Below are 72,089 nucleotides of genomic sequence, written 5' to 3' on the forward strand. Positions count from 1 at the left end.
TTAGTTTTATTGATCTTTCATATTGCTTCCTTCTTTTCTTTTTCATTTATTACTGATCTTTATGATTTCTTTCCCTCTGCTAACCTTGGGGTTTTTTTGTTCTTCTTTCTCTAATTGCTTTAGATATAAGTTTATGTTGTTTATTTGTGATGTTTCTTGAAGAAGGATTGTAATGCTATAAACTTTCCTCTTAGAACTGCTTTTGCTGCATCCCATAGGTGTTGGGTCATCGTGTTTTCATTCATTTGTTTCTAGGTATTTTTTGACTTCCTTTTTGATTTCTTCAGTGATCTCTTGGTTATTTAGTAATGTATTGCTTAGCCTCCATGTATTTGTATTTTTTACAGATTTTTCCCTGTAATTGATATCTAGTCTCATAGCGTTGCGGTCAGAAAAGATACTTGATATGATTTCAATTTTCTTAAATTTACCAAGGCTTGATTTGTGACCCAAGATATGATCTATCCTGAAGAATGTTCCATGGGCACTTGACAAGAAAGTGTATTCTGTTGTTTTTGGATGGAATGTCCTATAAATATCAATGAAGTCCATTTTGTTTAATGTATCATTTAAAGCTTGTGTTTCCTTATCTATCTTCATTTTGGATGATCTGTCCACTGGTGAAAGTGGAGTGTTAAAGTCCCCTACAATGATTGTGTTACTGTCCATTTCCCCTTTTACGGCTGTTAGCATTTGCCTTATGTATTGAGGTGCTCTTATGTTGGGTGGATAAATATTTACAATTGTTCTATCTTCTTCTTGGATTGATCCCTTGATCATTATGTAGTGGCCTTCTTTGTCTCTTGTAACAGTCTTTGTTTTAAAGTCTATTTCATCTGATATGAGAATTGCTACTCCAGCTTTCTTTTGATTTCCATTTGCATGGAATATCTTTTTCCATGCCCTCACTTTCAGTCTGTAAGTGTCCCTAGGTCTGAGGTGGGTCTCTTGTAGACAGCATATATACAGGTCTTGTTTTTGTATCCATTCAGCCAGTCTATGTCTTTTGGTTGGAGCATTTAATCCATTTACATGTAAAGTAGTTATCGATATGTATGTTCCTATTACCATTTTCTTAATTGTCTTGGTTTTGTTATTGTAGGTCTTTTCCTTCTCTTGTGTTTGATGCCTAGAGAAGTTCCTTTAGCATTTGTTGTAAAGCCGGTTTGGTGGTGCTGAATTCTCTTAGCTTTTGCTTGTCTGTAAAGGTTGTAATTTCTCCATAAAATCTGAATGAAATCCTTGCTGGGTAGAGTAATTTTGTTTGTAGTTTTTTCCCCTTCATTGCTTTAAATATGTCCTGCCACTCCCTTCTCGCTTGCAGAATTTCTGCTGAAAGATCAGTTGTTAACCTTATGGGAATTCCATTGTATGTTATTTGTTGTTTTTCCCTTGCTGTTTTTAATATTTTTTCTTTGTATTTAATTTCTGATAGTTTGATTAATATGTGTCTTAATGTGTCCCTGTATGGGACCCTCTGCACTTCCTGGACTTATTTCCTTTCCCATATTAGGGAAGTTTTCAACTATAATATCTTCAAATATTTTCTCAGTCCGTTTCTTTTTCTCTTCTTCTTCTGGGACCCCTATTATTCGAAGGTTGGTGTGTTTAATGTTGTCCCAGAGGTCTCTGAGACTGTCCTCAATTCTTTTCATTCTTTTTTCTTTATTCTGCTCTGCAGTAGTTATTTCCACTGTTTTATCTTCCAGGTCACTTATCCGTTCTTCTGCCTCAGTTATTCTACTATTGGTTCCTTCTAGAGAATAGTTAATTTCATTTATTGTGTTGTTCATCATTGTTTGTTTGCTCTGTAGTTCTTCTTATCCCTGTTAAATGTTTCTTGTATTTTCTCCATTCTATTTCCAAGGTTTTGGATATCTTTACTATCATTATTCTGATTTCTTTTTCAGGTAAACTGCCTATTTCTTCTTCATTTGTTTGGTCTGGTGTGTTTTTACTTTGCTCCTTCATCTGCTGTGTGTTTTTCTGTCTTTGCATTTTGCTTATCTTACTGTGTTTGGGGTCTCCTTTTTGCAGGCTGCAGGTTCGTAGTTCCCGTTGTTTTTGGTGTGTGCCCCCAGTGGCTAAGGTTGGTTCAGTGGGTTGTGTAGGCTTTCTGGTGGAGGGGAATAGTGCCTATGTTCTGGTGGATGAGGTTGGATCTTGTCTTTCTGGTGGGCAGGACTACATCCCGTGGTGTGTTTTGGGGTCTCTGTGACCAATTATGATTTTAGGCAGTCTCTCTGCTAATGGGTGGGGTTGTGTTCCTGTGTTGCTAGTTGTTTGGCATGGAGTGTCCAGCACTGTAACTTGCTGGTCGTTGAGTGGAGCTGGGTCTTAGAGTAGAGATGGAGATCTCTGGGAGTGCTTTCGCTGTTTGATATTACGTGGAGCCAGGAGGTCTCTGTTGGACCAATGTCCTGAACTCGGCTCTCCCACCTCATAGGCACAGGCCTGACACATGGCCATAGCACCAAGGCCCTGTCAGCCACACAGCTGGCATGGTGAACCCGAGGGCGGACTGGGGTTGGCCAGCAGGATCCAACCAGAGTGCAGTGAAGTTGTGGCTATGGGCACGGCTGCGGCAAGCCTAGGGGGTCATGCTGCCCTCTGCTCGGGCTCTGGGGCAGCTCAGCGACTGTGGAGGTAAGAGATGCCAAATGGGTAGTTAGGGCTCTGCTGGGATCTTGGCTCCATGCCATGTGGCGGGGGTGGGGTGCTAGGCTCTCAGTCACTCGGGGAGAGAGGTGGGGGTGCTGGAGAGAGGGGCGGATTGGGAGGGAGGAAGCAGGGCGTGACCAGGCAGCCCGGGACTGCAGCTTCGCCGAGAGCTTCCACCTTCTCAATCAGTAACATTTCTTTTTGCTTCTTTCTTAAAATCTCCAACTCTCTGCTTACATTACCCATCCATTCTTACATGCTGTCTACTTTATCCATTAGAGCTCTTAGCATGTTAATCATAGTTGTTTTAAATTCCCAGTCTGATAATTCCAACATTCCTCCTGTGTCTGGTTCTGATACTGGCTCTGTCTCTTCAAGTTGTTTCATTCCACTGGTGTGCCTTGTGATTTTTTTCTTGATAGGTAGATAGTTTCTTGATAGATAGTTTATGCCATTGGTATGTCTTGTGAATTTTTTCTTGATAGTACCTAGGTGATGTACTAGGTAAAAGCAACTGCTGTAAATCAGCTTTTAGCAATGTGGTGGTGAGGTCTGTGGGGAGAGGAAGCATTCTATAGTCCTATGATTAGGTCTCAGTCTTTTGATGAGTCTATGCTTCTAGACTGTGCACTTCACAACAGTGTCTCAGGTTTTTCTCCTCCCTTTGATGGAACAAAATATCTAGTGTGGCCTGGAATTTGGTATTTCCCTTTTTCCAGGTCAGTTAGCCTCTGATAATACTCCAACAAGTTAGGCTCTTGGTTAACTAGATTCCTCTAAGGGAAAGCCTTGTTAAGAACAGGGTTCTCTGGTGTATTTCAAAATGGTCCCTTTTTCCTTCCCCCAACCAGAAGCCACAGGAGATTTTTCTTTGATATTTACTGTGAGAATCTGGTCAAATTCCTGAAGGTAAACCTCACTGTATTGTGGAGATCTCCCTAAGACTGAGTCCACCTGGAGATTTTAACTCTTGGTTTTGTCCACACTGAACCTCTGCAACTCGTCAATTACTGTTGAGGTTCCTGTGGTGGTTCTTCCTCAAGAGCGTCTGCTCTGTTAAGCTATGACTCCCTGTATTCCTTCGTTTGACTCTCCAGTCTTCAGGGCAGGCATTTGTCCTGTGTCTTACCCTAGTTAAGGGATCCAAGAAGAATTGTTAATTTTTCAGTCGGTTTAGCTTTTTACTTATTGTTAGAATGTAGTGGTGACTTCTTACATGCCAGACCAGATACTAGAAATTCCTATCTCACAGTTTTTGTAGGTAGTATTTTTAGGGTCTCTCACAGACTGCAACCAAGATGTCAGCTACGACTGTAATCATTACAAGACAAGATTGTGGAAGGTTTTACTTCCAAGTTCCCTCATGAGGTTGTTAGTAAGATTTTAAGTTCTTGTGGTATTGAAAATTCACATAGAAATGAAAAAATATCTAGAACAGATGAAACAAATTAGGAAAGGCAAGTTGGGTTAACACTACCCGATTTCAAAACTTTTTATAAAGCTATATAGCAATAAAAGAAGTGCAGTATTGAAATTAAGATAAACACATACATCAGTGGAACAGAATATTGAGTCCAGAGGTAAACCCACACTTATATGGACAGCTCATTTTTGAGAACGGTGCAAACACAATTTAGTGGAAAAATAATCTTTTCAACAAATAATATTGGAACAATTAGAAAAACACATTCAAAAAATATGAAACATTAAATTAGATTCAGGGATCATGCTAGGGACCTGAGGAAGGTATCTGCAAACTCTTTCATGTTTTACTTTTATGAACCTCTTTAGTTTGACCCTTGAATTAAATTAACAGCTCTGTGTTTGGGGTTCATGTTCTGGTTTTCATCGATTCTAATTCTTATGCCCTCAGTGTTCCTACTGTACTTTTGCCTCAGAGGTCTTTTTACTGTTTCTGAAAGTCTAACTCTAGCAATCACTATATTAATACTTTATAACTGAATCTGTATCCACAGCTATATATTTGTTTTGTCATATTGAATTTCAACATATTTAGAGCAAAAATAGTGACAAAATATTGAAGAATTCCGTAACTTCGGATCATCTCCTTGTGATAATGCTCATTATTGTTAAAAATCACAAAAAATAAAACTCTTAGGACATCATAGGACACTAAGTAATTTAATGTGAGTTACTTTTTAATCTAGATTAAGCATTTAATTGGGAATTTCTATAACTGAAAATAAGAACATAATTTTAATTAATTTCTAACATTAGGTATATACCTCTTGGCAATTTTCATGAGTTCTTGAGCCTTCTGCCTTTCATGATATTGTAAGGAAACATCTTTTTGTTAAAAATATGTTGAATTTATAAAATACCTGTGGTTTAGATATGATAGTTGTCATCATTTTGCTCTAGAAGAAAAACTGCAAATAAAATTTTGGCCTATGGAAATCTAAGCCCTTTATTCTAAAAGATTTTAAGTTTAAATGCCAAGTAGGTCATTATAACAAAAAATGTTCTGGTCCTATTACTTGGATGTAAACATCTGCTTTGGCTTTAATGTCATAAAATCCTGAGCTTAGAATCAATATATTCTTTTAAGATAAGAGAAACAGTTTATTGTTGAGAATAAAGAACGGAAATGGAAAGAAAATTTAGTCATTTCAAATGCAAATTTACATGCATGTAATTCTCATTTGTATGCGTGCAGTTTCAAAATGACTATGTGTTTGATGTGGAAAGACTAAAAATCATTTGCTACAGAAAAGCATTTGCTACACATACATAGGAATATTATTCAACTTGAAGAAAAATTTACCACATGCATTAAATTGACACTATAGAGGTTGTAAAACAACAACTAATGAATTATTATCGTATGAATTGTATTTGTTTAAGGATGTTTACAATGATAAATGTGTCCACGTAAAAAACATTTCACTCATATGTTTTTATCTAAACTTGCATACATCCCATATATTTTACTTTCATTTTGGTATTCCATGATATAAAAATTAGAAATTGCAAGAAAATCAGACTTGTGTGTTGTTTTTTACAACACTGTATTCTGCATTCTTGATAAGAATCTTTTATTTCTTAACTCCTCAGTCTCTAACTCTAAATATCTAACTGTCTGCAACCAGATGCTCTGTAAAATGTCCTATTTGTTAACTGTAAAATTGCTGTGTCAACTTGTTCAAATCCAAAATACAGTGTGACACATAAGAAAAAATAGAAATGAAGCTAAGGAAACAAGCACATAAACAGAAAAGCCAATTATTATTTCTAAGGAGCAGACTTCCTATTTTAAAAAATATATTTTAAAGTTATTTCTCAAATTATTCAGAATCAACATATCTTATTTTCAACACATCACAGAGAAACAAACATATGTCTGCTTTAAAATTTTTCTTCTGCCTGGGTTACTTTATAAAATAAAATAATATAGTTTAGCATGGATGATTTGTATAGACACTATAATAGGCAATCTGTATTAAACAGTTAAACATTAGGAGTAGGAAACACACACAATCGGAAAAGAAAAACACACTTATGCACCTTGCAAATTGAGCGATAGGAACCCTTTTTACCAAAAAACACTTACAGAGGAAAGGTATCACTGAGAGCAGTATTGGTTTAAGAAAAAAAGTCACACAAAAAAATTATAACCATCTTTTAACTAGTTCCCAATTGTAGGCAAAAATACTGCTCTATTTCTCTACCTGGAACACCATGGTGAAGGAGAATATTAGACTGAAAGTTAGAAATGAGTACCCTATTTTTAATTCTATCTCATATTATATATACAGGTATAGGTGTGGTGCACCACCCAGATTACTCTTTAAAGAAGGACTTGTCACCCCTCTTGGAATCTGAATTAGGGTTTGACACAGCAGCAGAGAACGACCTCACCCAAGGCCATGCTTTTCCTATGTGGCGCATATCCAACAATGAATCCACAAGGTCAATCGCAATGTTGGAAAATGCTGACAGGTTACATTGACTCCAAACGTCCTCATGAGGATGGTCAAATTTGTCAGGTGTGAATCGGTTTCACCTCTTCCTCTTAGTGCTGCTGCCGTCCTCATCCTCACAGTGTTGATCCTTAATTAATACTTCATATTATAAACTCTTTCTCAGTTTCTGCTTCCTCAGAAACAAACTAGTGACAGTAATTCTCAGGAGTGGTGCAAGAAAGAATGCAACAATATTTGTAACTGGATGTCTTGCCAGCCTCTCTGCCATCATGAGATGATAAGTGGGGCACAGAGAACCCCTGACTCAAGGTGGTGATCCACTTGTTAAAAGTCTCACAAGTAGTGAACTGGCATGGTTTAACAGTGAAAGGGAATGCTTAAGCTGTAGCCATTTATCAGACATTTGAGAGGCATTAAGGGAAATAGTAAATATAAAGACAATGGGACAGGATACCTATTTATTGCTAAGTATCATTGATACCTTGAAAAAAGTAATGAAAAGCTGCAGGGGATTAATAGGTAATTAAAGCTAGTGTGAAAGCCAAAGTGTCCCTTTGGCAGTGTGTAAAGTGACTCTTATCCTGCAGCTGGAGGACAGGTAAAGCTGAGGCCAGGCCAAGGACTTAATAGTATGAATGGCTGAGGTCCAGAAAAGGTTAAAAACCCAACTAAATCAGGTTCGCTACGCCAAATTCAGGGCCGGTGTTGGGGAAATATAGGACCCTAATTTGACAGGTGTGCCCAAATGCTGAATCCTTAGATATAACTGCAATCCCTGAGCCTGCAGAAGTTGCCCAGCCCTCCCTATTGAAAGCTAACACTCCCTTTCTATTTAAATGCAGAGGCTCCTTCCTTGTAGGACTGCTGCCCGCAAACAGTTTGGCAGGTTATCAAAATGTTAAATGTAGAATTACCATAGGATTTAGCAATCCTAGCCCTAGATATAATCCCAAGAGAATCCAAAATATATATCCACACACAAGCTTGTATGCTACCTTCACAGTAGCATTATTCATGATAGCCAAAAAGTAGAAATGATACAAATTTCCAGCTGATGAAGGGATTAAAAATTGTGGTTTTGTTATCCATTTGCACAACAGAATAGTCATGCAATGGAATAAAAATTAATGAAGTGCTAATATATGCTACAACATGAAAGGATTTTGAAGACATTAGGCTAAGTGAAAGAAGCCAATCATAAAAGATAGATTGAATGATTCCATTTATTTGAAATGTCTACAAAAGGCAAACTTGGAGACAGAAAGTATATTAGTGGTCTAGATTGGGACGGGATGATGGTGGAAAGAAATGAGGACTGATAGCTAACAGATATGGGGTTTCTTTTGGGGGGGTGATGCAAGGTTCTAAAATTAGATTTTCATGATAGCTGCATAATTCTGTAAATACACTAAAAGTTATTGAATTGTGCATGGGTGAATTTATGATTTACAAATTATATCTCAAAGTTGTTTAAGAAATGGTACGGAAAGTTCTCATATAACTTTCACTCATCTTCTCCTAATGTTAATTCCTTGAATAATCAATACCAGTAAAGTCACAGACTTTATTTACTAAAGTACTTCTTCAATTCCAGGATCCAATTCTGGATCCCAAACTGCATTTTGTTGTCATGTCTACTCAAGTCTCCTCCAAAGAGCTTGTTTTTCGTTTTCATAATCTATCATTAGAATCTAGTTACTAAGCCCAGCTTACAATGAAAAGGAAGGCAATTGAACTCCCATCTCCTTGATAGAGAGGTAACTGAGAATTCATAATATTTTTTTGAAACTATCAAAGTAGTTAAAAAGTTGGGGGGAAGGTATATTGGAGTATGCAAATAGCTAGTTTCTTTTTAAAGTTTGTCCACTAATTTTGTCATTCATCAATGAATCTTGCCTGCAACAGTTATTACTATGGTGTTCTTATGGTGATTTTTCTATTTCCTCATTTGTCTACATTGTAGGGGAGGGGAAAAATAGCTTTTCCTTCTACCCTTCTTGGTTTTTGGGTGGGGCTCTGTAACAAAACAAAACAGATTAGCAAGAGAAAAGCCTAAATTTATTTAATATCAGTTTTACATGGCACAGAAGCTTTCATAAGAAAATGAAGATCAAAAGCATGTTTATACTAGGTTTGATGAAGAGTAGAAAGTCATGGGAAAATGTGATAGGACAAAAGGGTATAAGCTAAGTGTAGCGACCTGGGAAAAACTTATCAAGGCCTGTTTGTTAAGATTCTTCTTGGCATCCCTTTGTCTTCCGAGATAAGGGTGCTCCTTTTCTCCAGATATAGGAAGGGCATCTCTCACATGAGGCTTTTATGACCCATTTCAGGGAAGAAGGGTGAGGTGGGGGGGAGGGAGTCACAGTGGTATTCCTGTTTCTGTGGTTTTCTCACACTCTTTTAGCTTAAAATATTCAATGTACTAAGGTGCCGTATTTTGGGGTAGTGTGTCTTGCACCCTATCACAGTATTCAACCAAGTCACTCCTTGCGATGTTACAGTTCAATGGGTTTTGACAAATGCATAGAGTCATGTATCCCACACCCCGATAGCAAAGAGTAAATTTCCATCACTCTAAATTTCTCATATGAAGCTCCTTTGCAGTCAGCCCCTTTCCTCCTCCAACCCCTGGCAAACACTTATCTGTTTTATATCCATATAGTTTGACCTATTGGATTGAGTATTACATTGGATATGAGCATATACACATATGCCTGCACCCCTCTCCTTCTCTCCATACACAAGAATGTAGCTTTTGTTCCATAGAAGAGATAACAAGGAGCAGAATCTGAGTTGAGTTTCTTGCCCCTCTTGAAAGGCTGCCATTCCTCTCTCCTATGTCTGTAGCACAAAAGACACCTCTCAGAGCTGTTTCTGTAAAGATTCAGGAAAAAGAGCTTGTATATACTGACCACTCCTTCCAGGGATTTCACACTATCCTGCCAATCTGCACTTGACCTTTAATATTTTGTCAGCAATTCTAGCTAAACTCTAATGTGTTCAGTAGCATCTATTCCAGTAAGTGTGAATTTGCATCTGTTTTCTCTCTTCAAGCATTGTATTTTCTTAGATTTTGGGCCAGTTATTTGATCTGCTACCAGTTATGATTTTGAAGTTAGTCCACCTCTTTTTCTGTTGCAAGAGAGGAAGTGTCCCACTATTTAGCTCTGCATCTTGGGGTAGAATCCAGAAGTTCTCAGTTCTATAGTTTTTGGTTTGCTACTACCAGTTTACACTTATTATGCAAAGCAGGACTCTATACCCTTAAGATTTGTGCTTAGAGTGAAAATAGATATGTCTAATGCAGCCCCACTGGTATAAATTATACAAACTCTGTCTTTCCGAGTAGAATTTTTCTCACTTCTGTCTGTGCATACATCTGGAAAGTAACATAGCCAAACTAAGTAAGCATTTCTCTATTTTGATTCTTTAAGTCTTTCAAAATACATTTTACTTATCATTCTCTTGCTGTTATTGACCAGTTTTCCATTTTATTTTAATATGAAAAATAAGCGAATGTTTGTGCTTTTCCATTGTAGTATCTGTGGGTTATATAAACTGCAGGAATGTAGCCAGTCCTTCTTTGGGAACTTTTACATAAGATAACGTCGCTGCCTGTGGATATCTTTAGGGATGCCCTCTTTGTCATGTGTGATATAGTTAATTTTGTTTATTTATTCTTGATTAGCATGGCTAGGATTTTAACTGTTTTATTTTCTTTATTTTTATCTATTTTTGAAATGTCATTCATTTCACATTTTGTATTTACTATTTCTCTTCAATTATTAACCTATGTTTTATTTGCTCTTTAAAATGTGCCTTAACTTTGTATCATACAAATTTTGACATTTGGGGGTTTATTATTATTTAGTTTGAAATATTTGTGACTACTTTTTGGAGCCACAAATATAGAACATCTACCAAGTGTAGGTTGATGCTTTAGATTTTTTATTTTTATTGATGTCTAATTACCTTCAGTATGTACGAGGGTATAATTTATATTACTTAAATACTTTAAATATACTGAGACTTTTTAATGTTTCTGCATAGGGTTAATACAGTCAGTAAATGTTTCCTGTGCACCTTGAAAAAATGTTCTCATTCAGTATTAACTTGTGAATTAGGTCAGGTTTGGTGGATAGTGTTCTAATTTTGTATTACTTAACTGACTTTTTATCTTTTTTAAAAATTATTTAAGAGTGATTTTTAAAATACAGACTGGGAGAAAATATTTGCAAGTGATGCAACTGACAAGGGCTTAATTTCCAAAATATATCAACAGCTCATACAACTCAATAACAATAACAACAAAAAATCTAATTCAAAACTGGGCAGAAGACCTAAATAGACATTTCTCCAGGAAGAACATGTAGATGGTCAACGGGCACATGAAAAGATGCTCAACCATTTTTTAAAGGTTTTGACATTGAATATGTTAGCAAAACCCTATATGACATGAGTTTTCTGCTTGGATCTAATTGATTAAAGCAAGCATATTTAAAAGTAACATTTCTTGAATAAAATTTTAGGGTTTTTTCCTGTATTTTCTAAAATTGATAGACTGTTTATCATTATCATTTTTCCTTTTGGAGAGTCTTCAGCTGTCATCCTAATATCTCAAGAGATTATTTATAGACCAAGCATATTCTTTAGGTGGTATAAATTTCCTGAACTTGACATTTATGTGTCATATCTATAAGAGTTTTATATACATACGAATAGATATACATAATTATATATCTATCTATAGTTTTAGTAATATATACATATACTTTCCTAAGTATGTATTTGTGTGTTTATATATTATAAGCTATTGCCTCTCTCAGCTTCAAATCTACCCTTCTATATGCAACTTCATGATGTTGGGATTGGGACTCTCCAAATCAGTTTCTGTTTTGCCAGCTATTCTTGGTTAATTTCCACTAATAGAAGGAGATTGGTAAACTTGAGAAAGGAGAATGGATTTGCTCCTTCTAGTTTTCTTCCTGTTCCTGTTTTGCTTTTTGTTTGTATAGGCATCACCTTGGCAATGATTCTTCATCCTGGAGGTGGCAGTCTGTTCCCATAACCGCATAGCAGCAGCTGAATCCATTTTGCAATTTTTCTATACCCTTAGAACCAGTCTTATTTTGTTACTTGTAGATCTCAATACCAGTGGGCCAGTGTTCACTTCTTAGAAATCTGGAACTCAGCTCCATGGGGACCCTCTTTGATTTCAGAGATGCCAGCAACAGCATAGCAGCACCACCCCCTTCCTGAGCCTAAGTTTAAGCTCTGCAGAGCCTTCCTGCAGGCTTCTCAGGGTTAGTCACTCCAGACTCTTCCCTTTGCTTTGGTAGCCATATCCTACAATCCCTACATTTGTGTTATTTTGTTAGTGTCTTCTGTTTTTATTATTTGGTGCTTCCACACTTGGTAAACAATTTTTATTTAATATTATTCTGTTAAAAGAGCTGGTATAATTTCTCTGGGCAGGTATTTGAGTGATACACAAATAATTCTTTTGCTGATATCTTTGATACAGAGTGATATGATACAGCATTTTTCAAATAAGCTGTACAGTGATTAAAATCATTAGTCCATTTAAAATTGCTTAGTAGTTGATTTCAAACTACTATAAGTCCAATGATAATTATATTAGTATATATTTTATCTAACCATTTTAAATTTGGAGTTAATTATATCAGTCTAATAAGGCAGAAGTGGCAAGTATTTTGATGCAGGCAATAGTATTATACAACGCTTAGCTCTGTATGACGTATATTCCTCCCCCTTTGTCAATCACTTAACAGTTTTTGTGAAATTCTAAGTAAAATGAGTCATCTCCATATAATGAATAATTTACATCTTCTTACTGGACTGACAAGAGTACAGTGAAAAATCATCTTTAATTTTGGAAAAATTTTGCAAATTATGAGCCATTTGCTGAGTTTTTATTCCTCATTAAATGATTCTTGTCATGTGTAAAATTCTCATTGAATGCAAATGACAGTATTCACATATTTTCAGATTTGTGAAATAACTTTACATGGAGAGAAAAATTTTATTCCAATGACAATAGGTAATTTGTCTTTCATATAGGTAATCTCGCCTACGGAGGGAAAATTATTGCTAATGTCTGAGTGCAAGCGTTTTCACATTGTTTAAAGGAGTCAAATTTGTATGTCAGACTAATGCACTTTCCCCCCAAATTTTACAAAAGTAACTTCAGCTATCTGACAGGAAATTATTAATTCTGTGATATACTTAGTGATTCAATAGTTTTCTGTACCAGATGACATTGATTGACTTTGAAATGTAATCAGTAAAATACAGTGTATATATTAACATCTAAGTAACCACGTTTATTATAATAGGAGTTTATTCCACTTGTGTATTTATGTGACGCTGTCAACTTAAGAATGAAATTTCATTTTTCATGATTGTTGTTTAAGTGTGTGAACAAGGGGTTCTAGCTTCCTGGATTATAAATAATAACAAAATAAAACACAGGTCTTTAACTCAAAATAGACTGGCCTAGAAAATGCAAAGTTATCAAATACATGGAAAATTTAGTATTTTTTCACTGTTGTTTTCGAGGATATCTGTTATTTCCTTGATGACCTTTAAAAAACTGCCAGGTGTGCATTCAGTCTCAGTACTACCCATGGATGGTTATAAGAATACCAAGATTTGAGTCACTGTGGTAATCAGAGCATCAGATATGTGTCTGAGCTTCTATTTTATCTTTTGGGATTCTACATTAACAGGCAGATGTTCTGGGTTCCACTCTTGGCTGTAATATGATATTGGATAAGTCATTCTACTTTCAGGCTCAGATTTCTAATATAAACCTGAATTCCTATGACTTTAAGAATTTTTCAAGATTTATATGAAAATCAAATGTGATTATGCATGTGGAAACTCCTAAGAAAAAATATAATTATTTGTAAAATTTCAAGTTGTAGAGTTGTGGGAGAAATGACTCTAGGACTTGGTATCAGGTAGCCATTAAGCAGAATCTCTTTTACTTTTCCTTCAGTGGAGATATAACACTATAAATCTCAATTAGTTGATCCCAGGAAGAGTATCAGATACCTCTTGTAGAACCTGTCAAAGTGTCTCAGGTATAATGCAAAAACAAGGACCAGGAAAACAGCATGCCTCTAAATAGACTGCCATGCTGCACAGAGCTGGTCTACACATGGTTTGATAAAAGCTTGGAAAAGGTGATCTTGAACATTTTCTATTCATTTAGACCCATAATTGAGAAAAGCTGACTGAAATAAGTTAAGAAGACTAGCAGCACAGGATGAATACAGGCAGGAACAGGGTAGTTGACTTCAAACCTGATCCAGTAGTTTGCACATAAATTTTCCCAATTATTTCAAAATCAAAGTATCTCTTAAGAATCCAGGGAAACTATTCACTACTACTTAGATCATGCCAGATATCTGTATATACCTGAGGCCTATCACCTATTACAAATAAAATAAAAATTATTGATGGTATGTGCAGAGAACTCTGAATATCTGTTATTCAGAATTACAGTATCACTTCATTATAATGGATAGAACATTTTATGTTTTCATATCCTTAAAATCAAACCTCTGTATAATAAAGAGCAGGGCTTGAGAGAACTATACTCCTAGAAGCCAAAAGAATAAAGTTCTTTATGATGAATATTTGTCACCTTATGTAAAATAAAGCTATATATTTTTGTATTTAAAACAAAGGTAGTCAAGTTTAGAGGGTGTCGTCTTTGAGAAAGACGACCTAGGTTAATTCCTAGATTTGCCAGTGAGAAGCTATGTGACCTCAGGCACCCTATTTAACTTGTCTGAACTTCAGTTTCCTCATCTACAATATGGAGGCAGAAAAGTCCTGTAATAAAGAGTTGTGAGGATTCAATTAGTTAGCACAGGTCCCAGGTTAAGCAGTAGTAAACGCTCAGTACATGTTAGGTATTAATACTGAACAATATATATATTAGAAAGCACTTTAGAAAAATTAATGCAAATGATTTTCTTAAAAAATTCAATTCTCTTAATGTTTTTGTTTATAAAATTACACTTTAATGTCTGTTTACATTGTGAATTTTTCAGTCTCACCATTCATTTATTTACTTATTTCTTCCCCACCTATTTTTGCAGCATATATAAAATGTGTGATAAGTACTTGCTGAATGTTGAACATGTCACAGTAAGAAGTTCACAGACCTTACCCTAAGGGAGATCAAGAAGCTCACAGTATAGTAGGGAAGATAAACAGATTAACACACATCCAATGCAGATGGTGAAGTCTTTGACAGCTCTATTCACAAGATGTTCTGCGACGTATATTAGCACCTCAGCCTCGTGGAGACTTTAAAGTCCTATTAGAGGAAGTGTCTCTTAGTAACACCAATCTCAAAAAAAAGGAACACTGTATTTCAAAAAATAAACAGTATGTGAGAGGAGTACATTAAGAAATGAAATTAAAATTCTGGGGAAATAGAAACTGAAACAAACAGGAAAAGAATAGTGAAAGATGAAGCTAAAATAGAGATAGAGGCAGTTACAAAGTGCCTTTTCTATGTCACTTAAAATTTTTTCAACTTTTTAACGAGAGTCATTGGCATGTTTTAAGCATAGTTTGTACATATTTTTAAGAGGTCACTCCAGGTCTAAGATAGAGAATGGTTTCGAATGAGAACAATCCAGAACTTATTCTACATAATTAGAATAACAGTAGTCTAATTCTGAGGTACTGACAATGGAGAGATGGATTGAAGAATTAAACATCTATTGAGGGACAATCTAGAATTGGTGACTGAAGGAATGTGGAGGAGAAATCACATTATATCTGGTATGACCTGTGTTAAAAATCATATTTCAGGTTCTTTTTGCTAGAGAACACATTATCTCAAAATACAGTGGCATAAAACAAAAATTTATGATTATTTCTCAGGGTTCTTGAGCTAGACTGGGCTCAGCTGAGCAGTTCACACTTAAGATCTTGGTGACAGACAGATGGCAGCTATGGCTGAAATCATCTGGTTGTTTATGCTTATATCTGACACAAAGGCTGTGATGACTGAACTAACTAGGAACTTTTAAGGCACCCCTCTTTCTCTCTCTCTCCCCGTAAGTCCTCTCCACATGCTATCTTAGCTTCCTCATAACATGGTAGCTAGACTTCTTCCCTGGAAGTTGGATTCCCTCAGAGAGACTGTTCTGACAGATAAGAAGTGGACACTGCCCTTAATTCCAGGGCCTGGAAACGGGCATATTATCACTTTTTCCATATAGGTTGATCAAAGCAGATACCAAACCTACCCATATGCAAGAGGAAGGATCACTGTCTCTGACTCTTTATGGGAAGCATACCAAGGAATTTTTTTTGGCCATCTTTAATTCACCATACCCATTATTGTTACTATTTTATTTCTTGAGAATCAACTGGAAAAGGGGAGTGATAGAACATGAGGGTACTTGCCAGTTTTCTAGATATTGAAATTTTGAAAGGGAAAGTTGTTTGGAAAAGAAAATGAATTCTATCTGGATAACTGTCAGACTACCTAGTAGAGATACACAATCGCTGGATTTGGATCTGAAGACCAGAAATTGGGATCTCCTTTGGAGTTAGGCTTTACAGTTATTCATCTACACATTCTATAAACAGCAATTGAAGATCTGGCAGTGGAGGTGAACACTCTAGGAAATTAGAGAGATAAAGCAGATTAGGAGATCCAAGAAGAAATGGCAGAAGAAATGGCCAGGTTTTTAAGGGCTGGGCAAAAGTGATGAATACTGGGGAAAAAATGGTCAGATATGTAGGTGGAAAGGGAAGAGAGTCTGTTATCATAAAATCCAGGGTTAGAAAGCATTTTATTAAAAATTAAAAGAGATTGTCATGAAAGTTTTAGGGAATCTTCCTTTACTCTGGGTCTGAATTAAGACAAATTCATAACATTTATGACTGAGATTAAGGTTTCTTTTAGATTGGAACTGGTTTTCAGAACCTGAGAATATTATTGTGTTTGGAAAATGTTCATTTGAAAAGTAAGCTTTGCTGTGTTTGCACTTATTTTCTTTTAAATTTTACTATGGCTTTTAAATATGTCTACCTACGTTTATATCCATAACTTTATCTGGTTCATCAATACTTTCTTATAATTTTGTGAGTACAGAAAAATGAAAAAATCATAGGGTGTCTGACAAATTTTTGTGATAAACATTTTAAGTGTTAGACCTTTAAAAGCCTTGAAGTTTCTTTAAAGCACCCTCTTAGAGGTTTTTCTTTTAACATTTTAGACACATTTGGCTTTTCTAAAACTAGGTATCAAGACAAAGAGATTCTGCTGAACATCATGTGATATCTAATCTGTCATGGGAGGCTTTTCTGCCATTTCTGAGAAATCTCCTTTTTGGGTATGATCTTTCTTAGAATAGAAAAAGATTTACAACCCTAATACAACCTGCAGTGAAATCTCATTGTACCATTCCAGAATTACTTATAAGTCTCATTAGAAGTCATCCTTGTTTCTATGTGAATAACAAATATGACAAACTTTCATGAAAGTAAGAAAATATGAGTAATAAAATGAATTCATTATAGTGAATATTTAAAGGTTAACAACATGAAAAGTATGCTTTGTTTTCTTAAATATGAACAGATTTGTGGCTCTGGAAGTAAATAATTAGTCTTACTTTATATACTGGCTGCCATTGACTTATGCTGTTATTGACTTGGGTTGTCATTGATTAGCTCATGTATATATGTATATATATATATACACACACATATTTTTGTATTCTTTATATGAGTATATATGTGTGTATGTGTGTGTGCAAGTATGTGTAAACTTCAAACTAAAATTGTTAGAGTGTAACAATTTAAAATATATGGCCATCTCTTTCTAAAGGAAATAATATTCGTCTTCTTAATAAGAATAACTATGAAATAAAACTCTAACAACATCTTATATATTTCTTTTTTTAGATGTTTCAAGTAAAGACATAAAGTTTAATTATTTTTTTAAATGTCTTAGAAATAAAACATCTAAATATTCATTACCAGTAGCTGAAATATTTGTCTTAGCTCTCAGTTTCAGTATTGGTCCAATATGTAAGCACTGGTAGGTAGAAAAATCTTCACAAACAAAAGTCTTTATGTACAAATTGTATGAGGTCATATAATAGAAAATATGATCACACTGAAGGGAAAATTTACATTTAATAAAATGGTAATCAAGGAAAAAATTAAAATAAAAAACAAATATATCCAGATTTAAGATGTACTTGATGATTTGATTTCCTTATAGCAAGAAATCTTTTATTATATTATCCATTTATTAACAGAGTAAGATTGATACCATTGTTCAGAAGTGTTATTTTAAATGGCATGTTAATTAAGATAAAACTTACATTATTAAATTATTTTTTCATAGTGTAGATAATTAGCAAACTATTTCCAGCTCTATTGCTCTATCAGCTTTGTATGATGTCAACATAGCTTGGAGGCAGAGCCTGGAGAATGCAACACGAATATGTTTACAATTAGACTCATGAACAGGGAGTGAGTGACCTCCTCACATTCCCTGATAACATGGACCATCCAACCTCTCTAAAGGAGACACCAGCAGTTCTGAGATGGAGCTTAACAAAAATAGCATGGGATGAAATTCATTATGAGGATGGAATTTATCAAATAGATGCTGCATCCATGCCAGTACACATTTGATGTTTTAAACGTCCGGGTTAAGACATGGGGTGAACAATCTTGAGCAATCTGTGATCGTGTTCTCCAATAGGAGAAATTAGAGTTATGTTTCAGAGAGGGGACACAGTTTAAATTTGAAGACTGCAACAATGGTACTATAATAGAAGTGGTGACCAAATCATGGGAGAATTTTAGAATAGGCCTTTAAGAATAGACATGTGTAAAAACCAGTCTGTCATCTTGTTAATATGACCTCTTTGTAATTTTTGTCTGAATTGTGAGAGTGAAAGAGAAGATAAACCAACTGAAATATAAGTTGCACCAAGTATGAAAGATGGCACAGGATGACATAGTATGGAAGAAAATTTTTCACCCATGGTGAGAAAGATGGTGAACATAAGAGCAAAAAGAGAGAGGCTGATCCCGTTATCATTGTAGTATAGTTTTTTTCCATATAAAACCAATCATACACCAAGTTGACAAGAACCAAACTGTGGAAAGATAGATTAATGCACAGTTTTTAGTAGAACCCACAGTAAAAAGATGAATACCTATTGTAGTCAGCTTTGGTTTTTGTCTGCTTTTTTGTTCACATTGAATCTAGCTCATAAGTTTGTAGGGTTACAAACACATAGTAGGCTAGATTTCCATAAATGAAAGGTAGATTTAAAATAATTTCATATATATCTCTAACAGTTATAAAATTTATTCTAAATGCCAATAAAGCATTCAATATGAAAATGAAATTTGATCAATTAAAAATAGGGAATGTAGTCACAACCAATTGTGAATGAAATTCAATTGATAGGGTCCAACTGATATTTTTTCCCCTAATTTATTATTAGGAAAATAATATTCAGTTCTTATAAGCTTTGATTGCATAAATGATATCTCAGACTTTGAGGTTGTTGAGAATCTTCCAAAGAAGATCTAAAGTTTTGATAGACTTTTTAAAACTATCTTATTTAAATAGTCACTAATTCAGAATCATTTTATGAATTATCTTTTCCTTCATCATTATCATAATTTTTTATGAAACAACTTGGAATATGTTTTGAAAAGAAATCAACTCTACTACTGACTTTCATATACAAAAGCAAGATTAGATCATATCTTATCATGTATCGATCATGTCTTATCAGGTATCATGACTACGCAGTTTGCAGTTTTCAGAAGTTAGAATAAACAACATTACATCATGAACAGTGATAGTACAGCAAATAGAACCACTGTTTGACTTCACAATCATATAAAAGATTATCTGTAGAAATATTTGAATTATAGTGAAAACTTTTCTGTGATTTCCTTTAAAAAAATTTTCCTCATGCTTGTTTTCCTTGTGTTTTTAAATATTTCCAAACCACTTCATTCCTAAGGCCGTTAATTAACTGTCAATAATAACAAACACTTCTCCCTCTCTTTGTAGTGAGATCACAGTGTGACAGCTATATGACAGCATTTGAATTACAGGAAAATGAAGTAGGTTGTCTATAGTCATATAGTGCAAAAACTAAATGGATTATGAACCCAGAAAAAATACGGCTTCAGAATTCATGCTTTTATCAACTGTGATTGTTCATCTCATTCCATGTGTTAACTTGGCTATGTTATGACACCCAGATATGTGGTCAAACATTATTCTAGACGTTTCTGTGAAGGTAATTTTTAGATGAAATGAACACTCAAATCAAGATGGTCTTGTCCACTCAGTCAAAGGCCTTAATAGAAAAAGATGCCGTTTCTGGAAAAAGAGGGAATTTTGCTGGAAGATTGCCTTTGGACTCGAACTGCAGCTCTTCCCTGGGTCTACAACTCACCAACCCACCATGCAGATTTTGAACTTTCCAAGTCTCTGTAAATGTGTGGGACAATTCCTTAAAATCTCAGTCTCTCCCTTCCTTCTCTCTCTCTCTGGGTCTCTCTCTGTGTCTCTCTTTGTCTTTATCTCTTTTTCCTCAGAATCACTGGACCAGGGTTGATGTATCTTATGCTGCTCTGAAATTAAGCTCCCTGTTATCAGTGGGAATGAGAGCATTTCAGAATAGCTCAGACTAACTGGCAACACTTAACTGTAAGAGGTACGTACAATGAATGTGATGGATAGAAAGGACAGAATATAATCCACAGCAACCTGACCTACAGGGATCTGTGGTAATTTGAAGAAAACATGATGCTTCAGGATGCAAGACAGATGTGGACCCCATACAAATATTTCCTGACATATAATACCAGAAAGATCTCTGGCTGTGCCAGTTTTCAGGTGTAAACAACTTCTGAGACCTAGAGCTCATTGGTTTAATGGGAGGCTTGGTCACCTTGAAGAAAGGCCCTATAATCCCACAGGAAGCATATACAATACTGGTAAATAATTTTTCTCCAAAGGAGCTGACAGCTGTTTCTTATAGTAACTAAATACTAGGAAAATTGAATACTCAGATCTTCACAGGGCTATTGGATGCAGATTTTAAGCCGACACTGAACTGATAACCAGGAAATCCAAAAGTCATGAGCCCTTCTCATCACTTCACCCCCTGTTTAGAGTGATAATTCAAATTCCAGTCCAACTCCATCTCATAATTTTTCCAGTAGGTCTGTTGACCTAGGCTATTTCTATGGTCTCTGAATGCATGATCAAGATGAATATAGTTAAGTCCTCTCAGAATCTCATTTTGTTTTCTTGACTTATGGATTTCAGAGCCATTATTGTAGAAAAGGCTCAGTAGAAACCCACGATACCTCTTACCCCTCTCAAAATAGAGTACCAACAGCAACACTCAGTGAAATGGCACAGTACAGTGAAAACTTCACAAACCTAAAGGATGCAAGGATGATAGTCCCTGACATATCCCCACTTAATTCAATACTTTGTCCCCTGAAAAAGCAAATAGATCAAAGCAGATGACAGTGGTCTATTCTAACTTTAACCATGTGATAGCCACAATCATAGCTACTCTAACGAATGTATCTTACTGAAACATATCACACAACCCTGAACCTTGGCAAATGGCTATTGGTGTGTTGTTATCAACCCCAACCCAGAATGGGAATCAGAAGCCATTTACAATCCTTTAGGACAGACAGCAGCACACATTTACTAGCCTTAGAGCTATATTAATGTTCCTTCTCTGCCACAGTAAAGTATGAAGAAGGTTAGATCCTGTAGTCAATGTACAGAACATCATGTATGTCATCCATACTGACAAAAACTGAATCAATTTTGGGGCTTTGAGTAGGTCAATAGCAAGAGAGGAAACTGTATCCATTTCAAATTATGGTACCAAGTAGTACTGTCACTTAAACCATATGGTTTTGTAGATGCCATGATGCTAGAAAAACATCTACAGAATCAGGGTACCATGTGGATATTTATAGCACAGACTTCTGGGATTCTCAAGCAGTGTCATGATTTGTGCAACTGAGAATTATTCTTCAATTCAGTTCTTGGATCTATCATAGACTCATAAGCCCTTGACATTAGCCTTGAGTCTTTCGGTGACTAGAGGACATGAAGATGCCCACAATGAAATGCATATTTTCTGAAATACCAAATAATAAGTTTGAGTAGACTTAATACCAATTCATCATACAATGGAAAGAGAGTGTTTGAGGTATAGCTCAGGCAATTAGAAAGGACAAAATATATTACATAAATAGGTGTCCTAGACTCACATGTCATCTAAATCTGTTGCATTGATATTTATCCCTCACACTTTACAGGTAGTTCCCTAAGACCAGATATCAAAGAAGGAAAAATTCTAGGTCCATTTAATGGCTAAGTTAGTTCAATATATTGGTGTGAACTAAATATACTTTTTCAACATTATTGGTCTGGAACCTAGGAATGGAAATTATAACAGCCCCTCTCAGTGACACATTGGGGAATTTATCCCCACTATTTTAGACTGTGTTAAAATTTTATTTTTGACTTAATTCCTAGGTTTTAATTGCTTGGGGCTTTGATTTGTTGGAGACAGGCTTTTCTACTTGGGAATACAGTAAGGGTTCAACCTGGTTACTTTGGACAGTTTGCACCAAAAATCTGAAGGCAGACAAGTTATTCCTACTTTGATAGAGGTAATTGACTCTGATTTTCATGATGAAATAGAGCTGTTGCTATTAAATCAGGAGAAGGAAGAATATGGCTGCATTTCTGGAGATTTACTGGTGTGCTTGTGCATGCTTCCATTTATGGAGATAACCACAAAGAGAAAATTATAAGCACCAGGAACTGGCAACAGCACAGTTACCTTGGAGAAAGAAGTCAGGGTCATCTTACTGGGCAAACTACTTATTAGCAGAAGTACTGACTGAGGTTATAGGAATCTAGAATGAGAGGTAGAAGAGAGATGATATATATAAACTATGGCCACAGGATGAACTGCATACAGGAAACTTCTCAACGGTTTCTTCAATTATCCTCTTTTTTAAACTGCAACTGGCTACAAGTATCAGTGAATCAGTAAGTAAAGAGAGTGGATCTGAATTTTGCAAGAAGTGAAATGTAGCAAAACATAATTACTGATGGTTTCCTATTCCAAGTACTGGTATGTCTCCAACTAAAAGCATATCTGACAGTGAAAATTTATGGTCTATAAGCGCCTGAGAGCTGACAATCCCAGGAGAAGCCCTCAAATAATGAAGGAAGGAGGTGATGGGTAAATACCACAACTTTTTTGACTTTAGGTGGGATAATTCTGAGGTGAATTTTATAAGTCTCTCCAAGGGTCACTAGTGGGATAAAACCCTATTTTTCCAATGTGGTAACTTAATTACTATCATAACCTTGAATGACTATATCGCTCCCCTAGTCCCTCACTGTGCCCCTGAGATGATTTCTAAATAAATTATTTACTCTATACATGTCATTTTGGACTAATAGGCTTAGAAAACCATCAAGTGAAAATGTCTCTCTAAAAAATTCTTCAATAGATATAATTGCTATAGGGAGCATAGTCTACCTAGAAAACTGAGAGAGTTGAACTCCTTTTCTTGAAATTTTTTATTAGATTGAATTAGATTAAATTTCCTTGACTTGAAACTGAAACTCTATCTACAGAGGGATAGAGATATAATTTTTGACCTATGAAACAAAAGGAAATCAACCTAACCTTCCAAAATAATGTTATTAAAGTGTCCAGAGATTAGATAAATATATGCAAATATCTTTATGCATTAAACAGAAAATTTAATGGAAAATGATTCCCCATTTCAACAGCAACACCAATTATAAAATACCTAGAAATAACAGTAAAGAACATTGTTTAAGATCTGTATAAAGAAAACAGCACAATTTTATTATTACAAAAAAAGTCTAATAAATTTGAGTTAGGTGTAAGGAAGAACCTATATTTCAGAATGGGTGTACATGGTGTATGTGAATTGTAGTTTCACTATATAATAAAACTTAAGGTTACCAGAAATCTGATTATTAAGACTTGAATGACCGGCCAAGAATTTTGGATTTTAGTTTGGCATCTTGGGAGTGGGTTTGATCATTTCTGAATTTTAGAAAGGTTTGGCATTACATAGTCTAATTTGGAATATCAAGAAGCTACAGTAGGTAAAACAAGTTCTATGTGACAATTACATAATTATTATTGGTATAGATACTAATAAGAGATTCTATCAATACTAATAAGAGAAGCTGATAATAGAAATATTATTTTAAGAAGGCAAAATACTCTGTTTCAATTTTCCTAAACCAATATGTGTGTGTGTGTGTGTGTGTGTGTGTGTGTGTGTGTGTAAAATTTTAAATGTAACCATTATTGACTATATGGCTTTTTCTCTAAAGCTCATAATGGCCAGCTCTCCAAATATATTCTATGGCTCAAAGACTACAATCAGTCTTGCTATGGCTATTGATAGTTCTGATATCCAGAATAGTATGGGTGGCCCTGCTTTAGCAGAAAACTGCCAATCCCCTCAGTATCTGTGAAGATCTCAGAACTGTTTTCTATTCTCCTGATGTGATTATGATTTTCTTTAAATTGGGGTAGGTGGAAATATGTTACCAATGAAGAATGGAACATTCTACTTCATTCCTAACTAAGAATTTCATTTTAACACCATCTTTGCACATTAAAAACTAAAATAAAATCCCTTGAGGGTAAATAAAAGATGTCTGGGCAGAGATAAAATGTAAAGCATTTGAAGATGATTCTAAAATTCGGGATTACGTATATATGTATAAGAAAAATCTGGTGCAATGGCAACAGTCCCTTTGAACTTGCATAGAATAGATAATTTAAAAATTTTTTTTAATGAATCCGCAAATTAGATTCAATTTTCTAGATAGTCAACAAACTAAAGCAGCACTTTCCACATTGTGTAGCTTTCTTAGGTATACATGTGATTAATACATATAACACCAAATCAGTTAGAAGCGTTCATTCAATTATTAGCTTTTGTGATACACTGAAAAATATTTTCCATAGAATAACATTTGAAAATTTTAAGTCTCTTTGACTATTTTGTTTCTAAAAAATAAATGCCTATATTTCTGCTCTGACATTTAAATAGTGTGGATGTTAGCACTTCCATCCTCATGATAAAAAATGCTAAACAAGCTGAAAAACAACTCAGAGAATTGAGGTCAAAGGGCAAGTTGCTGCCCACAAACCTGAATAGACTCAGATATGGAGGATCACAGAAAATCACAACTTACTTGGAGCAGAAGCCACTGCTGGCACCAGTACAAGTAGGCAGACTTAAACTGTAATTGAAGAACTGCTGGCAGCTCAGTGTGGAGTATCTTGAAAGTTATGACCTCTCGGGATCCCAGTGTTAGGCAGGCCACCAAAATTCCATGAGTTTTACCTTCAGGATCCCGACCAGCTTCTCACTGTGAAAAAAAAGAAAGAAAAAAAAATCCCTTAGTTCTTCCTGTGTATAGTCTTTATTACCATAACTTTATAATAAGATTTGAAAGTGGGTACTCTGAGTCTTTCATATTTATTTTTCTTTCCTTTTTCTTTTTCTTTTTATAAATTTACTTATTCATTTTTGGCTGCATTCGGTCTTTGTTGGTGTGCACGGGCTTTCTCTAGTTGTGGCGAGCAGGGCCTATTCTTTGTTGCGGTGTGTGGGCTTCTCATTGCAGTGGCTTCTCTTGTTGCAGAGCACGGGCTCTAGGCACATGGGCTTCGGTAGTCACAGCAGGCAGGCTCAGTAGTTGTGGCTCACAGGCTTTAGAGTGCAAGCTCAGTAGTTGTGGCACGTGGGCTTAGTTGCTCTGTGGCATGTGGGATCTTCCCGGACCAGGGCTCAAACCCGTGTCCCCAGCGTTGGCAGGTGGATTCTTAACCACTGGGCCACCAGGGAAGCCCTATTTTTCTTTTTGAAAAGTTGTTAAGGCTATTCAAGGTCCAAAAATATAGTGGGAATTTGACTGGAATTCCATTGGCTCTATACATCAAATGGGGAAGACTAGTATATTAGTGATATTGAATCTTTAAATCCATAAATAAGGGGTTTTTTTTCTCCATTTAACTAGGAATTTTTTTTTCTTTCATCAGTATTTGGAATTTTCTTTATCCTATTTTACTGAAGTACAGTCGACTTATAACATTGTATAAGTTTAAGGTGTACAACAAGATGGTTTGATATATGCGTATGTAGTGAAATGATTACCACAATAAGTTTAGTTACGATCAATCACTTCACATACTTAAAATTGTTCATTCCTGTGATGAGAACTTTTAAAGTCTAGTCTCTTAGCAATTTTCAAAGATACAGTACAGTATTGTTACCTACAGTCATCATGTTGTACACTACATCCCCCAAACTTATTTATCTTATACCTGCACATTGTACCTTTTGACCACTTTCATACATTATCCTACCCTAAGCCATACCTCTGGCAGCCACCATCTTGATCTCTGGTTTTATGAATTTGTTTTTTCAGATTCCATATATAAGTGAGATTATGCAGTGTTTGTCTTTCTCTGACTTATTCCATTCAGCATAATATCCTCAAGGTTCATCTATGTTGTTGCAAATGGCAGGATTTCCTTTATTTAATGACTGAATAGTATCTAGATCTCTCTATATATTCATCTGTTGATGAAATTGTTTGTTCTATTCTTTTTTTATGAAAGAGTGCTAGCAACATTTCTTCCAGATCTCTAAAATCATGGTGGAAATTCATATATACATTTTATTTAGTTTATGAATCAAGATTGAAACATTAATGTAGCTCATCAGCCACATATAACTGGATTCAATAAATTTTGTCTATTAGGATAATTTTTCCTTTTGTTTACTTTTATATGTAATTTATTCCATGAGTTTCACTTATGTTGCTGTAATATCTTATGGTTTGCAAAATAGGAAGCCTAATCTTAAAATATTCCTGTATGGTAGGAGTATTCCCATTTTAGATGAAGAAACTGATGCTCAAGGAGGAAAAATTTTTGACAAAGTTTACCAAGAAAATATACATTGAAGTTTGAAAATTAGCTAGTGCTTCCAAAACCCATGTCATTGTTCCATACTTATTCTGTGTTTTATGTAACAGTGCACTGTAAACATTATAATAAAAATGAAGATTGAATGTATAACAACATGTTTATAAAATTAATATACAATTAATTAGCAATTAGACTTTATATCTGTGTTATGAGTGCTTTGGGGATATAAAACTCTTCATGGATAAGAATAATCTAATCCCGATATCAGAATACCATTCTATATATCATGAATATTGGTATCAAGCATGATATATTTAAATGAATCTCTATCAATGTGAAATACTTTGTCATTGACAAATGATGGGCTATATAGGAAATTAGTATTTAGGAAATAAAGATATAATTTTAAAAATCCTTGCTTTCTTACTAAGGGAAAAAAGGTTGAAGTAACTGTAATATTAAATTATTTTAAGAATTAATTAAATAGATTACTAAAAATAAAAAATGGAAATACTTTCCTAGAATTTTATTCTGAATGTTCTTCTAAATTGAAAATATATTACTATGCTAGATATCAAGCCTCCAAGGAAAGCACTTAACAGTTTCACATTTCACTGACTAGTGTTTGAGATAGTTACTTTAAATCATAGCAGGACACGTGGAGTTAAATGATTTTATCTTGGCTTGAGAATTAACCAACAGCTGAACACTTTACCTGCAATCTCATTCAATGTGATTTTAATGGACTAGCTCATGGTGGGAAAATGCCATCACAATTAAAATGAATCTCTTAGGTTTATAAATCCTTGTAGAGACTAACTCAAGAAGGATAACAACAGAGGTTACAAAGAATATTTCACTTGAAAGTGTCTGTAATACTCTGCGTATGTGACATTTTTTATAAACTCTTACAGTTTATTATATTTTCTATTTTAATACGCAGTAATCATCAACTAAATATTACGTGCATATTTTAACAAGTGCTATAGACCTAATGCTAATGCTCTTACCTTGAAGAGGATTATTTGTAGTTCAAGGCTTTAAACTACTCTCTAATATGTAGAATTCTACACTGAATAGTTTGCCCAAGTGTTCCGAAGGCTTTGACTTTGCAAGATATTGCCATCATTAGCATCAAACTTCTGGATCAGAAACAAAAACCACAATGCCCTATGTTGTTAATCTATGTTGTTGCAAATGGCAGGATTTCCTTTATTTAATGGCTGAATAGTACCTAGATTCAGCCATTAAATAAAAGATTCTAGAATTAACAAAATCATTGAGGCAGGTTCTAAACAATTTTTTTCTCACTAAAATTTTAGCATTATTTATTTCAACAGAGTGTTTAAAATTGTTTTAATGGCAGTGGTGTTGAGAGGATCAATAGATATGATATCAATAGATTTAAATGAAGAAGTGGTTGAAAATTCATAAAGATTACCTTGGTAATAACACAAAGGCAGGAAAGACAATAAAGACACGTTGCTAGAAGTCTAAATCTGAGTTATCCTAAGTATTTAATTGGAAAGATACTTGAGACTATAAAGATAGAAGGTCTTGGACGAGGATAAGAAATGAGGTACAGAATTAAAGGAGGTATTCTCAGATTCTTGAAAGTGAGTGCCTCCTTAAATTTTGGGTCCTAGGCTCTTGCCTTGCCTCACCCTAGTCCTGAGCAAGAAAAGTTGAATTAAATACTACACAGATTTCCCAAGTTTGGATATTTCAAAGGACTCACGAGGCTTCCCAAAGCATACTCACATAATGCTCTTTATTTAAAGTGAAAGTATCAATAAGACACAGCAATAGAAAGAGAGTACAGGCAAGTTTTGGAGGTCTGAAATATATTCAGGTACAATCTCCCCAGAATCCTTAATGCACATGGGCCAGGCTTCAACATCAGTTGAGGCATCAAGATCTGTGCAAGGAATCTGGGTCTCATGAGCACTCAAGGCAGAAGTAAGGAAGGGGGATTACACATGTCTGGCAATGTAGTTAAACATTGCCATATCTCATAGGCTACACCAGGTAAAAACCATCAGTAAACCAAGCCCTAGGAGTGTCTAAGAGATCTTTAGACTTTAAACTACACATGATAAATCCCACAGAGCTTATCTTGGTCAAAGCCAACCTCCAGTATCCCCAGAGATAAGGATAGAATTTTCCCAGACCAGCTGAAAATCAGCTCTATCCTACACATACTCCAGTATGACTCCCCCGACCTTAGGGCTTCTATGCAGAAACATTTTAACAGATGCCAGCAGGATTGCAAATTGGTTTTAAACCAATCTTAAGCATGCATGTGAGATCTTGATAGTCCTAGATGTGGCCCAAGGCTTATAGCAGGAATAAATTAAAGTAATAATAACTGACTACAGGAATTTGAATTCTCTGGACAGGTATCAAATTTTGCCTTTTCATTACTTTTGGTCCCTTCCTCATACACACACCTTTTACATGTACTACTGAAGAATTCCAAATTTGAAAAGCTGCATTATGCTTAGCCATCTGCATTATGTTCAATGTTGAGCATTCAGTGGTTTGATCCTTAGAACAGGTTTCTTTGGAAACTGTTTCCAAAATGATATATTACCTTTGAACTCTTGTATGTATTTATTTGCTTTTTTAGTAGGTAAAATGAAAATAAAGAAATTAACCATAACCAATTTAAAATGGTTAGTAAACAAATAGGGTGCAACATTTAGATGAAATAGGACTGTTTGTAAGGTAATAACACATGTGGAGAGTTTAAATGCAAAAACAGAATGCCATGAGAATTTCCATATTGTTTATGATCCCTGATTTCCAATATGGTATATGTAAACATGCTCTGAAAAGTATTTTTATGTTCTTCTCTACATCACTAAGACAAATTAATGAATATACCACATTCCAATTTTGAAAGTAAAGTATAACAGTATGATTGAAACTACTCTGAATTTATATTTTATTCATAGACTGCCTTAAGAATTATTTTTATAAGCATCTGTTCAGATATATTTTTACTTTTTATTAACATATTCAAAGAGTAAAAAAATTTTGTCAGGAAAAGTTTTATCACATAAATGTATATAGTATCAAAGTACATATTTATTATTTAAATTATAGTGAGGTTACTAAAGCAAAAATGTAGACTTGGAAAAATGTTTTGAAATTACATATTTCTATAAAATTATTTAAAGTAATTGAAGTAGTTCTTCAACATTAAAATTATAATTATTTTGTTCATTTAAATAAAATACTGCATAGACATAGATATATATAACACGATGGAAAATTTCATTGATATTATAAAATCAGAGTATAATGAAAAAACTACAGAAATACATAAAAGCAGTAAATTATATTATAAATTCCTGGTGAATGATGTCAATAAAACCACAAAAATGTTTTGGAATCCGGAGGATTTGAAATGACTCACAAATGTGTAATAATGAACAACTCTTAGACAGAACTATTCAAACACTAAATATGTACTGCTTGCTAATCATTTATTATAGTTTTAATTTAAAATTTTTACCATTTTATTTTAAACCTCATTGTCAATATTGGGTAATGTCTTATTTAAAGATGAAAAAATCTTTAAGTTTTATAATTTTCATTAAAAATTTGAATCTAAATTACGTAGCAGAGAAAAAAATTGGAAATATAATTAATTTTTTTCATGAGATAAAAGTATTTCTATTAATGTTGGAAAAAACTTAAATAGGAACTATAATATGTTGATATAATTTTGAATTATCTGAGTTATTTTATTTAAATAGTGCCTCATCCTTTCTCAGTTTTCTAGACTTGATTGTTGGGGGACTTCAATGGAAGAGGAAATTATGCATATTATCCTGTTAAGTAAAATAAAAATGTATAACATAATACTATTTCTGTCAATGGATTTTAGACACTTGGTAGTTCGGGTTTAGTAGCAACATATTAATTCATCAGTTTTTTTTTAACTTTTCTACATATTATTCCTTAACATCTGGAAAAAATTTAAAATCTATCATAGTAAATATTGATATCTAAGAATGTCTTTTAAATTTGTTACCAAAAATCTTTTGTGTGCCTCAGTGTGTTAGTTTTATTATGCCCATGAATAGATTAAATCTGTATACTTAAAATAATATTAAAGACAAAATGGTACAGAACTCCTGAACTGTGGAGTTTTTAACTTTATAAACTACCAAACATACAAACTGCTATCAACTGCCTTTTGTATATAAGATCTGTAAAAACTGCACTCCTTATAATAAAGCCCCAAATCCTCCTCTCTATGACTAGGATAAAACACTGAATTGAGACATGGTTAATGTATTAACTTGATGAATAGAATTTATGCTAATCTCACTCAATTTTGACCTGCGGCTGCTTGCGGGGACATGGAAGAGGGGGCAAGAAAATCAAGAAACCTGGAATTGTGTTGCCATTTAAATGAGTATTCCTAAAAGGTGAAAAAGTGGAGAAAAGAAAGCCTAGCTGAATGTGACAGAAAGACCTGGACACAGTGGTGCTGTCCCTGCCAAGCGCACCAAGCCCCACGTACTGCTGAGCCAGTACCCAGAGAAGGAAGTGAAGCGCTGAGGTCAGTTAACGTACAATATGTACAAGGACTCCTGACTGCCTCAAGTAGTAAGGAAATCCTGAACTTCACTGATGGTGCAAAGAGCCCACCAGCTCTCCAAGCACGATGCTGTGACCAGCCTGTCCACCTACAATGTCCAGCTGGCCCGGAGGGACAAGGAGAACACCATCTCAGGTCCCATCCATGACACTGTCTCTGTCTCCCACCTCCAGTATGATGCCTTGCACCTGGTGGGACTGAAGAGCCCAGGACCCCGGCATTTCTTCAGCCCGAGTCTGTCTGTGGAAAGTTCCAGAGGCCTCAGGAAAGGCTTCGTGTCCGAGAGCCGAGTGGGGCCTGTGGAGTCCAGCTGCCTGGTGATCCTGGCTCCTGTTCTGCCAAGTCTTCCACATACTTTATGTAGAGTCCACCATGGACTTTCAGGGCAGAGCAATATTGGAAGGTGTCTCAATACCTACCACCACTTCTGTCCCATCACAAAAATGACTGGTTCTCCCACAAAAGTGAACATTAGAGGATCCCACGAGGCTGAAGCGGGCACCTTCTTAGGTAAGTGCACGCACAGGTGGCACCCTGCCTGGCCTCCTGTGTATGGACATCGCCAAGTGCCCTGACCACCAACGAGAGCGCTCAGAGCGCTGGACCCCTAGCTGCTGACGGCCTCTGCACTGACGCAGTACACCCGGCTTTCCTCCCAGGAGACCCAGCAGTTGGCCGCCCTGGGGCCCCAGTACCGCAAAGGGCCTCAGTCCAGAGTTCGCCATCCACAAGCGGCAGCTCAATGCAGACAACCACAAGTTCCTGCTGCTGGGGCCGAGGCCCCTCATCCCTCAAGAGGACAGCTAGTACTTGGAGGACTTCCTGGAGACCATCAGGGTGATGGACAGTGACCGCATGCATCATCACGATAGGGGCAAGGCCTGGGCACTTTGCCATCCCCACTCACCCCCTTAGTCTTGGCCCATCCTTCCCAGGAAGAGGTTCCTGTGACCTCTGTGCATCCACACTTCCTATCCCTGGGCTGGGCTGGGGGCTGGGCGACAAACTCCAGGCACAGATATCCCTCTGCTGTTAAGGAGCACTTTTATATTGAGAAACAATATATAAAGCAGTATAAAATAACTCATTTATGATCATATTAAACTAAACTTTGCAGATATCTTCATTTCCTGCTACATTGACTGAAATATTCTTTCTCCTGCTGCCTCGTTTTAGAAATCCTTCCTTATTACTCACATCCTCCATAAAATATTTTGTAAAGATACAGTGATACATATTTCTAATTACTTTATTTGTTCAAGAAGAATTCTTTGGATACCAGTTATGTGTGAGGAGGGTTCATGTAAGAAAATTTTCTGATAGTCTCATAGGTAATGTCACAATTTTGGAGAAATATATATTTTGTTGACTTGTTCACTGCCTAAAAATTTAGACATTGGCAGTAAAAATTCTTTATTTCCAAGTTAACTGACAAAAAGTCAATGAAATTCCTAAAGTGCAGGGTTTTGGGTAGAGGTAGAGGGGTGATATTATAGTGAAAGCTTCCTAGGCTCATCAAAAATTATTGTACTAGTCCTGACTTTGCATAAATTAATACACGAACAGTGTATTCTAAATCAGACTTTTACATCAAGAAATAGTTCATTGCACTATGTAACTAAACATTTTATTATTGGCTCAATCTATGATTAACACCAGAAGAGATTCCACAGAGTGGAGTAGACATAAAGTGTATCTACTCTTCTTTGCTGAGATTCCTTTCTACATCAGAAAATTTGTGATAATTTATCATCAGAAGATGATGGGCCGTTTATTGATACTTTCATTAAAATCTACTAAGGATTCTTTTTCTCTAAAATCAAGCCAAATGGCTTTAAGAGAGGCAAAACTGTTATTCCAAATGGGCACTGTGTGTGTCTCTCTCCACAAAAGGCCATTCTCCAAATTTTCCAAATTTCCCTGAAGGCAAGGAAGGTCATGGCTTGGGAGAAATGATAGATAAATGAAATTCATAACGAGGCTCCATACTCCTATGCCTTTACTCAAGACTGCTAGAAAATTATGTGACTCATTAACCTCTCTTACACAGGGCATTCTTGTTTTTATCTGTACTCTTCACTTGTACCAGCAGATCCCCAGATTTATAAGTTTGAAAGAGATAGAAAGCTGAGTAAAACTGCTAGTTTTTTTAGTTTATAAACAATTGTTATTTCTTCTTCTGATATTATTTTCAGTAGATAATATCAAGTGCTCTGGACACATTTCTTTCAGATTGAAAAAAACAAATAACACACACACACACACACATATATATATATACACACACACATATATACATAGATATATGCACATGTGAGATAAATTTCTATTTTTATATGGTTTTGAGTTGGGAACCTTGTTTCTTTAATATTGAAGTCTTTCCTCTGTAACTGTTTATTTTATATTGTCATTGCAAATAATCTAAAGGACTGATTTTCAAAAATTCCTATGGGACAACACTAAACGCACCAACATTTGAATTATAGGGGTCCCAGAAGAAGAAGAGAAAAAGAAAGGGACTGAGAAAATATTTGAAGAGATTATAGGTGAAAACTTCCCTAATATGGGAAAGGAAACAGTTAATCAAGTCCAGGAAGCACAGAGAGTCCCATACAGGATAAATCCAAGGAGAAATACGCCAAGACACATATTAATCAAACTGTCAAAAATTAAATACAAAGAAAGCATATTAAAAGCAGCAAGGGAAAAACAACAAATAACATACAAGGGAATCCCCATAAGGTTAATAGCTGATCTTTTAGCAGAAACTCTGCAAGCCAGAAGGGAGTGGCAGGACATATTGAAAGTGTTGAAGGAGAAAAACCTGCAACCAAGATTACTCTACCCAGCAAGGATCTCATTCAGATTTGATGGAGAAATTAAAACCTTTACAGACAAGCAAAAGCTGAGAGAGTTCAGCACCACCAAACCAGCTCTACGACAACTGCTAAAGGAACTTCTCTAGGCAAGAAACAAAAAAGAAGGAAAAGACCTACAATAACGAACCCAAAACAATTAAGAAAATGGGAATGGGAACATACATATCGATAATTACCTTAAATGTAAATGGACTAAATGCTCCCACCAAAAGACACAGATTGGCTGAATGGATACAAAAACAAGACGCATATATTTGCTGTCTACAAGAGACCCACTTCAGACCTAGACACACATACAGACTGAAAGTAAGGGGATGGAAAAAGGTATTTCATGCAAATGGAAACCAAAAGAAAGCTGGAGTAGCAATTCTCATATCAGACAAAATAGACTTTAAAATAATGACTATTAGAAGAGACAAAGAAGGACACTACATAATGATCAAGGGATCGATCCAAGAAGAAGATATAAAAATTGTAAATATTTATGCACCCAACATAGGAGCACCTCAATACATAAGGCAAATACTAACAGCCATAAAAGGGGAAATCGACAGTAACACATTCATAGTAAGGGACTTTAACACCCCACTTTCACCAATGGACAGATCATCCAAAATGAAAATAAATAAGGAAACACAAGCTTTAAATGATACATTAAACAAGATGGACTTCATTGATATTTATAGGACATTCCATCCAAAAACAACAGAATACACATTTTTCTCAAGTGCTCATGGAACATTCTCCAGGATAGATCATATCTTGGGTCACAAATCAAGCCTTGGTAAATTTAAGAAAATTGAAATTGTATCAAGTATCTTTTCTGACCACAACGCCATGAGACTAGATATCAATTACAGGAAAAGTTCTGTAAAAAACACAAACACATGGAGGCTAAACAATACAGTACTTAATAATGAAGTGATCACTGAAGAAATCAAAGAGGAAATAAAAAAATACCTAGAAAAATTCTCAACAAAATATAGCAAACCAAATTCAATAGTACATTTAAAAGATCATACAGAATAATCTAGTGGGATTAATCCCTGGGGTGCAAAGATGGTTTAACATATGCAAATCAATATAAGTGATATACCACATAACAGATATACCACATTAACAGAATGAAGGATAAAAATTATATGATCATCTCGATACAGAAAAATATTTGACAAAATTCAACATCTTTTCATGATAGAAACTCTCAACAAATGAGGTATAGAAGGAGTATACCTACTCATAATAAAGGCCATATATGTCAAGCCCACAACTAATATCATACTGAAACATGAAAATCTGAAAGCTTTATCTCTAAGATTAGGAACAAGACAAGGGCACCCAGTCTCACCACTTCTATTCAACATAGTACTTAGAGTCCTAGACAGAGCAATTAGGCATGAAAAATAAATGAAAGACATCCAGATTGTAAAGGAAGAATATAAATTGTCTCTGATTTCAGAAGACATAATCTTATGTAGAGAAAACCCTAAAGACTCCACCAAAAGGTATTAGAACTAATAAACAAATTTATTAAAGTTATAGGATACAAAATTAACATACAAAAATTAGTTGCATTTATATACACTAACAACAACTGTCTGAAAAAGATATTAAGAAAACAATCCCATTTACAATAGCATCAAAAATAAAATAAGATAAAATAAATACTTAGGAATAAATTTAACTAAGGAGGTGAAAGATCTGTACCCTGAAAACTGTAAGACACTTTTAAAAAATAATTGAAATTATTATTTTAAAAATAATTGAAATAAAAAGAAATAAATCAAAAGATATTCTGAGCTCATAGGAAGAATTAATATTGTTAAAATGCCCATACTACCAAAGTGATCTACAGAGTCAATGGAATCCCTTTCAAAATTCTGATGGTATTTTTCACAGAAACAGAAAAAAAATCACAAAAGACGTTGAACAGCCTTTCTTGAGGAAGAACAAAGCTGGAGGCATCACACTTCTTGATTTCAAACTATACTGCAAAGGTATAACAATCAAAACTATATGGCACTGGCATAAAAATAGATTCATAGACCAACGGAGCAAAATGCAGAACCCAGAAATAAACCCACATGTGTATAGTCAATTAATTTATAACAAAGAAGCCAAGAATATACAAACGGAAAAGGGAAATCTCTTCAATAAATCGTGTTGGGAAAACTGGATAGCTACATGCAGAAGAATGAAATTGAACTGTTACACAACACACAAAAATAAATGCAAAGTGAGTTAAAAACTTCAACACAGGACCTGAAACTGTAAAACTCCCTTCCAAGAAAGGAAGAAAAAAAAAATGACATTGGTCTTGTCAGTGACGTTTTTGGATATGACACTGAAAGCACAGTCAACAAAGCAAAAATAACAAGTGAGACTACATCAAACTAAAACCTTCTGCACAGCAAAGGAAACAAACATAATGAAAAGGCAGTCTAAAAAATGGGAGGAAATATTTGCAAACCATCTATCTTATAAGGGATTAATATCCAAAATACCATTAGACCTTGAACGATGCTGGAGTTAGGGGCACCAACCCTCAGCACAGCTGAAAATCAGCATATGACCTATAATCAGCCCTCCATTTGTGTCATATTATTTTCTCTGCTTTTTGTGTATTGGAAATACATTATATACACAATTTTAAATGACAAGACAATTTAAAAGAAAAAATATTAGGACGAAAATATTTTATGAAAATTTTAAACATGATTCCAGGTTAAAAATTACATCATCCTCAGAAAAATATCAGACTCAGTATTAAAGACAGACTAAGCAATTGACTAACTATATGAATATTTACCAGAATGATTATTCTATTATGCTACTTATTAATTCTCATATGGTCAGTATAAATAAGAAGATTTAAAGTTAATCAGTGTTAATTGGGAGCTTTAAAATATATCAAGCTATATTATATTTATTTTAAAAATATTTTTTTTCCTCAAAGGTAGTATGGTTCTTCAAAATAGGTTTCCTCCCACTCCCTCTCCATCTGATACTATATTATTTGCCACAAACAGTAAATATCATGCAAGGAAAAGGGAGTCTCTTTCTCTTTTCCCATGATACTGTGTGATGTTTTCTCTCTCATTGGCCAGAACTAGGTCATAAACTTCCTGACCCAATCACTGTGAACAACATAATTCAGTTTAATGTTTGGTTGAAGATACTCTTGGCCTACCTCAGAGGTCGAGGTGGGGTAAACCTTTTCAACCTTCATGGGGAGTTTGAAGAGGGGTGAATTTGAAAATGGAAAATGAAGATATCTTTGGAAAAATACAGAAATGAAAGCTATGGAGGCCACTGAGACACTTTCATCATACTCTTTCCAAGCTCATCATATACAAGTCTCCTTGACTCTCAAATCTGTAACTCCTCAGTTTCTTTATAATACCAATGTTCTTTCTCCATTTCAAGCATGATTGATGCTACTCACCTATTACTTGTCACACTTCAGAGAGACCTTCCATAATTGTCCTATGTATGTAGACTTCCCTCACACACCACAATTAATTTTTTTAACATCTTTATTAGAGTATAATTGCTCTATAATGGTGTGTCAGTTTCCACTTCATAACAAAGTGAATCAGTTATACATATACATATGGCCCCATATCTCTTCCCTCTTGCAACTCCCTCCCTCCCACCCTCCCTATCTCACCCCTCTAGGTGGTCACAAAGCACTGAGCTGATCTCCCTGTGCTATGGGGCTGCTTCCCACTAGCTATCTATTTTACATTTGGTAGTATATATATGTCCATGCTACTCTCTCACTTTGTCCCAGCTTACCCTTCCCCCTCCCTGTATCCTCAAGTCCATACTCTAGTAGTTCTGCACCTTTATTCCAGTATTGCCCCTAGGTTCTTCTGACCTTTTTTTTTTTTTTTTAGATTCCATATATATGTGTTAGCATACAGCATTTGTTTTTCTCTATATGACTTACTTCACTCTGTATGACAGTCTCTAGGTCCATCCACCTCACTACAAATAACTCAGTTTCGTTCCTTTTTATGGCTGAGTAATATTTCATTGTATATATGTGCCACATCTTCTTTATCCATTCATCTGTCGATGGACACTTAGGTTGCTTCCATCTCCGGGCTATTGTAAATAGAGCTAAATGAACATTTTGGTACATGACTTTTTTTAAATAATGGTTTTCTCAGGGTATATGGCCAGTAGTGGGATTGCTGGGTCATATGGTAGTTCTATTTGTAGTTTTTTAAGGAACCTCCATACTGTTCTCCATAGTGGCTATATCAATTTACATTCCCACCAACAGTGCAAGAGGGTTCCCTTTTCTCCAGATCCTCTCCAGCATTTATTGTTTCTAGATTTTTTGATGATGGCCATTCTGACCAGTATGAGATGATATCTCATTGTAGTTTTGATTTGCATTTCTCTAATGATTAATGATGTTGAGCATTCTTTCATGTGTTTGTTGCCAATCTGAATATATTCTTTGGAGAAATGTCTATTTAGGTCTTCTGCCCATTTTTGGATTGGGTTGTTTGTTTTTTTGACATTGACCTGCATGAGTTCCTTGTATGATTTGGAGATTAATCCTTTGCCAGTTGCTTCATTTGCAAATATTTTCTCGCATTCTGAGGGTAGTCTTTTCGTCTTGTTTATGGTTTCCTTTGCTGTGCAAAAGCTTTTAAGTTTCATTAGGTCTCATTTGTTTATTATTGTTTTTATTTCCATTTCTCTAGGAGGTGGATCAAACAGGATCTTGCTGTGACTTATGTCATAGAGTGTTCTGCCTATGTTTTCCTCTAAGAGTTTGGTGGTGTGTGGCCTTACATTTAGGTCTTTAATCCATTTTGAGTTTATTTTTGTGTATGGTGTTAGGGAGTGTTCTAACTTCATTCTTTTACATGTCGCTGTCCAGTTTTCACAGCACAACTTATTGAAGAGGCTGTCTTTTCTCCATTGTATATTCTTGCCTCCTTTATCAAATATAAGGTAACCATAGGTATGTGGGTTTTACTCTGGGTTTCTATCCTGTTCCATTGATCTGTGTTTCTCTTTTTGTGCCAGTACTATACTGTCTTTATTACTGTAGCTTTGTAGTATAGTCTGAAGTCAGGGAGCCTGATTCCTCCAGCTTCGTTTTTCTTTCTCAAGATTCCTTTGGCTATTCGGGGTCTCTTGTGTTTCCATACAAATGTGAAATTTTTGTTCTAGTTCTGTGAAAAATGCCAGTGGTAGTTTGATAGGGATTGCATTAAATCTGTAGATTGCTTGGGGTAGTAGAGTCATTTTCACAATGTTGATTTTTCTAATCCAAGAACATGGTATATCTCTCCATCTATTTGTATCATCTTTAATTTCTTTCATCAGTGTCTTATAATTTTCTGCATACAGGTCTTTGGTCTCCCTAGGTAGGTTTATTCCTAGGTATTTTATTCTTTTTCTTGCAATTGTAAATGGGAGTGTTTTCTTAATTTCACTTTCAGATTTTTCATCATTAGTGTATAGGAATGCAGGAGATTTCTGTGCATTAATTTTGTATCCTGCTACTTTCCCAAATTCATTGATCAGCTCTAGTAGTTTTCTGGTAGCATCTTTAGGAATCTCTATGTGTATTATCCTGTCATCTGCAAACAGTGACAGCTTTACTACTTCTTTTCTGATTTGGATTCTTTTTATTTCTTTTTCTTCTCTGATTGCTGCAGCTAAAACTTCCAAAACTATGTTGAATAAGAGTGGTGTGAGTGGGCAACCTTGTCTTGTTCCTGATCTTAGTGGAAATGCTTTCAGTTTTTCACCATTGAGGACCATGTTGGCTGTGGGTTTGTCATATATGGCCTTTATTATGTTGAGGAAAGTTCCCTCTATGCCTACTTTCTGGAAGGATTTTATCATAAATTGGTGTTGAATTTTGTCAAAAGCTTTCTCTGCATCTATTGAGATGATCATATGGTTTTTCTCCTTCAATTTGTTAATATGGTGTATCACGTTGATTGATTTGCATATATTGAAGAATCCTTGCATTCCAGGGATAAACCCTACTTCATCATAGTGTATGATCCTTTTAATGTGCTGCTGGATTCTGTTTGCTAGTATTTTGTTGAGGATTTTTGCATCTATGTTCATCAGTGATATTGGCCTCTAGTTTTCTTTCTTTGTGACATCCTTGTCTGGTTTTGGTATCAGGGTGATGGTGGCCTCGTAGAATGAGTTTGGGAGTGTTCCTCCCTCTGCTGTATTTTGGAAGAGTTTGAGAAGGATAGGTGTTAGCTCTTCTCTAAATGTTTGACAGAATTCGCCTGTGAAGCCATTTGGTCCTGGGCTTTTGTTTGTTGGAAGATTTTTAATCATAGTTTCAATTTCAGTGCTTGTGATTGGTCTGTTCATATTTTCTATTTCTTCCTGGTTCAGTCTCGGAATGTTGTGCATTTCTAAGAATTTGTCCATTTCTTCCAGATTGTCCATTTTATTGGCATAGAGTTGCTTGTAATAATCTCTCATGATCCTTTGTACTTCTGTAGTGTCAGTTGTTACTTCTCCGTTTTCATTTATAATTCTCTTGATTTGAGTCTTCTCCCTTTTTTTCTTGATAAGTCTGGCTAATGATTTACCAATTTTGTTTATCTTCTCAAAGAACCAGCTTTTAGTTTTACTGATCTTTGCTAAGGTTTCCTTCATTTCTTTTTCATTTATTTCTGATCTGATCTTTATTATTTCTTTCCTTCTGCTAACTTTGGGGACTTTTTGTTCTTCTTCCTCTAATTGCTTTAGGTGTAAGGTTAGGTTGGTTCTTTGAGATGTTTCTTGTCTCTTAAGGTAGGCTTGTACAGCTATAAACTTCCCTCTTAGAACTGCTTTTGCTGCATCCCATAGGTTTTGGGTTGTTTTTTCGTTGTCATTTGTTTCTAGGTATTTTTTGATTTCCTTTTTGATTTCTTCAGTGATCTCTTGGTTATTAAGTGGTATGTTGTTTAGCCTCCATGTGTTTGTATTTCTTACAGATTTTTTCCTGTAGTTGATATCTAGGCTCATAGCGTTGTGGTCAGAAAAGATACTTGATGTGATTTCAATTTCTTAAATTTACGAAGGATTGATTTGTGACCTAAGATATGATCTACCCTGGAGAGTGTTCCATGAGCACTTGAGAAGAATTTGTATTCTGTTGTTTTTGGATGGAATGTCCTATAAATATCAATGAAGTCCATCTTGTTTAATGTATCATTTAAAGCTTGTTTTCCCTTATTTATTTTCATTTTGGATGATTTGTCCATTGGTGAAAGTGGGGTGTTAAAGTGCCCTACTATGATTGTGTTACTGTTGATTTCCCCTTTTATGGCTGTTAGAATTTGCCTTATGTATTCAGGTGTTCCGATGTTGGGTGCATATATATTTACAATTGTTATATCTTCTTCTTGGATCGATCCCTTGATCATTATGTAGTGTCCCTCTTTGTCTCTTGTAATAGTCTTTGTTTTAAAGTCTACTTGTCTTTGCTACTCCAGCTTTCTTTTCATTTCAATTTGCATGGAATATCTTTTTTCCATGCCCTCACTTTCAGTCTGTAAGTGTCCCTAGGTCTGAAGTGGGTCTCTTGTAGACAGCATATATACAGGTCTTGTTTTTGTATCCATTCAGCCAGTCTATGTCTTTTGGTTGGAGCACTTAATCCATTTACACTTTAGGTAATTATCGATATGTATATTCCTATTCCCATTTTCTTAATTGTTTTGGGTTTATTATTGTAGGTCTTTTCCTTCTCTTGTGTTTCCTGCCTAGAGAAGTTCCTTTAGCATTTGTTGTAAAGCTGGTTTGGTGGTGCTGAATTCTCTTAGCTTTTGCTTGTCTATAAAGCTTTTAATTTCTCCATCAAATCTGAATGAGATTCTTGCTGGGCAGAGCAATCTTGGTTGTAGGTTTTTCTCTTTCATCACTTTAAATATGTCCTGCCACTCCCTTCTGGCTTGCAGAGTTTCTGCTGAAAGATCAGCTCTTAACCTTATGGGGATTCCCTTATGTGTTACTTGTTGTTTTTCCCTTGCTGCTCTTAATATTTTTTCTTTGTATTTAATTTTTGATAGTTTGATTAATACGTGTCTTGGCATGCTTCTCCTTGGATTTATCCTGTATGGGACTCTGTGCTTCCTGGAGTTGATTAACTATTTCTTTCCCATATTAGGGAAGTTTTCACCCAAAATCTCTTCAAATATTTTCTCAGTCCCTTTCTTTTTCTCTTCTTCTTCTGGGACCCCTATTATTCGAATGTTGGTGTGTTTAATGTTGTCCCAGAGGTCTCTGAGACTGTCCTCAATTCTTTTCATTCTTTTTTCTTTATTCTGCTCTGCAGTTGTTATTTCCACTATTTTATCTTCCAGGTCTCTTATCCGTTCTTCTGTCTCAGTTATTCTTGTATTGATCCCTTGTAGAGAATTTTTAATTTCATTTATGGTGTTGTTCATCTCTGTTGTTTGCTCTTTAGTTCTTCTAGATCCTTGCTAAATGTTTCTTGTATTTCTTCCATACTATTTCCAAGATTTTGGATCATCTTTACTATCATTATTCTGAATTCTTTTTCAGGTAGACTGCCTATTTCCTCTTCATTTGTTAGGTCTGGTGGGTTTTTGCCTTGCTCCTTCATCTGCTGTTGTTTCTCTGTCTTCTCATTTTGCTTAACTTACTGTGTTTGGTGTCTCCTTTTCACAGACTGCAGGTTCGTAGTTTCCATTGTTTTTGGTGTCTGTCTCCAGTGGGCAAGGTTGGTTCAGTGGGTTGTGTAGGCTTCGTGTTGGAGGGAACTAATGCCTGTGTTCTGGTGGATAAGGCTGGATCTTGTCTTTCTGGTGGGCAGGTCCACATCTGGTGGTGTGTTTTGGGGTGTCTGTGGCCTTATTATGATTTTAGGCAGCCTCTCTGCTAATGTTTGGGGTTTTCCTGTCTTGCTAGTTGTTTGGCATAGGGTGTCCTGCACTGTAGCTTGCTGGTCGTTGAGTGGAGCTGGGTCTTGGCGTTGAGATGGAGATATCTGGGAGATTTTCAGCGTTTGATATTACGTGGAGCTGGGAAGTCTCTTGTGGACCAGTGTCCTGAACTTGGCTCTCCCACCTCAGTGGCACAGCCCTGATGCCTGGCTGGAGCACCAAGATCCTGTCCTCCACACAGCTCAGAGTAAAAGGGAGAGAGAAAAGAAAGAAAGAAAGAAGAAGATAAAATAAAATAAAATAAAAGTTAAATAAAATAAAATAAAGTTATTAAAATAAAAAATAATTAAGGGGCTTCGCTGGTGGCGCAGTGGTTGAGAGCCCGCCTGCCGATGCAGGGGTCACGGGTTCGTGCCCCGGTCCGGGAAGATCCCACATGCCGCGGAGCGGCTGGGCCCGTGGGCCATGGCCGCTGAGCCTGCGCATCCGGAGCCTGTGCTCCGCAACGGGAGAGGCCACAGAGGGAGAGGCCCGCGTACCGCAAAAAAAAAAAAAAAAAAATCAAAAAAAAAAAAATTAAGAAAAAAAAGTTTAAGTAATTAAAAAAAAATGGACAGACAGACCCCTAGGACAAATGGTAAAAGCAAAGCTATACAGACAAAATCACACACAGAAGCATACACATACACATTCACAAAAAGAGAAAAAGGGTAAAAAATATATATATCGTTGCTCCCAAAGTCCACCTCCTCAATTTGGGATGATTCGTTGCCTATTCAGGTATTCCACAGGTGCAGGGTACATCAAGTTGATTGTGAAGCTTTAATCCGCTGCTCCTGAGGCTGCTGGGAGAGATTTCCCTTTCTCTTCATTGTTTCCACAGCTCCTGAGGTTCAGCTTTGGATTTGGACCCGCCTCTGCGTGTAGGTCGCCTGAGGGCGTCTGTTCTTCCCTCAGACAGGATGGGGTTAAAGGAGCAGCTGAGTCGGGGGCTCTGGCTCACTCAGGCCGGGGGGAGGGAGGGGTACGGATGCGGGGTGAGCCTGTGGCGGCAGAGGCCTGCATGACATTGCACCAGCCTGAGGCGCGCCGTGTGTTCTCCCGGGGAAGTTGTCCCTGGTAGTGGCGGGCTGCACAAGCTCCCGGAAGGGGGGTGTGGAGAGTGACCTGTGTTTGCACACAGGCTTCTTGGTGGCGGCAGCAGCAGCCTTAGCGTCTCACGCCCGTCTCTGGGGCCCGTGCTTTTAGCCGCGGCTCGCGCCTGTCTCTGGAGCTCGTTAAAGCGGCGCTCTTAATCCCTTCTCCTCCCGTACCAGGAAACAAAGAGGCAAGAAAAAGTCTCTTACCTCTTCGGCAGCTCCAGACTTTTTCCGGACTCCCTCCCAGCTAGCTGTGGCACAGTAACCCCCTTCAGGCTGTGGTCATGCCGCCGCCAACCCCAGTCCTCTTGCTGCGCTCCTACCGAAGCCGGAGCCTCAGCTCCCAGACCCCACCTGCCCCGGCGGGTGAGCAGACAAGCCTCTCGGGCTGGTGAGTGCCGGCCGGCACCGATCCTCTGTGCGGGAATCTCTCCGCTTTGCCTTCCACACCCCTGTTGCTGTGCTCTCTTCCGCGGCTCCCCGAAGCTTCCGCGGCTCGCGGTGGCCGCAGCTCTGAAGCTTTTCCCCTTCGCCACCCACAGTCTCCGTCCGCGAAGGGGCTTCCTAGTGTGTGGAAAGTTTCCCTCTTTCACGGCTCCCTCCCACTGGTGATGGGCCCGTCCCTATTTTTTGTCTCTGTTTATTCTTTTTTCTTTTGCCCTACCCAGGTACCTGGGGAGTTTCTTGCCTTTTGGGAGGTCTGAGGCCTTCTGCCAGCGTTCGGTAGGTGTTCTGTAGGAGTTGCTCCACATGTAGATGTATTTGTGGGGAGGAAGGTGATCTCCGCGTCTTACTCTTCCACCATCTTGATGCTCCTCCACCACCTTAATTTTTATCAGATTCTTCTTTTGTTCCCTGTAAACCGTATATCACAATTTGCAGGTTTCTAAATTAGCTGTATATCAGACTTATGTAAAAACATGTACACATCTGGTTTTTGTCTGTTTCTCCTTCTACAAAATATGTTCCACAAGAGTATAGGATTTGCCAATTTCTTCAGAGCTCCAGAACTTGATAGTGTCAGGCAGCTAGTAGAGACTCAGTAGGTAGTTTTGAATTAATTGATGATAGAATATTGATGCCTATAATTAACCTTCGGGAGAAAAGTGTGAAACTCATGCACATCTATATTCTAGGCAAAGAAAAGTGACCAGAAGTTATAGTTCATGAATACTAAAAACCTAAACAATCAATCCGGAAGGCAGAATTCACAAATACAAAACAAGGAAATAATGCAAGATGATATTTAATCAGGTAAATTTATATACCTGAATATATTGATACTGGAATGAGACAATATTATCTAGTGCAATTCCCATATTAAGTAATGACAAAAATAAATACACAAAGGTAGTAAATGAGCTGTGCAATTAGGATTACTTGTCTCAGAAAAGTCTTACTAATATAGTACGCAGACTCATTATAGGAACAGGCTGTGCAAATAATCTATTTCAATAATATATTTTTATATATATTATACTTTCACTTATTGATTCAATTCAGTATATATCATTATACCAATTATATATACTGAAAGAAAATAATATAAAGCTATTTTTTATTATACAATTTGGCAATTGGTTAGCCCTTTTAATATAAAGCATCCTGTATATCTAAGTCCCTTTGTGTGTGTATACATGCTTCTGTGTGTTTCTGAGTGGATTGATCTGTATCTCTATTTGAGCACAACTTCTACTATTCTGTTTTAGCCACAGAATATTTTCCTGTCTTATCAGTTAAAATTGTGCTAAAATATGATTCATCTAACTCAAATCAAGTTCACCTAAAAGAATATCCAATGGTATTAAACCAAGGAATCTTACCCTCAAGGAATACCTGTTTATTTTAATATGAGACTGACTCTAAGAATTGCTACCTTAAATATATTACTTATCCTTTCTCCTGACAATGAGAGGGGTGACAGGAGTTGCCCATAATCTCATTGTCCTGGTTCTAAGATCCCCCAAACTATTACTCTGTTTGGCATTCCAAATTTATTTCCCACTTCTCAAAATTATCCTTTCATCACACTCAGGTCAGTCTGTTCACTTTTCCACAAACACACCATGGTAATTTCTGTCCCGGTTTCTCTTCTTCAAGTGTCACTTTCTCCTTGAAATTTTTTGTTTTGCTTTGTTTTTCATTTCTTACTGACTCCCGGTCTCACTAACAATTTTCAATATTCTTTTCTCTAGGTGTAATGTATGCAATTGTATTCAGTTTTCATATGTGGAGCAAATGTCTCCACTGGAACTGAAATGTTATATCCACAGTGATCAATTGTGTATTTCTGAGTCATTCAATGTTACAGAAAATAATTTAATACCATAAAATCTTGCCTTCGGAAGAATAGCTCACCAGTGCTTTTCTGCAGCCCAAGGGTACCCTTTTCACTAAATACAAAACTTCCAATACCTATAGTATCAAGGTCTCTAGCTAACTGGTCATTCCTCGAAAGCAGAGCTACATTCAAATTGCTGTTTTAACAGATGGTTAAGATAAAGGGAGAATGGGAATAGAAGTTTCATGTGAAGTAATTCCTTTCTCAACTACTTTACTTGCTAAACTTACTTCCTAAGATTGTAGGCCTCCAGGAGGACTTGTCTTCTTTATGCCTTTTGTGTGGCTACATCAAATGAGAAGTAATAATGTCTAACATATTATGGCAGCACAGTGCATTTCCACAGCATCGGCTGAGATTTTTCAATCCATACACTTAACTTTACCCAGAATATACTCCATGCTAATTTTTTTTAAGTTGCCTATCTTTTAATAAGCTATGTGGTAAAGTCAGGTGAATTTTCTTTTATAAGGCCCTGAGTTAATGACCTATTAATTTGAAACAACATGGGGAAAAAAAAACCTTTATAATTCCATTAGAAGAATTCACTATAGAAAAAAATGCATTAATAGTAAACTAAGAACATGGTTTTATTTCTTATTGATTCTTCATTTAATTGCAATTAGACAGATTCTATAATACATTGTGTGATCCTTCTCATTTTCCTGCTTTAAAAAAATCTAGATTTTTCTTAACATATAAGTAAATTTATAATTACATGGAATATACGTAGAGACTTTCAACACATTTCACTCCACATTAATTTAGGAAGAGGTGGTTGGGAATATGAGTAGCACTATTTAGGTATTGGTTCATTTTAGAATTTTGTATTAGTAGGTACTCTTAAACTTTCTTTATGTTTTGTCTATCATAGTGTTCCTAAATGATTGGATGGGAGCAAAAGGAGAACCTTCAGGAGCAAAATCATGAGGCTATTAGTTGCTCAAAGAAAGACTACTTCTGGCATGGGATAGGTTGATTACAGTGTACATTAATGATATTAAAGATATTAAGGAGGGGCTTCCCTGGTGGTCCAGTGGTTAAGACTGCACTCTTGGGACTTCCCTGGTGGCACAGTGGTTGAGAATCTGCCTGCCAATGCCGGGGACACAGGTTCCATCCCTGGTCCAGGAAGATCCCACATACTGCGGAACAACTAAACCCGTGCGCCACAACTACTGAGCCTGTGCTCTAGATCCCACAAGCCACAACTACTGAGCCTGCGTGCCACACCTATTGAAGCCCGTGTGCTCTAGGGCCTGCATGCTGCAACTACTGAGCCTGCATGCCGCAACTACTGAAGCCCGTGCGCCTAGAGTCCGTGTTCCACAACAAGAGAAGCCATTGCAACGAGAGACCCGTGCACCGCGACGAAGAGTAACACCCACTCGCCACAGCTAGAGAAAGCCCACAAGCAGCAACAAGGACCCAATGCAGCCAAAAAAAAAAAAAAAAAAATGACTCTGCACTCCCAATGCAGGAGGCATGGGTTCAATCCCTGGTTAGAAAACTAAGATCCTGCTACTAAGATCCTGCATTGCCCCACTGTGTGGCCAAAAAAAAAAAAAAAAAAAAAAAGTGTTAAGAAGATAAAGAGAGGGAGTAAATTACCATCTATCCAAATTCCATGCTTTTTATATAGCGTCTTAGCTATAGTGGATATAAATCAGATACATACATATCTGAACACAAAAAGCATGCAAAAGTAATTTTAGTATTATAACTATTGCATTGTTATCATTTCATTTTCTTTTTATGATTTGCTCTCTTACAAACATCTTCTAATTATTTACCTACCTATTTATCATCTAATTATCTCTCTATGAGGTCAAACATTTAGCTGCAGAGAGCAATCTGCACTCATATAAAATACAGTAGCCCCCCTTTATCTGCAGGGAATACATTCCAATACCCACAGTGGATGCCTGAAACTGAGGATAGTACCGAATCCTATATATACTATGTTTTTTCCTATACATACATAACTATGATACAGTTTATGAATTAAGCACAGTAAGAGGATATCTGAATTCCCAACATCACCACTCATTTGCTTTGGGGCATTTTAAGTAAAATAAGGGTTACTTGAATATAAGCACTGTGATACCTCGAAGTTGCTCTGATAACTGAGACAACCACTAAGTGACTAAGGGGTGGGTAGCATATACAGCATGGATACTCTGGACAAAGTGATGCTTCACATCCTAGGAGGGACAGAGTGGGATGGTGCGAGATTCATCATGTTGCTCAGAATGGCCTGTGATTTAAAACTTATAAATTGTTTATTTCTGGAATTTTCCGTATAATATTTTCAGACCTGATTGACCACAGGTAACTGAAACCACAGAAAGCAAACCCATGGATAAGGGGGACTACTGTAGGTAGGCCAGGAATGCTGTCCATTATAACTAAAATTCTTAGTTTTGCTAACATGGATGGCTCACAGTGATCCCACATGGAATATTTCATGATATAGATATACCTCTCAAGAAGTTCAGCATCTGAGACATTAATTCTATATAGTTCAACTATAACTTAGAAAGAAGCTAGTTCCATAAATTGTCTTTACAATTAGATATCTCCCACTACACATGAATCTTTAATATCAAATTGTTTTTATGTGCATCAAAAAACTCATGCTTTTCTATGCATTAGTAGGACAAATAAAATGATAAAGTTTACTGACATTTATTAATTTTATTCTTTCTTGAATAATCTATTTACTCTGTCTCTCAATACATTTCTAATATAGCCTATTAAGTATTGTTTTCTCCCTCTATTTTGTTTCATTATAACTCAATTTGTTTTAAAATGTTTTGCTTCAAAAACAAACAAAGCAGTACCAGTATACTGAAAAACAGTAAACTGCTAAGGGTATTGTATGTTCATTTTCGATTCTCAGAAGGCCATGGAAAGGTCTGCATGTAGGAGAGCTACAGGTGCAGATTGTACTGTACTCTCTGGATCAAAGGGCACTAGTACACCACACTGTAAACAAGCAAAACAGCAATCATATTCTATGGTGCTGTTATGATTTGACTACATTCTGCAACATGTACTGTTTATTCCTTTGTGGCTTCTCTTTCTTCTATTTATTTTATGTCCTAGTGAAGTAGTTTTACTCACAGTGGCAGACAACATTTGTGCACAAAGAAAACAAAATAAAGACCTAATGCAGGTTTTTATTTCAAAAGGGTCAATTTTCCCAAGGCTCAAGTTGCCTTTGAGGAAATAGACAATAAATATTAGCATGCAATTAATAAAATGGAATAATTTGATATCATTAAGGGCAATATAAACAGTATTGCAGCTGGAGAGGCATGTCCCTTGTTTGTAGAATGGTTGCTTGAATAAACTATAGCCAGGGATATGTTGGGATTTTTAAGGTATTTGAAGAAAACAGAAGAATGATTGTCAGGATAAAAACCTTGAATGAAAATCCTGAATAAACCTGATTCTGTTAGCAGTTCCATTTCCAGGAATGGATACTTATATTATTAAAAATCTCCTTGATGCCCATAACAAACAGACTGATTATTGTAGGCTTCACAAAGACTAATTTCACATTCATTATTGAAAGAACCAGTGAAAGCTAGAGATATATAGATGTCCTATAGATGGCCTATGTTAATATATATAAATAACAATCAAAAATAAAGTGTATATATGTGTGTATATATATATATAAATATATAAGGAGTCATCCTGAATAAGTCAAAACTAGTAGTTTAAATCAATTCTAGCTGTGATAACTCCAAGTGTAAATGATAATTTAATACTTTTCTGATTAAATTCTAATTCTATAAATTACTATAAATTAGTGTGTTCTATTGATCACACACTGAGATTTTGAAAAAAAATGATTTATAGTGTGTGTTACCTTATGGTCTGGTTTGGTGACTTCAACATTATTTGATTCCTACATCCTTTTCTTTTTTTATTGATAATCAAGTTTTAAATGAGCAAAAGACTGGCTGAAAGCTTATTTCTGGTTTTTGAGATTCTATTTTGATGCAAGGGCAACATGTTTTTAAGAAGAGAGGGAGACAAAAACAAATAGATTAAAATATTTCAAGTGATATTATTGGTTTCTCAACAGCAAACCCAGATGGCTCAAAAACACATTTTAAAGAAACAGTTAAAACCATTATCGTGATTTACCGTTAAAAATGGGAAGAAAACTAGTGAAAGTTTTTCAGTAGATCCGCTTGATTATTCTTATGCAGAAAACGTCTTACTGGAAATGACTACCACATCTTGCAAGCAGCTGTAATTACTAGATAAGGCAGACTCTTCCAAATTTCTGCTCAGAAGTCTGGACTTTCTCTAAGAAAAATTTCCCAAATCAAGTTGATCGCTAAATCCTATAAATCTGCTTTCAGAATAGATATTAAATGCTATGCACCTCACCATCTCCATGAAACCACCAGAAAAAGTGTGTGCCTACTCATGTTTGAAGAATCTAAGTTTCATTGAGTCATTTCTCACACTGCTAATTTTAGTGTCAGACCATTGTTCTTAGGGTATAATCCAAGACTTTTATTATTCCAGAATTGTTTTCTGTCAGTTTTTCTCCCTCTCACTGTGTACTCCCACTGGCTGGCTTTCAGCAACTTGACTTTGCACACATCATTCCCCTTACTGAAATGATTGCTTCTCTCCCAATAATCTACCCCTTCCTTGGTTAACTCCTACTCATACTTCATGTCCAAGTCGTAATGGCATTTCTCAATGACACTGTTCCCCCAAACTCACAATACCATATATTCCATTTTAGCACTTATCACAATATTAAAAATGAGTTACTTGTGCAATATTTTCACTTAAAATATGTTTTCCATTTTGGGCCCCACATTCTCTCTCTGTCTCTCTCCCTTCCGACCCTTCTGTGTGTGTGTGTGTGTGTGTGTGTGTGTGAGAGAGAGAGAGAGAGAGACAGAGAGACAGAGAGAGAGACAGAGAGAGACAGAGAGACATGGTCATATTGTTGGCACTTAATAAATGTCTGTTGAGTGGATAAACTAAAAATAAAGAGCACTCACTATAGACAGAAAGTACAGGAATGTTAATACTTTATGTTTTCTATTAGTAGAGAATAACACAGATATAAACTTTGGAGTTTTGAGAAGGTTCCTTGTAGCTGAATACTTCTTTGATAGGACAATTTCACAATATAGAGACATAATAGGGAAAGCTGTGCTAAGTTTCTATATATATATATATATATTTTTTTTTTTTTTTTTTTTTGTGGTACGCGGGCCTCTCACCGTTATGACCTCTCCCGTTGCGGAGCACAGGCTCTGGACACGCAGGCTCAGCGGCCATGGCTCACAGGCCCAGCCGCTCTGCGGCACGTGGGATACTCCCGGACCGGGGCACGAACCCGTGTCTCCTGCATCGGCAGGCGGACTCTCAACCACTGCGCCACCAGGGAAGCCCAAGTTTCTATATTTTTATTGAAAAGTAACCATAACATTAATGATAATGGTAACTACAGTGTATTCAATACTAAAATGAACTGTACATTGTACTTAATCCTCTATAATTCAGTCTTTGATTTAGTTTGTTCACATATTCCTGAAAAAGAAAATTTCCTATGATTATAGAAAAAGATTGATTGCCTTGTAACCATGATGTAAGTAGCAATCCAAACCAGTTTTAAGCCTGTTTATCTAATAAGCAAAAGCTTTCCTCACTGAGCATGATTTTGCACACTAAGGGATTGAATTACAGCTCCTTGCTTATCACAGTTAGCCAATCACAGATACACCTCTGAGTGCCAACCAATTAACAGTAGTCTTAGTTGATCATGCTTCTACAGATGATATCTTCTCACCCATACCTGTGAAAGTCCACCAGTCCCTAAACCCTACAGTTCCTAAAATTTATATTTAAAAAGTATTCTGTTCTGCTTAGATTCAGAGAGATTATACCTAAATGGCATAGCTCTCACTTAATAAGCAATAAATTTAGTTTTGTCTTCTTATTTCAGACATTAAGTGGTAGTCTCATCCTTTGACACTCCTAAGCCAACTATTAGTATATTCATTTTATAGAAGTGGGAAATAAGGATCAGAAAAAGATAAGTGACTTAATTAAGATTGCAGAGATAATAATATATAAATACTGGAACATTCATCTGACTCCTAATGTAATTATTTAATCACTGTAATATAGTCATTTCCTTGATAAATGCACTTTATCTAGAATTTTTAAAGAAGGATATTTACCCACCAGATCATTTAAGACATGAAAACCAACAAAACAGAAGAGATGAGAATAGAAGAAAATATCAAGGAAATATAAAAAATAAGAAACATTAGACACTGAACTTAGAAATAAGTATATCTGTTATAAAAATAAATATAAAAGATTTAAACTTATGAATTAAAAGTGAAATACCTTCAATTTTTCTTAATAACACATACTACCACAGAATACTTATAAAAGATAAACTTGCAGTAAAATCAACTGGTAAAAAAGGCATAATTGCTGGGCAGAATGAAGTAATAAAATTCAAGTGAATATTGGTTTGAAGTCATTAGACAATTTGTGTTGATATAAGATAAAATCTCAATAAAGATATTAGAGTTGTGAACATTCAAGTTCAAAACATCACACTGAAGAAATATTTCAAAATTTCAGGAAGAAACTGAACATATACATTTTGGATGAATTTTTGTGCACCAATATGGTGAAAATGTAAATGGTTAGTTGATATTTTAACATAATATGCTAAGTTATAAAAAAAGAAAAAGTGTCTAGAGGATTTTTTAATAAAATAAATATTATAACTGAGAATTTTAGTAAACTTTTTGATAGGATACATATGTTTATCTCTACTCTTTCTTCTTTCACAATTCGAATATAACAAAAGTGAATATACATAAAAAAGAATAAACCCATAAAGATAGATATAAGAAACAGAGATGACCACAGATGAGAAATGCCAACCAAGTTTGCAAAAGAAAGTAGATGTACAAATAATGAGGGTTTACCTATAGGGTTTACCTATATCTCCGTCTGAAGCACCTAAATGAGTGGCCAGGAGAGGGTGAAGAATACTCCAGGAATCCTATAGACTCTTACCACAAAATTCCCCCCAAACGCTCAGTGATTTGGGACCAACACATCTCTCTGAAAGTATGTGCGCAAGGCAGAGATGCTGAGAGGAGGGCTGTGTCAAAATGTATGAAAAGAATTGATAACCCTGTCACTAGCTAGCTAAAGGACTGCCTTCCTCCACTCCTGTTGAAAAAAGAAATTTACTTCTTTGGAAAAGTGAATAAGAGGAAATCTGTCCTGGGCCCACTGAACACTGGTGAAGGTGAGAAGCGGTGCCTTACTTCATGAACCTTCTAATCTATACCTCAAACCCTCTAACCATACCTGGCCAAACTTAGAGTCCTTTTTAGGAAACTGAACAGTCCAAGAGAAAAAGTCCACAGATACAGATTTTGGTGAAGATGGATTTGGGGATGGGCGCTCCACATAAAGCATCCTGGTCTCATGCTGCACAGTGGACTTAAAGGTCCATCCGTTTATAAATTGTTCACACATCTGAACTTTCTGTCACCTTTAATGCCTAATTTATGAGAAAACAATCACTGAGAATCATCAGATGTTGAAAAACACCTCAAAAAAAAAAAAAAAAACACTGAAACAACAAAGAAGATATCCTTATTTGAAAAGTGTACTTATATAACAATTATACTCCTACATATATCCTGATGATATGAATAATTATATTATTAAAGATTTTACAACACTGATTTAATCCATACCCTTATACCACACAGCTGGAGAAAGATCATTCAAGTATGTTATATTTTCAAGAGCCACATTGTATGAAATTCACTGTATAGATTACAGTCATTAAGACCTATTGGACTCAAGAAAACATTTTCCTGTTTTGACAAGTTCATGATACTCATTACTGAATGATATACCAGGATGTTTCTGTCATGTTTGCTAGCAATATGCATTATTCTCATTTGCAGTCAATAACTTGACTGGCGGGCAACTCCCAGAGAGAGAGTGAGGATATTTAACTGCTTGCTTTGCCACACTACATCATTTAACTTCATCTTTCAAGCTTTTTCCGTATGACACAGCTTAGAAAATGCCACAGAACAGTGCTTCCTAATTAGCTTCCTATTTCCTTTTGATACTTTTGTTTTTTTGAGAGGCTGTAAATCTTGTTACAATATGTCATCCTAATACCGTGTAACCTATTTAAGATTTTAAGATGTGTTTTCCTTTCTACTTTAAAAGAGGGAGGGAGGATATGACACATTTTCAACATAATTAATAATTCCCAGAGTCCAAAAAGTATCTGCCCATAATTGCCAAATATGAGGTCATAATATTTATTATTTTCAACCTTCATTCAAGTCATAGTGTTGTTAGGAAAAACCCTTTTCATCTTTCACATATTGTTATACTGCAGTGGGTGAGTTGTGGTACCAGTTTGCTTTGTTTGCTCCAACTCTAACCCTGATCTCAGCACTCAACATACGAAAGTCCATATTTTAAAAACCAGATAAAACTTTTTTTTCAGGATTTTGATAGCAGAAGAAAAAAACACGGGTATATAAAATCCTCCTCCTTTTAATTTATGTATCTTTAGAAGAGAGCCCAAGAAGAAATCAGTGGGTCTAATCCTGCCCCGACAGTGAGAAAACTACCACTTCTTAATTTTTACCAATTTTTCCTATCTTTTCAGTTAACTTTCTTTCTAATGTAAATACAAATTTAAACCTAGGCTTAATATCGTTTTTTTTTTTTCCCTTTCACCCAAGTGATGTCACAAATCAATGTAAAATCAATGATCCAAAATAGTCAGTGGGTAAAAATAATCCAAAGTATTTCTGAAGGGTGAGTTGGTGTGTAAAAATTTACACTGATTATAGTGTGTTCTGGGGCTGTTTCTGTTTGACTGTGCGTGTGTGATGATGCAAAGTTGAAACGGAGCCTAAATTCTATTGCTTCTAAGTCTGGGTTGACCACAGTTAATGGGTTTGGGATTTCCATTAGAGAAATGTGTTAAAAATCAAACTACTTTAAATTATTTATCTCTTAGTTAAATGGATGCAAATATGAGGAAGTCCTAAGATATTTATGACCAAAGTTTGAAGAAACTGAGATGCAGATAGCAATCATGCCCCAAACTAGAAAATGTAAAGATATAAATAAAAGTGCATTCTGACTTAGTGATATCTTGGCATTTCCCTCACTACAACCTTAATGTGAATCATCATCCTTGTTCATTTCCATCACTTTACTGTCTATCTTGTATCCCATCTCGGCCCCCTACAGAGTCTTTCATCAGCAGCCAGTTTTGTGATATGTACATCAAATCACATTCTTTCTTTCTTTGAATTTATCAATGGCTTTTCATTACAAATTAAGTAGCAATTTTTCTTGTTACCATGAACTGCAAGGCTGTACATGAAATGGATCCTGTCCCATCTTCCATCTTCTTCCCTGTTCACAAAGCACATCAACTTTGGCCTCTGTCTGCCCTTATTTAATAGCACTTGTATGTCCTCTTCTTTCTGCATGGCGTTTTTTCTTATATCTTAGCATGTTTGCTTCAGTTTTGTATTTTGGGTTGCAATGCATGCGCTCCCATCATGACGCTGTACAATGGCCAGTGAATTCTGTTGAAGCAAAATTATAACCTTGCTTACGCAGTTATCAGCCAGTAGCTCATGGAGAATCACCTCTGCCTCTCTTCTGCTCATCAAATCTCTTGTGAGTGAAATTAACTGACATAACCTAAATGATACATCAAATCAGCAAGGGTTTCAACATGACAGATAAGAACATTCCATGTCAGGTCATCAATATCCTGAATTATAGCTGAGTAAATGTGAAAGCTCCATTGCAAGCCTGGCAGAACAGGAACACAACAGGATAAAGGCTTTGCTTCCGCTACTGTTCTGTTAAGAGGGTGAGGAATAATGATGAGCTTGATGCTGATTATGTGTAGATATTTCCTGAATACTGTGCCTGAATCCTAGTGAAACTATGGCAGCTACATAGAAATACAGATACTGATATATTTTGTAGAGACCAGAGTGTCCACTTTTCTGCTGTCATGTCATCAATGATTTGATCTCATAGTTAAAAATATAGAGCTATGTCAAATGTTGACCTTTGGCCAAACTCCTTGCCTGATCCTTGAACCCTGTACTACTGAAGGCATTGATACCTGGAACCCATACAGACATTGAGTTGTATTCAAATTACTGTACCCCTTCAGTCTTGCTTTTCTCAAACTAGATACTTGTTATTACATCTTCTTCATGAACCCCAGTTTCACAGCAGATCTCTCTCTGCCTTTTGGACCCTAGCTCTGAACACCTTTTCACTTGTTCCTGGTACCCAGCCTTGCAGTACAATGTTATAATAAAAGAACACATCTTTTTACTTTGAATAGGAGGAAACTGCACAAAAAGTGTATTACTTATGATATAAAACAGACTTTATTTACATTTCCTCTAATGTAAAACCTCCCTGTCAAGATTAACTATAACCTCATTTGGTTAACTAGGTTTTAAATACAATGCCCTTATCAACATATGTATGGCAATTTTCAGCATATCACTTAAATAAACAAACCATTTGATTTTCAAGTGTTTTGTTTCATGAAATTTGTATTAATTTGTGCTGGTTCCCTTTTCAAGGGAGACGTCATTTTTTATTTGATATCTTTTTCTTCTCGAAGTGGAGCCTTAATATTTCTTTGGCAATTTTTTTTTCTGTTCAACTGCCATTGCACCGTCTAGCTAGCACAGCTCTCTCTGACCATGGCAATGTCCTGTGTTACATTGGGAACTTCCTCCAAATGTGGAGATCATGGAGTATCTCATTTATCATTTATTCCTAGCTTCTTATTGTTGATCACAAGTTATTTCACATATGGACATTGTGTTCTGTGGAGGAAAATAGGGCTTTGGTTAAAGATTGAAAGTGAAGAAGAAAAACTATCTTAGTTTTAGAGGTAACATGATGATATATATCAAAAATCCTAAATAACCTATATAATTATTAGAATTAATATGTAATTTAGCAATCTTTTATGATGGAGGGAAACATTTAAAACTATAAATTTATATGTACTCTCATAAACAATTGAACATAGAATTATTATATTATAATACCATCTAACCCAAAAATAAATTTAACGGGATGTTCACAGTTTCTACACTGAAAGGTACAAAACATTTTTGCTGAGAAAAGCTGGGTAAAATCTAAACAAATAAATGGAAAGAAATATCATGATCACAGACCAGAAGGCTCAATATTGTTAAGATGTCAGTTTTCCTGAAATTGGTTTACAGATTCATTGTATTCTGAATCAAAATTTCAAGGGGCTTTTTTAAGGAACTGATATGCTAAACCTAAATTTTATGTGGAATGTAAAGGAAATAGAAGAGATAAACAGTATTTTAAAAGAAACAAAGTTGGATGAGTTTATTGCCTGATTTCAACACTTACCATAAAGCTATAGTCAACAAAACATGGTTTTGGCATAAGGAATGACAAATGTATCAATGGAATAAATTAGAGAGGCCATAAATAGATCAGCATTTACATAGTTATTTGAGTTTTTTCAGAAGCACCAAAGCAATCCACATATAAAATGATTGGGATCACATTTTTATTTGAATTTCTTCTATTTGGAAAAATATTTAAAATTTGACAATATCAAATGTTGTAAGTATATGGTGAAACAATTTCTGTAACAACCTGATGGCAGAGTGAATTAGTATAGTCAATTTGGAGAACAACTGGTATTATTGAGGAAAAAGAACTATCTGGCAAGATAGACTCTAAGCATGTGACAGTGATTTCTTCTGAAGCTGAAGAAGTGAAAGGGCATTTGTCAGCTGTGAGGGAAATGTTCCAAGGGGACTTGCTATATCTGTTCTATACAACTGTAAAGGAGAAAGTATGCATATATTAGAATATTTAAAATGTATGTATGGTAAAGATAGACTGGAAATAAATATTAAGTTGTTTATTCTATTGAAATATGTGTATATATTGACTGTTGGTAGTTTTCTGTATTTATTTTAATTATTACACCACCCCCAAGAACTACAATTGCTGCAGTCAAGCCTCAAAAAGAATGCATTCCATCTTGTTCCTAACTTCATTGGTCTTATTCCATTCCTCAGAGGCAGGAGCTTTGCCCAAGCCTCAACTCTCAATACTTGATTCTCAGGTCTCTCTCCATGTAAACATTCTAGTCCTAAAACAAAAATGGACTTACCTTAATCCTCTTATTATCAGGCATTCAATAGCCTAGAATATCCCTCCATAGGAGTTTCTTTCAGCAAAAGTCTTGCTCTAGAGCCAGCAGTTATTCAAGGACAGTCATCTTCTCTTTTTCGTTTATTTTGCACAACACCCGAAGAGTGGGGTCCTTTTATCCCTCCATGATGGCTAATGATTTATCACTTTCTGTGTCGGCGCAATCCTGTGATAACTAAACTCCAGTGTGTTTTATCCAAACTACACGGGATCCACAGATAGGATCAGCCTGCCTTTGGTAACTGGCTATCCCTCGACTAAATACTGAGCTTTAGGCATCTGGTTGTATCTTGGCTGCACTGTTGCTTCTGGTTGCTTGTTGTAAGCATTCAGGACAGTGTTTTCCTGTGGATGGGACCCGGTCTTGGGTCTCATTGACTGCAGTCTCCATCCAGCTTTATCATCTCACACATGGACCTTTCTCCTTTTTTCAAGATCAATAATTTTTACTATGCCAAATATTTGTTGAGACTTTCTTAACCTACACATTGGAATAAACTGCAATTTTCTTGCATCATTAAAAAATCTAATTAAAATATTATGCTATCCTCATAATAAGACACTTAACAAACATGGTTAGGAAAAATGCTCTGTCCCCTCAGTCATGGTGCTGCATTACCACCTGTGTTTAGGCCTAATGCTGTCTGTATCACACCCTGCTGTGTGGCAGAATTGTCACTTTATGTGTACGGCCCCGGGCGTCCCCGGGAGTCCCGACCAGCAGGACAAATCCTTGTGAGTCTGAGGAGGAACCTGTGGGGGTTGAAAAAAGGGGGAAGGGCAGGAGACGCGAAAGAATGGAGGCAAGACAAAATCCTGATCAAGCCTCAAACTTTTATTGCTGCGGTAGCTGTATTTATACACTGCAGAGAAAGGGGGGCGGGATTCAGAATGAGGGAAGTACTTGGCTAATCATCATTGGTGCTGCGTGCGCGGGCTTTCATTTTAGGCGCGAACTTCTATCTCATAAATCAGGAAGAGAAGCAGGGTGTCGGCCATCTTCTAATGGCGAAAACTTCTTGGCTCCCAACAACTTTACACATATCAGAGATTCTGTAATGATTGCAGAGACTTCTCAGCTTCTATAGCTGCAAATACTCAGTATTCGCACTTCCACTATCTTCTCTTTCAAGGTATTTTTATACATAAAACTATTTTTGCTAACAGAGACTGAATCCCTATGCAGTACATGAGCAAAGCTGCTATCTTTCTAATGATTTTCAAAAATGCCTGCCCCTATTATTTCAGAAATAACTTTTCCCGCTGTATATTCTCTGTGGCACTGCTCTAATGATTTTCTTTTCTCCAAGTTCTGCTGTGGGTTGGAAAGGTTATCCAAGAACTGGTTATATTTTAGTTGGAAAACAAAAAATTCCACTTTTAGAAATGTCAGAGTTGCCACTGTTGAATGAAATGTTATTGATTATACGATAACAGTATTTGTTACAGAATTAAGCATACTTTGCTTGGCTTAAGCAGCCAACAGTTTTATAGTTTAACATGATTTGTTAAGTTTAATATGTTCTGTTAAGCAACTCATACCAATGCCTTCTACTTACTGAAATTCTAACCATCCTTTCATTTACAACTTTAAATTATATCCCTTGGAAATTTTCTTGATCCTCCTTTGGAATTAATTGATCTTTCCTCTGTATTCCCATAAAATATTATTTTTTATTTCAATAAAAGTACTTGCTTCTGTATATATGGAATGAATAGCTTGTTGTTCACGTATTTAAAAAAACAATCTAACTCCCTCTCCCAAATATGAGCTCCATTTATGACAGGAACTTTCATGTCATCTCTCTGAGAATGTGACACACTTAAAATAGTTGATATTCAAAATCTATTTGGAAATTCATGTTTTACATATTTAAAAGGTAAGTATAAAATAAAGTTCAGACATTTTAAGTGTACAGCTAGATTAACAAGGTGAGGGCTAAAATCATTTTTATTTTCCTCCCTTTTACCCTTTCTGCTATTATTTTCAAATATTTTAATTCTACATAAATTTAAAACCACAATGTAGCCTTCTTATTATTGTTTTTTTAGCAGTATACATTTACATTTTCACACATAGCTATATTTTCCAATAGTTTTCATTTATTCCTACATTTCCTTCCTTGCACATGGATTAATTTTCTTTTTGTCTGGAGAGCATCCATTAGTGTTCCTTTTACTATAATTTTTCTGGTCTGGTGATAATTTATATTCTCTCTTTTTTTTTTTGGATGAAATTCCATTTTTCTCTCCTATTTTTAAGGCATTTTTCACTGGGTATAGAATTCCAAGTCAGCAGTTATTTCTTTCAAAGATCTAATTTGACTTTTATATTTCTAACACTGTTTCTGTTGAAAAATCTACCATCAGTCACAAGATTATTTCATTAGAAATACTGTATGTGTGTGTGTTTAATCACTGCTTTTAAGGTTTTCACTTTGTTTTCAAGTTTCAAGAATTTTATTATAGTATGACTATTTTGTAGTTTTCTTTCATTTTATGCTGCTTTGGGGTCCACCGAACTTGAATCCAGGACCTGGTGTCTCTCGTCAGATGTAGAGAAATCTAAGTCAGTATTTCTTCAAATATCACCTCTGTGCCTTTTGCTGCTGAGATCACAATAATATGTAAATATTTCATTGTAACAATATTTCACTTTTGCCTTTTCATATTTTTCTTTATTTCTTTGTGTCCTTCAATTTGGATTTTTTTTTTTTTTTTTTTTTTTTTTTTTTTTTGCGGTACGCGGGCCTCTCACTGTTGTGGCCTCTCCCGTTGCGGAGCACAGGCTCCTGACGCGCAGGCTCAGCGGCCATGGCTCACAGGCCCAACCGCTCTGCGGCATGTGGGTTCTTCCCGGACCGGGGCACGAACCTGTGTCCCCTGCATCGGCAGGCGGACTCTCAACCACTGCGCCACCAGGGAAGCCCCAATTTGGATATTTTTAAACTGATGGATATGACAGTTGTCTAAGTCTTCTCTTCTGTTGTTATTAATTTGCTGCAAACCTGTCTGCTGAATATGTAATTAAGTTTTAAATACTTGTAGTTTAAGCATTTCTACTTAATTCTCCCTTGAAAAGATTCAGGGGGTAATCTGTCTCTTGGTAGATTAAATAAAATTATTAATCTTCAATTTTCCATACTGAAATTTATAGAAATTATTAATCATAGTTATTTTAAGTGTCTGTTCATAACTGCAATTTCTGGAAAATGTGTGTAGCCACACTTTTTTTATGTTTCGTTATTTGCTCTTTATTTCTTTCCCTAGTTTTAAGTCATGGAATACCAATTGTTGGCATACCTGCTGATTTTTTATTGAATTACAGACAATACATATGAAAAATCTGTGAAAGCTCTAGATGATATTTTTCTCCAGTGAGTGTTTTCTTTCTGGCAGCAAGATGTATTAGAGAAGATTTGATTCAGTCTTCTCCAACTTAATAATTCAGGTGACATGAGACCACCCCATTTGTTTTCTGCTTAGTTTCTTTGTCTCTCTACCAGTGTATAGGAGGCTTAAGAGCCGACACATTATTGGGAGGAAACTGTAGACAGAAATTTTGGCTCACTTCTCTGAGGTTTCATTTCTCCTTGGTTCTTCAATTCAAGCCTCTTTCGCCATTTCCAAAATCCAACCTCTGTCTCCCCTACCCAGTGATACTTTCAGATGTCCCGCAGTGCTACTTTATACTTGATCTCTATCAGCAGATGTGGGTATTGGCAAATGTCCTGCAATTGTCACTTAGTTTGAGTGGTCCTAGGCTAAAGTGGACAATTAAACTCAAACCATTATAATAGACCACTCCTGGTACTGGTTTTATTTTATATACAGTACAGGAGACCCAGAATACCAGGGAAGTTGCATCAAACATACATTTTAAGGTGGACTCCAAATGAAGACTTAGGTGTGAGAGAATGAGACCTCTTGAGTGGGTACTACATGAGACACCCTTTTAGGGACTATTCTCTCTTATAATAGTTCCATGGGCAAAGCTTTATGCACCCAGCAGGGGGAAAGCCTAGTTACAAGTTACACTCCACTTTTGGAAGCCCAAATGTGTGACTTCCCAGTAGTTATTTATAATTGGTTCAACTATCCCAAGTCAAGATGCAATTTCCAATTGGAAGTCATTTTTACCATAAGCAGTTTGCCTAGTAACAAGGCGATATTCCATTTTTGTCAAATTTGTAGTAAAATGTAGAAGTTTAACCAAAACTCAGTCTCCTACAGAGAAGGAGAAAGAGATCTTGAAATCCTTTATTCACATAAACTGGTGGAAAATTAGAAGTTTATTTAGGCCTCACCTCAGTGTGCCACCCTTCTCTCTGGACGTCAAAGGTCTTGATGTCATTGGTCATGGTTGTTCTCAGTGTCTTCAAGCAGTTGGTTTATATATTTTATGCAACGGTTGATGTTCTTATTCTACCACCTCCAGAGGTAGAAGTGAGGCAAAAAGTTAAGGTTTTATATTGTTTTCATCATTTCCTTTTTTGGCTTCAAATTGATCATGGCCCAGTGGCTGTTAGCTATTCATATTTAGTGGATTTTCTGAACATGTTGTAAATTGTAAAACAGTTTTCTATACACATTAGAGGATATTTCAATGTGAGTCATAGAGGAAAGCTTCTAAAGAGACAGAAAATTAATAGTGTTCTTCCTTACTCTCTAGAGCCCACTTTACATAAAAAAAATACCACCTCTTATGTATATGTTAAAACCAAATTATTAGAGTGTTCTCTATATCTGTCAGAAGATCACATCAGGAAATTAGAAAATCAATCATTTTAGTAAATTTGGTGCAGTTTTTCACATATTTTTATTTATCCCCAGGAAGAGACAGATAAGCAAAAATAAAAACTAAAATAAGGGAGTAAAATGTATAAACCATTTAAAAAACAAATTTATAATATTTTAAGAACACCCAAAATCAGAGAGGTAGAAGCATCTACCATAATTCCATGCTAAAACCCATAAATTGGGAGTTGGTGGTAGTTCAAGAGCAGAAGTTTGCCTTTCTTCAGTCTACATCAAAGTATTGCTTAAGAATTCAACAGTGTAACAATTCCAGATTGTTCAAATTTCTTATGGGAAAAAATACTTATGTGACTTAAAATAGTTTATTTGAAAGTAACAGATTCTTACTGATTCCTACTGTCATGAGAAATGATGCTCTTATTAATTACATAGAAATTTATTAAAACATTGGAAAATATGTATGATCCATACATAAGTAGTTTTAGTATCAAAAAAAAATTTAAAAAAAGGGGCTTCCATGGTGGCGCAGTGGTTGAGAGTCTGCCTGCCGATGCAGGGGACACGGGTTCGTGCCCCGGTCCGGGAGGATTCCACATGCTGCAGAGAGGCTGGGCCCGTGAGCCATGGCCACTGAGCCTGCGCATCCGGAGCCTGTGCTCTGCAACGGGAGCAGGCCCGCGTACCGCAAAAAATAAATAAATAAATAAATAAATAAATAATAATAATAATGAACACATCAGTTTTCACCTTAAACAATGGAAAGAGGAATAGTTAAACTGTGAATACTTTGACTTTTTATAATAAAAATGGCTTTCTTAAAGTGACTAAAATGTTATTTTTCTAGTGTGTAGTAATTATCATTTACTTGTGGTCTATATTTATTGACTTCACTACACACTCACACACATATCTATCTATCGATCTATCTATCTCTACCATCTATCTGTCGTCTGTCATTTTAAAAATTCTACTTATTCCTATGTGAGAGGCTGTAACCAAAATTGGAAAAATAAAAAGATTCTGCACATTCTAACACTGTCTTTCCTCTGGTGTTGTCACTTTTTTCTCTTTATTTTTCAAGAAGCTCTACCTCTTTGACCTTTATATTATCTGGTTTCGTCTCATGATAACACTAGTCCTGTTTACTCTAGAATGTAGTTGGCATCTGCACATGCTGATTATGACTGATAATCTGGTATAATTATAATGTTTTAGTGGGACCAGCTAAATTTTAATTTCTATCACCATTGTTCCTTAAGAGGCCACTAAATTATCTTCATTCAGAGTTTTACTGATTCAAGTTCATTACCATAGTCATTTTCTTCTGGTTTTATTTATTTCTATTAACTCCTTAAAAATATCACTCTTATTCTCTCTCTTTCTCTTTGACACAGTCTTATACACACATTTTGTTTCTCTGCATATAAAACCAAATAAATGTAAAACACTATTAACAGCTATTAACAGTGAATGACTGAGAATGCAATAACTTCAGTGAACTCAAAATGAGATTTTAAATTGCTTCAAAAATTATTGTCATAATGTCATATGTATCATTTTAAAACTAAGCTAGTTATATCTATAAAAATGTAAATTGTATCAATATGATAATTCTTGATTCACATTAATGTCTGTGTATCATATTTTAGCAGGAAAAAAAATTTTACCATAATATTGTTTTAAATGTTTAATGTGAAGCACAAATTCAGTTATGGTGACATTATCATTATGTCCATAAACATTTTTAAATTCCTCCAAGAAAAACAATGTTAGGCAAAACTGGAGAAATCGAATTATATGTCTCACTGTGCTTTACCTTTGAGAAAAGATTCCTCACATGTACAGTGAGGAATAAGATATTTTTCCTTTACTAAACAATTAATATTCAGATTATTTCATTTCAGTGACCAAAATCCATGACATATTTGGATATTTTTTCTTATATGCATGACACTGTTTTTACTTCAAATTTAGCTCCCACATTTATCATCATAATTTCACTTCCAAATGCCTAGGAATAGGAAATGCATAAGACGTTCCCATTTTATATCTTGGGAGACAAAGACATTGAACTTAATTAACTTGTTTGAGGAGAAAAAGCAGGAGTGGGTCCAATTTGCTTCTTTCCAGAATACAAAGGGACAAATTAATTTCTGTGCTTTGTTTTGTTTTAACTCTTTTTACTAGCTGAATTTCCAGCAGATGTGCATAATTGTATTTAGTAATCAATAAACTTGCCAAATAAATCAGAATGTGCAATAAAAGGATGTGCTCATATTTCAAACATTATATTTAAAGATTTGTGAGCTCCTGTAATATATTGCCACCTATAAAGGTATTTTGCTTGGCATATTTCAAATGGAAAACAAAAGCAGCCTGGTGGTCTTATTTGAAGCTTTCAGTAGTTTTCCATATCTGAGAACCACTTACAATTCTGCCTGACCATGAAAGTAATAGCTATTAAAATAGAGTGTTTTAAGTTAGGATTGGGGCCAGCGTTGCCAGATTAAATGTAGGATGCCCAATTAAATGTTACTGTCAATTAAACAATGATTTTTTTTAAATAAATATGCCCTATTCATATATTTGGAACATACCTATACTAAAAAATATTTATACTTTATATGAGATTAAAATTTAGCTGGATGCCCTATATTTTTGTCTTCTACATCTGTAAATCCTAACTGCAGTGCACTGACATGTGTAAAGATACTATTTGTAGAAAGCCCTCTGTCTATACTTAGGAAGGCCAGGCAATTTCTTTCTTTTTTTTTATTTTTTTTTAATTTTTGCTGTGTTGGGTCTTCGTTTCTGCGTGAGGGCTTTCTCTAGTTGTGGCAAGTGGGGGCCACTCTTCATCGCGGTGTGCAGGCCTCTCACTATCACGGCCTCTCCCGTTGCGGAGCACAGGCTCCAGACGCGCAGGCTCAGTACTTGTGGCTCACGGGCCCAAGTCGCTCCGCGGCACGCGGGATCCTCCCAGACCAGGGCTCGAACCCGTGTCCCCTGCATTAGCAGGCAGACTCTCAACCACTGTGCCACCAGGGAAGCCCGGCAATTTCTTTCTTAATCACTAAAGTCTCCTGGAGTTAAGTTGAGAGAGAAATAAATATGACTATCTAACTATAAACTAACTTAATTATATAATTCATGTATTTTAATAAGTTGAACTAAAATATCAAAAGATTTTGATATGGACTCCATTAAGTTTATTTTGGGAAAACTCAAATATTAACACAAAATTTGTATTTCTTATATTTGATCCCTGTAATTTGTATTTCTTTTTATTAAACACAAACACAAAAAAATACTACAAAAGTGTCTGCAGTTATAAAGAATATTCAATTTTTTTTTCAATTCTTTTCCTTTGGCCTTGGGGAGGCAAAAACAAATAAAATGCATAATGATAGTGAGACAAACATGAGGGTATAAATTTTTTAAGATTAATGATTCCTTGTAGTTTGGGAACATTTCATAGATGGCAGGAGAACATCCATTCCTTTTTTTATTGTGGTAAAATGTACATAACATAAAATTTACTATATTAACCATTTTTAGGTGTACAAATCAGTGGTATTAAGTGTAGTTAAATTGTGCAAACATCACTACCATTCATCTCCAGAACTCTTTTCATCTTGCAAAACTGAAGCTCTGTATTCATGGAACAATAACTCCCCATGACTCCCTATCCCTAGGACCTGGCAACCATCTTTTTACTTTTATTCTTTCTTTCTTTTTTTAATCTTCCCATGACCCAGCCCCTGGTAACCACCATTTCTGTTACTATGAGTTTAGTGTTTTTGTGTGTGTGTTTTGTTTTTTAGATTCGACATATATGTGAGATCATGTAATATTTATCTTTCTTAGTCTGGCTTGTTTCACTTCAGGTTCATTCATATTGTCACAAACGGCAGAATTTTCTTCTGGTTTTAAGGGTAAATAATATTCCATTGCAGCAAGCAGCCTAAATATCCACTGACAGGTGAATGGGTAAAATATGCTATATATATATATATGTGTGTGTGTGTGTGTGTGTGTATACACACACACATATGTACATATACATGAATATCTATATAACCATTCTTTATTTAAAGAGGGGAAGAATAGTTGACTATAGAGAAACTCAGGTTGCACTATAAATACTAAAAAAAAAAAAGCCACATGAGTGTTTTATTTATATAATACTAAAAGTATGATTATTTCTATCACCCAAACACTGTGAATTTTTTACATGGATTCATTTGCTGTATACTCATGAAGAAAAACATGCTCACAAATAAAAATCTGCTGATTTTATAAATAAAATATAGGAATAATTAAAGAGAAAAGGTATTCACATTGTTCATATTTCTGTTTGCTTCCTTTAGCATGGAACTTGGAAATAGATTTCTCACATAGAACGCTAGTTATATCCAGACTTTGTCTGTTCATTCATTCATTTACTCCAAAATCTATATATTCACTCCTAAGTTTAAAGAAATGAAGGAAAAAAATTGGACTATTTTCCACTCATTAAATGACTAATCATTTACATTCATAATTGTAATTACACCTGCATTGATTGCAGTTCTAAATGTCTGAAATTCTTGGTTAGAAATTCCCTTAGAATACTATAGCAATGTATAAAATCTTAAGAACACTATCACCAAAACTTGGAAGCAAATAAGATATCCTTCAATACTCCCTCTAGCGAGAGCACCAGAATCACAACTAACTGCTGAACAGTCATTGACAGGAAGACACTGGAACTCACCAAAAAAGATACCCTACATCCAAAGACAAAGGAGAAGCTGCAATGAGACAGTAGTAGGGGCGCAATCACAATAAAATCAAATCCCATAACTGCTGGGTGGGTGACTTACAAACTGGAGAACAATTATACCACAGAAGTCCACCCACTTCAGTGAAGGTTCTGAGCCCCACAATAGGCTTCCCAACCTGGGGGTCCAGCAATGGGAGGAGGAATTCCTAGAGAATCAGACTTTGAAGGCTAGCAGGATTTGATTGCAGAACTTCAGCAGGATTGGGGGAAACAGGGACTCCACTCTTGGAGGGCACACACAAAGTAGTGTGTGCATCAGGACCCAGGGGAAGGAATAGTGACCCCATAGGAGACTGAGCCAGACCTATCTGCTACTGTTGGAGGGTCTCCTGTAGAAGCAGGGGTGGCTATGGCTCACTGCGGGGACAAGGACACTGGCAGAAGAAGTTCTGGGAAGTACTCCTTGGCACGAGCCCTCCCGGAGTCCGCCATTAACCCCACCAAAGAGCCTGTAGCCTCCAGTGATGGGTCATCTCAGGCCAAATAACCAACATAGAGGGAACTCAGCCCCACCCATCAGTAGACATGCAGATTAAAATTTTACTGAGCTCTGCCCAGCAGAGCAACACCTGGCTCTACCCACCACCAGTCCCTCCCATGAGGAAGCTTGCACAAGCCTCTTAGATAGCCTCATCCACCAGAGGGCAGATAGCAGAAGCATGAAGAACTACAATCCTGCAGCCTGTGAAATGAAAACCACATTCACAGAAAGATAAACAACATGAAAAGGCAGAGGGCTATGTACCAGATGAAGGAACAAGATAAAACCCCAGAAAAACAATTAAATGAAGTGGAGATAGGCAATCTTCTAGAAAAAGAATTCAGAATAATGATAGTGAAGATGATCCAGGACCTCAGAAAGAGAATGGAGGCAAAGATCAAGAAGATGCAAGAAATGTTTCACAAAGACATAGAAGAATTAAAGGACAAACAAACAGAGATGAACAGTGCAATAAGTGAAATGAAAAATACACTAGAAGGAATGAATAGCAGAATAACTGAGGCAGACGAATGGATAAGTGACCTGGAAGACAGAATGGTGGAATTCACTGCGTGGAACAGAATAAAGAAAAAAGAGTGAAAAGAAATGAAGACAGCCTAAGACACCTCTGGGACAACATTAAATGCACCAACATTTGCATTATAGGGTTCCAAGAAGGAGAAGAGAGAGAGAAAGGACCCGAGAAAATATTTGAAGAGATAATAGTCAAAAACTTCCCTGACAAGGGAAAGGAAATAGCCACCAAAATCCAGGAAGTGCAGAGAGTCGCAGGCAGGATAAACCCAAGGAGAAACATGCTGAGATACATAGTAATCAACTTGACAAAAATTAAAGGCAAAGAAAAATTATTAAAAGCAACAAGGGAAAAACGACAAATAACATACAAGGGAACTCCCATAAGGTTAACAGCTAATTTTGCAGCAGAAACTCTACATGCCAGAATGGAGTAACATGATATATTTAAAGTGATGAAAGGGAAGAACCTACAACCAAGATTACTCTACCCAGCAAGGATCTCATTTAGATTTGATGGAGAAATCAAAAGCTTTACAGACAAGCAAAAGTTAAAAGAATTCAGCACCACCAAACCAGCTTTACAACCAATGCTAAAAAAAACTTCTCTAAGCAGAAAAAAACAAGAGAAGAAAAGGACCTACAAAAACAAACCCCAAACAATTAAGAAAATGGCAATAGGAACATACATGTCAATAATTACCTTAAGTGTGAATGGATTAAATGCTCCAACCAAAAGACAAAGGCTCACTGAATGGATACAAAAGCAAGACACATATATATGCTGTCTATAAGAGGTCTGCTTCAGACCTAGGGACACATACAGACTGAAAGTGAAGGGATGGAAAAAGATATTCCATGCAAATGGAAATCAAAAGAAAGCTGGAGTAGCAATACTCATATCAGATAAAACAGACTTTAAAATAAAGAATGTTACAAGAGACAAGGAAGGACACTATATAATGATCAACAGATCAATCCAGGAAGAAGACATAACAATTATAAATATATATGCACCCAACATAGGAGCACCTCAATACATAAGGCAAATGCTAACAGTTATAAAAGAGGAAATTGACAGTAACACAATAATAGTGGGGGACTTTAAAACCTCACTTACACAAATGGGCAGATCATACAGACAGAAAATTAACAAGGAAACACAAGGTTTAAATGACACAGTAGACCAGATAGATTTAATTGATATTTATAGGAAATTCCATCCCCAAACAGCAGATTACATGTAACATTCTCCAGGATAGATCACATCTTGGATCACAAATCAAGTCTCAGTAAATTTAAGAAAATTGAAATCATACCAAGCATCTTATCCAACTACAGCACTATGAGATTAGAAATAAATTACAGGGAAAAGGGCATAAAAAACACAAACACTGGAGGTTAAACAATACATTACTAAATAACCAAGAGATCACTGAAAAAATCAAAGAGGAAATCAAAAAATGCCTAGAGACAAATGACAATGAAAACAAGATGATCCAAAACCTATGGGATGCAGCAAAAGCAGTTCTAAGAGGGAAGTTTAAAGCAATACAATCCTACCTCAAGAAACAAGAAACATCTCAAATAAAAAAACTTAACCTTACACCAAAAGGAACTAGAGAAAGAACAAACAAAACCCAAAGTTAGTAGAAGGAAAGAAATCATAAAGATCAGAGCAGAAATAAATGAAATAGAAACAAAGAAAACAATAGCAAAGATCAACAAAACTAAAAGCTGGTTCTTTGAGAACATAAACAAAATTGATAAACCATTAGCCAGACTCATCAAGAAAAAGAGGGAGAGGACTCAAATCAATAAAATCAGAAATGAAAAAGGAGAAGTTACAGTGGACACCACGGAAATACAAAGCATCCTAAGAGACTACTACAAGCAACTCTATGCCAATAAAATGGACAACCTGGAAAAAATGGACAAATTCTTAGAAAGGTATAACCTTCCAAGACTGAACCAAGAAGAAACAAAAAATATGAACACACCAATCACAAGTAATGAAATTGAAACTATGATTAAAAATCTTCCAACAAACAAAAGTCCAGGACCAGATGGCTTCACAGGTGAATTCTATCAAACACTTAGAGAAGAGCTAACACCCATCCTTCTCAAATTCTTCCAAAAAATTGCAGAGGGGTGAACACTCCCAAACTCATTCTATGAGGCCACCATCACCCTGATACCAAAACCAGACAAAGCTACTACCAAAAAAGAAAATTACAGATCAATATCACTGATGAATATAGATGCAAAAATCCTCAACAGAATACTAGCAAACAGAATCCAACAACACATTAAAAGGATCATACACCATGATCAAGTGGGATTTATCCTAGGCATGCAACGATTCTTCAATATATACAAATCAATCAGTGTGATACACCATATTAATGAATTGAAGAATAAAAACCATAAGATCATTTCAGTAGATGCAGAAAAAGCTTTTGACAAAATTCAACACCCATTTATTATAAAAACTCTTCAGAAAGTGGGCATAGAGGCCACCTACCTCAACATAATAAAGGCCATATACAACAAACATCATTCTCAATGGTGAAAACTGAAAGCATTTCTTCTGAG

At 35.8% G+C, this 72,089-nt stretch overlaps 1 pseudogene; it reads left to right on the forward strand.

The window, feature by feature from the left end:
• The first annotated feature begins 2,461 nt into the window (after nt 1–2,461).
• LOC115866890 (cerebral cavernous malformations 2 protein pseudogene) lies at nt 2,462–31,891 on the forward strand (annotated as a pseudogene).
• Nucleotides 31,892–72,089: the final 40,198 nt, after the last annotated feature.

Source organism: Globicephala melas, chromosome 14 (genome assembly GCF_963455315.2).
Source record: "Globicephala melas chromosome 14, mGloMel1.2, whole genome shotgun sequence".
NCBI classification, from domain to species: domain Eukaryota; kingdom Metazoa; phylum Chordata; class Mammalia; order Artiodactyla; family Delphinidae; genus Globicephala; species Globicephala melas.